Source organism: Polyodon spathula, chromosome 51, assembly GCF_017654505.1.
Source record: "Polyodon spathula isolate WHYD16114869_AA chromosome 51, ASM1765450v1, whole genome shotgun sequence".
In the NCBI taxonomy this organism is placed as follows: domain Eukaryota; kingdom Metazoa; phylum Chordata; class Actinopteri; order Acipenseriformes; family Polyodontidae; genus Polyodon; species Polyodon spathula.
The window spans coordinates 2,114,878-2,186,966 of NC_054584.1; the positions used below are offsets into that span (position 1 = coordinate 2,114,878).

The window sequence follows — 72,089 nt, forward strand, 5'->3', positions numbered from 1 at the left end:
GTTAGGCGTGTCAGTGCTCTGGCTGGGACACACAAACCTCTGCGTGATGACTATCACAGTATCATGCTGTTTAAGTGTGCGTGTGTTTGTTTTAAATAGTTTAGTTAGCTTGGAGCAGTGTGTTTAACATGCACTTCATTACTGCAATATGTGACTTTTTTTTTGTATTCTAGTTTACACTTCCTGCTCTACTTGGTTGTGCTTGTTTTTCTTTGCAAAGTATATTTATAATTGCTTCAAGTATGTTGATAAGCACAGTTTATGACTGCTTTTACTCCTACATGTTCCTGTGTGGTTAAAACAATGATCTAAATGTGGAGACAGTATCTAAAGTGTATTCTTGAATTCCCCTTACTGTGCAGCACAGTCTGTGCTCCTAAATTAAATAAAGATAAGGGGAAACGAACTTGAAAATGAGAAGGATCTCTCCTGCCATCCGGACCTGTGCTGGGCGAGTTGTAAATGGAAATGAGGCTGAGCAGTGTAATAATTATGCGATACAAAACCACGCTACCCTGACTAGTTTTAAACACCTTGCCCCCCCCCCCCCCCCCCCCCCTCCAGGATTAATTCTGTGCACGCCCATGCTTCTGTTGATTCTTAGATGTTGTATTATTTTTAAATAACTGACTGCTGTTGCAAGTTTTTAAATGTTGTGATTTATTTGAATTCGTTTTTTATATCAGCTGGCCAGTAGGGGGTGTCGAGTAAATTTGAGTCATTTCACATCTTTCAACCCCTGGACATGCAGATCCTTTTCACATTTCCATTTTATTTCATTTTTACAAACCATTTGATCTGATACGAAATTCCCCATTGATAGGTTCTCATGTACTGGATAAATACTGATTGTTTTCTATTGATTGTTTTTTTTCATATGGGTTATTACAAACAATAAAGCACGGTATTTCCCTGGATCTCTTTCAGGAAGTAGCTGGAATTCCCCTCACCTGTTGGGTTATAAAGGGGAACTCTACAGTATTCAGAGCGTTACAAACTCTACACTATTAATGTTTTGTTCATCATTCTTTAGTGTGTTCCTGTTAGGGGTGTGCAAGATAAAGTATATGAGTCTTCTCACATTGAAGGGATTTCAGCTGTCATGGAATTAGTTAAGATGAAATAACTGCTAACTGCAGTGTGACTTTTAAACATGAATTGGCATTGAATAAAACAAACCAAAAAATATATTATTTACACTAAAACATTTTTACCTTGATCTGGAATTTGTTTCAATGTTTACAATAGTTTTTCAATACAAATATGGCATTTTCCCTGGGTTACTTTTAAAACTGCATCTATGCAGTGGGACAAAGTTTGGATTTACATGCACTTGAAAATTGCCTTCATGGTCATGACTTTGTGACGTAGGATGCACATAACACATGCATTCCTCATGATACAGCAACAGCGTGTCCCTCAGACGGTACATATTTAAGGGCAGGGTCAATCGCTTTCTCACACTCAAAAAAGCTAAACAACGCCATGTCAGGTGAAGCCGGAATCATGCTTGGGTTTCAGCAGTCCCCTTTTACCCAGTGTAATCCCTCACAGAAATATACTGATGGTAACCATTGAGCCTTAAATGATAAGCAATGGTAAATAATGGTAGTCTTAATGGTAGAAAGATACACAACGGCACTTCAGTGGTACTTTTGTATTTACCATTTGTCTCAATAATCATCTAATGGTATAAACAGTAAATGTACACAATGAATGGTTAGTGGAATGGTGAAAAGTTGTGAATGATGTTAGAATAATAATTCCATTGGAATCACTATTAATTATTAGTTAATTACTATTAGTTATTTGTTGTATACAGTTATTTGAGTTGATATGTTAATTTATAGAGGTTTTGAGCAAATCTGAATTTTACGATGAAGCGGTCAACAGTATTAGTTTTATACTGTGTAACTGGCATTGCAATGTAACTGTTGTCTATGGATAGGTGGTGATAAGAAACAGCAGGAAGCAGTATTTTGAAAGATGAATTCTCCGGACTTTGTTATTTTTTTGAGATTTTTCAAGCCATCATTCATCTTCATCATCCTCATTCTGAGATTGAGCTGGAGCTCTGAAAATGTTTGGTTTCCTGTGAGTGTAACGCTCATTGTGGTCCCAACTGGCACAAGAAAGTACGGTTTCCTCTCTCTATACTGGTCGATGAGAGGAACACTATTTGTGGTCCCCGCTGGACAAAAAAAAGACCATCATTTCTGAGAATTAGCTATGCTGAAGGGTAGCCTATATATTTGGTAAAAGTAAAACATAAATAAATAAATAAATAAATAAATATAAATATTGATATAAATGAATACACAGACATTTATTTATTTATTTGTCACTGTCATATAAACACTGACATTTAATACTGTATGAAACGAAGATAAATATTCAGCAGTTCTTGTTCAGTTAATGTACACATTTTGACATGATTTGACCAAGATTCTTTTTTCCTTTTAAGAAAACATACTTACTGGTACATGTTAATAAAAAAAAAAAAACATTTTCAATAGTTTGTTACAAAATACTATACTAATACGAACTATATACAGCATTTCTATGTTGTTCGTATAATAACGTTTAAAATCTTTCGTTAAATCGACTCAAATTAAAACAAATTATATGACATTTTTGGTATAAGAGTATCATAACTTTGTACAGGGATAAAAAAAATAAAAATCTACGAAGCGTCAGTAACTAGAATCTGTATTTCCTGTAAAATCAGCTTCAGCGAGTGACGACTACATGGCTAAGCTAAGCCAAGGAGACTTCTGTTCAGTTTTCAAGTGGTCTAAAATTACAGGTAAATGAATGCTGTTTGGAATTATTGTACTTTTAAATATGTTATAAATGATGATATTTCTGTGATTCATATAGTTCAGTAAATAAAAAAAATGTACCATAATGCATTCTGTTAACAGGTTGGCTTGAACAAAGCAACAGTCAGCATAACGGTCCTGGGCTGATGTGGTGATGCTCTGCCTTCCAGGAAGTGGCCTGTCCCTCACAGAGCCGGTTTCCTGGTTTCTCTGGACTAGTCTGCTGATTATTGAAGCAGAACATCTCATTCTCCAGGCAACTTCTCTAACAGACAGACTTCCTTCAATCATGCTGATAGCAGCCAGGTGATCTTCATTACTCAAGCAAGGCATAGTCGTATCTTTCACTGGTCTTGCACTAATTAAAATCATGTCTTTTTGAATGGCTCTTTATACAGATTCTTAATCAACTCATTTTGGCAATGGTAACTCAACTCAAATATCATACACTGAGCACTTGGCATTTTTATGAAATCACATGACTTGAGCTCAGTAGTTTGTCAGCCCAAAGAACAATACTACTCAAACAATCAAAAAATCGAAAATACTCAGTATTTTTACATAAGAACATACAAGATTTTCTGAACGAAGAGGCCATTCTGGAAGCCCTCTGGTTCCTGGTAACTGATTGATCGAGCTGATTGATTGATCTAAAAACAAGTATGGTCTTAAAGGATCCAAGTAATTCTGAAACACATATTCCATTCCCTCATCACTCTGTGTGAAGTGTTTCATTCCATTCCCTCATCACTCTGTGTGAAGTGTTTCATTCCATTCCCTCATCACCCTGTGTGAAGTGTTTCATTCCATTCCCTCATCACTCTGTGTGAAGTGTTTCATTCCATTCCCTCATCACTCTGTGTGAAGTGTTTCATTCCATTCCCTCATCACTCTGTGTGAAGTGTTTCATTCCATTCCCTCATCACTCTGTGTGAAGTGTTTCATTCCATTCCCTCATCACTCTGTGTGAAGTGTTTCATTCCATCATCACTCTGTGTGAAGTGTTTCATTCCATTCCCTCATCACTCTGTGTGAAGTGTTTCATTCCATTCCCTCATCACTCTGTGTGAAGTGTTTCATTCCATTCCCTCATCACTCTGTGTGAAGTGTTTCATTCCATTCCCTCATCACTCTGTGTGAAGTGTTTCATTCCATTCCCTCATCACTCTGTGTGAAGTGTTTCATTCCATTCCCTCATCACTCTGTGTGAAGTGTTTCATTCCATTCCCTCATCACTCTGTGTGAAGTGTTTCATTCCATTCCCTCATCACTCTGTGTGAAGTGTTTCATTCCATTTCCTCATCTCTCTCTGTGAAGTGTTTCATTCCATTCCCTCATCACTCTGTGTGAAGTGTTTCATTCCATACCCACATCCCTATGTGTGAAGTGTTTCCTTCCCTCTGTCATAAGTCCATCTCTCCTAAATTTCCTGGTTTCTGCTCTGTGCTTAAAAAATTGGTTACTCCTTTAAGATTTTAAAGACTTCAATCATGCCCCCCCCCATTCTTCTTTGTTCTAGTCTAAATAGACTCAGTAGAGGAGAAACCTTTCATTGGGGTGCCACAAGGATTTGTGTTTGGACCCCTGTTGTTTCTAATGACTCAAATCGAATTGCTTACTGTCTGTGATTATTTACTGGAAAGTGTAGTAACCCCCCTTGGGAAATGTATAAGGGGTCTTGATTTTGACTTCTTATCCAATATGGCTGTCTTGGCATTTTTTTCATTTATAATATATTCTGCTCAGTTCCTGTATCCAATGTGGATTTTGGGATAATAGACACATTCTAGGTGCCAGCAGCACTACACTTCTTCACACAGAGAGAGTGGTGAGGGTATGGAATGGGCTACCTGGTCATGTTGTTGAGGCAGAATCACTTTAAGACCCAACTTGACAAAGTTCTGAGATCAGTCAGCTTCTGAGAACTGGATGAACATCAATGGGCAGAATGGCCTTTTATTTGTACATGTTATGTTCTTATATTTATTTAATTGAATTAGCAAGAGGAATGACAAGGATGAAAAACATGCTTCAGAAGAGCTGAGTGGATATTCCTAAAATCTTCATAGAAAATTTTAAGTTTGGGCTCCAGAACGGCTAACTGGGGACTTTTGTTCTTTTTCTTTTGTAGTTTCTCTTTGTTAGGCCAGAGTATGTGAACCTGGAAAACAGAAGTCAAAATTGGCAAGATATTTCCATTAATACAGAAATTACTATCACAATAAAATCAATCTGTTTTGGGAAGGACACACCTGTGATATTAAAACAGAACCTTACTGATTATTAAAAGCACTCCTTATGAAAGATTCTCACCTCCGACAGACTGAAGCCAGGACCGTAGACCTCTTTTTGTAACCCTAGTAAAAGCTGACAAACATCATGAAAACTTTCTTTGCAACCATCATCTTTGGCATTCTCCTTGGAATGGGTATGTTTTTCAGTTTAATATACATCCCTTATTGTAGTAAACTATATTCATGCAAAACAAACATACGCAGTACTGTACATGTGCACATGCATCTTTAATGATTACCTACATTAGATAGATAGATAGATAGATAGATATTGCAAAAAACTAAGTTAACATTAAGTTTGCAACACAAACCAAGAAACAAGGGAAGGAGGGGTTGACTTTTAACACCTCAGCAATATTAACATATTTTATTGACTTATTTGTACACTCCATAATAGTGCAGACAGACCAACAATTACACATGCGGGTAACTGGGAGACACTTTCCCTGTCTGTGCCTCAATACTGGGTAGCACATGTCTTAAGATTGCTGCAGTGTAAAACCTTAGCCCCACTTTACCTAGTTTTGTGGGTTTGTCACAAACTTAGCTTTATCTTAATGTAGTTTTCTTCAATAAATGGAGTTTTTGTAACAGTAATTGAGCCTGTGGTTTGAATCCTACTAAGGGAGCCTCAACCCCCCCATACAGACCCTGTTGTCCTTTCTCATTCTGGGACTGGCTTCTGTTTTTTAACTACAATGCCTTGCTTGAGTGCGCTGCATATCTGATTCTGCACTTTTCCCTCATCACTCTGTGTGAAGTGTTTCATTCCATTCCCTCATCACTCTGTGTGAAGTGTTTCATTCCATTCCCTCATCACTCTGTGTGAAGTGTTTCATTCCATTCCCTCATCACTCTGTGTGAAGTGTTTCATTCCATTCCCTCATCACTCTGTGTGAAGTGTTTCATTCCATTCCCTCATCACTCTGTGTGAAGTGTTTCATTCCATTCCCTCATCACTCTGTGTGAAGTGTTTCATTCCATTCCCTCATCACTCTGTGTGAAGTGTTTCATTCCATTCCCTCATCACTCTGTGTGAAGTGTTTCATTCCATTCCCTCATCACTCTGTGTGAAGTGTTTCATTCCATTCCCTCATCACTCTGTGTGAAGTGTTTCATTCCATTCCCTCATCACTCTGTGTGAAGTGTTTCATTCCATTCCCTCATCACTCTGTGTGAAGTGTTTCATTCCATTCCCTCATCACTCTGTGTGAAGTGTTTCATTCCATTCCCTCATCACTCTGTGTGAAGTGTTTCATTCCATTCCCTCATCACTCTGTGTGAAGTGTTTCATTCCATTCCCTCATCACTCTGTGTGAAGTGTTTCATTCCATTCCCTCATCACTCTGTGTGAAGTGTTTCATTCCATTCCCTCATCACTCTGTGTGAAGTGTTTCATTCCATTCCCTCATCACTCTGTGTGAAGTGTTTCATTCCATTCCCTCATCACTCTGTGTGAAGTGTTTCATTCCATTCCCTCATCACTCTGTGTGAAGTGTTTCATTCCATTCCCTCATCACTCTGTGTGAAGTGTTTCATTCCATTCCCTCATCACTCTGTGTGAAGTGTTTCATTCCATTCCCCCATCACTCTGTGTGAAGTGTTTCATTCCATTTCCTCATCACTCTCTGTGAAGTGTTTCAATCCATTCCCTCATCACTCTGTGTGAAGTGTTTCATTCCATACCCACATCCCTATGTGTGAAGTGTTTCCTTCCCTCTGTCTTAAGTCCATCTCTCCTAAATTTCCTGGTTTCTGCTCTGTGCTTAAAAAATTGGTTACTCCTTTAAGATTTTAAAGACTTCAATCATGCCCCCCCCCATTCTTCTTTGTTCTAGTCTAAATAGACTCAGTAGAGGAGAAACCTTTCATTGGGGTGCCACAAGGATTTGTGTTTGGACCCCTGTTGTTTCTAATGACTCAAATCGAATTGCTTACTGTCTGTGATTATTTACTGGAAAGTGTAGTAACCCCCCTTGGGAAATGTATAAGGGGTCTTGATTTTGACTTCTTATCCAATATGGCTGTCTTGGCATTTTTTTCATTTATAATATATTCTGCTCAGTTCCTGTATCCAATGTGGATTTTGGGATAATAGACACATTCTAGGTGCCAGCAGCACTACACTTCTTCACACAGAGAGAGTGGTGAGGGTATGGAATGGACTACCTAGTCATGTTGTTGAGGCAGAATCACATGGATCCTTTAAGACCCAATTTGACAAAGTTCTGAGATCAGTCAGCTTCTGAGAACTGGATGAACATCAATGGGCAGAATGGCCTTTTATTTGTACATGTTATGTTCTTATATTTATTTAATTGAATTAGCAAGAGGAATGACAAGGATGAAAAACATGCTTCAGAAGAGCTGAGTGGATATTCCTAAAATCTTCATAGAAAATTTTAAGTTTGGGCTCCAGAACGGCTAACTGGGGACTTTTGTTCTTTTTCTTTTGTAGTTTCTCTTTGTTAGGCCAGAGTATGTGAACCTGGAAAACAGAAGTCAAAATTGGCAAGATATTTCCATTAATACAGAAATTACTATCACAATAAAATCAATCTGTTTTGGGAAGGACACACCTGTGATATTAAAACAGAACCTTACTGATTATTAAAAGCACTCCTTAAGAAAGATTCTCACCTCCGACAGACTGAAGCCAGGACCGTAGACCTCTTTTTGTAACCCTAGTAAAAGCTGACAAACATCATGAAAACTTTCTTTGCAACCATCATCTTTGGCATTCTCCTTGGAATGGGTATGTTTTTCAGTTTAATATACATCCCTTATTGTAGTAAACTATATTCATGCAAAACAAACATACGCAGTACTGTACATGTGCACATGCATCTTTAATGATTACCTACATTAGATAGATAGATAGATAGATAGATAGATAGATAGATATTGCAAAAAACTAAGTTAACATTAAGTTTGCAACACAAACCAAGAAACAAGGGAAGGAGGGGTTGACTTTTAACACCTCAGCAATATTAACATATTTTATTGACTTATTTGTACACTCCATAATAGTGCAGACAGACCAACAATTACACATGCGGGTAACTGGGAGACACTTTCCCTGTCTGTGCCTCAATACTGGGTAGCACATGTCTTAAGATTGCTGCAGTGTAAAACCTTAGCCCCACTTTACCTAGTTTTGTGGGTTTGTCACAAACTTAGCTTTATCTTAATGTAGTTTTCTTCAATAAATGGAGTTTTTGTAACAGTAATTGAGCCTGTGGTTTGAATCCTACTAAGGGAGCCTCAACCCCCCCATACAGACCCTGTTGTCCTTTCTCATTCTGCTTTCTGTTTTAACTACAATGCCTTGCTTGAGTGCGCTGCATATCTGATTCTGCACTTCTACTGATACTGCCTGTTGAGATGCACGTTGTGCTTTGTAATTAAAACTACTGTTGTAGAAAACTGTAGCCCGGCACATTTACAAATGTAAGCAGTGCCCTGCAGAAGTGTTTATTTAATACTTGGTTAGGACATGCTTTACTGCAAATTATTGAAGACGATCAGAATCTGAGGATATAAAGAGCTGCATCTCCACCTGTCTTTACGTCCATATATATATATATATATATATATATATATATATATATATATATATATATATATATATACACACACACACACACACACACACCACACTTTTAGTTTTTACTTATATACAGGAATGAAATCAAGTCTGATTACTATAGAAAGCTCTAAAACGACTGGACCACGAAATTACAGCTGGGCTTGTATTTCTTATTATTCGAAGAGTACAGCTGGATTCAGCACTGAAAATGTGTTGTGTGGACTATGAACTAAACACAGACTCCCCTTATTGGACATGCAACATTTGCAACATTTGTTATGACAAGATGTTAGTGCTGCTAATGTAATTGTGATTCATGCTCTTACTGTTGTACCCCTGAAAAGTCACATATTAAATCATTAACACAGCATACAGTCTTCCTGCTGCAGGTTATTATTTGACTAGTCTAGGTTTGCATACAAGCCTGGAAATAGATGATAAAAATACAATAACTTACACAGCATATACTTTCCAATTTCCAGTGTAAATGTACAGTAAAAACTACTATTGTTGCACAATTGTAAAACTCTATAACTGTTCTAATGCAGAAATCATATTTAATCACAGTTAAAATGAAAACCAGTCATATTGCAAATCTCATGATTAAAAAAAAATCTGTTAATCTCAGTATTAATTGCATATTTAATTAAGACAATTACTGCATCCATCAACAGTAATTTAACCCTCTAAGGACCAAGCGTTTTTCAATGGGATCAGGCTTTGTTTGACTGTATTTGACTCGCTTCCTATAAAATTCACTAAAAACTATACTTTATAGTAAGAACATAAGAACATAAGAAAGTTTACAAATGACAGGAGGCCATTCGGTCCATCTTGCTCGTTTGGTTGTTAGTAGCCTATTGATCCCAGAATCTCATCAAGCAGCTTCTTGAAGGATCCCAGGGTGTCAGCTTCAACAACATTACTGGGGAGTTGATTCCAGACCCTCACGATTCTCTGTGTAAAAAAGGGTCTCCTATTTTCTGTTCTGAATGCCCCTTTGTCTAATCTCCATTTGTGACCCCTGGTCCTTGTTTCTTTTTTCAGGCTGAAAAAGTCCCTTGGGTCGACACTGTCAATACCTTTTAGAATTTTGAATGCTTGAATTAGGTCGCCACGTAGTCTTCTTTGTTCAAGACTGAACAGATTCAATTCTTTTAGCCTGTCTGCATATGACATGCCTTTTAAACCCGGAATAATTCTGGTCGCAACTTCAGTAGCATTTTGGAATTATTTTTGTTCAGAACACTCTGGGGAATGCTATAAAGAAACCATAAAAACTCTCTCTCTCTCTCTCTCTCTCTCTCTGTATCAAATACTATATTTCGTTTTTTAGGTTTGTTAATTAAACGTTAAGTATTTTGTTTTATATTATGCATTCTGCTCAGTGTTTTCAAAGAGATAAATGTGTACAAAGATGTTATTCTATAACCTGAGGGACCTTACAATACTTCCTGAAAGTTTAGTTGAACAATATTGATTGTTTGGGAAAATTACAAGACATTGTTTCACCAGAGTGATTTTGTGATTTTCTTTTACTCATTTTTGGCTGATTAAAATTCAGTAGTAGAGACCTGGGCATTTTATTTTTTGGTTCAGGACACTAGAAAATGTTATAATTAACTTCAGGAACTATTTAAAATAAAAATACCTTTACTGATTTTCCACACCAATAAGTAAAACATTTATCAGATATTTTTCAAAATATATATATATATACATATATATATATATATAATGATTATTCAGTAGATTTAGGGTTTTCAAAGAGATAAAGGTACAAAAACAGGACCCTTCAACACTCCATGAAGGTTTTGTTAAAACATTTTGAAGTATGGGCAAAATACAAGTTTTACAATAATACAATAAAGTTTTTATTTTACATGAGTGATTTTATTAATATTAGTCTTTTGTTAAAAAAACAAACAAACAAACACATGGTTTAGAACTGAATATTAATTTTAAATTGAAAATAAATAATACTGAGAACACCTATACAATGTAAACTGAATCATTCACTGTCAGAAAATTCCAATTTACCAAAATCAGATGCCAGTATTTCTGCAAACAATTGTTCATTTAGATTAATTCTTGTCTTGCCATCTTGAAATTAAATTCTGTAGCGTGGAAATGTTTCTATTATTGTGTGCAGATCCATTTCTGTAGATAAACTGTAAACATATACAGAATATTCTAATATCAAAGCAATGTTTTACAAACAGCAAGAACAGCAGAATAAATAGTGCAGAATAAACTATGAAACCCTACCTATTACAACAAACACAGCGCAATTGCAATGCCATTATAAACGTGTATTCACTGGCTCTTATGAGCAATAATGGACACTACAATCGATTTATTTTCTCAAAATAAAGATATATAAATAAAATAATAGTTATTCATTCCATTATTATAAGTGATAATGAGAAAACACGTAAATAATAATTGTTCATGAAGCATTCTGTTTATATCCGCTCGTTTCTTGAGATTTACTAACGTTGTAAAAGCATGTACAATAAAACACGAGTCAGGATAAATGTGCTAATATGGTTATACATCAAATGCATCCGATTTACAGCATGTTTCCGTGTCTTTCTTAACTGTCTCCTGTCTGCGCGCTGCTAACAACTTTCTCCACCCTTTAAAAATGAAATGCCCCTCTCTGTGATTAAAAAAACATTAAAAAAAAAAAATAATAATAATCACGAAGTGAAATTCAATCCCTCCCCTCTCCAAGGACTTGCTTTACCGCAGTGCCTACAAAGGTACCACGAAATGTTCCTGTCAGGACACTGACGAAGTCAGCACCTCTGCTCACTTTTTTTTTTAAAGTAACAAAAACGCTTATTCACTGCTAAACATGAACTACTTTCGATCCCAGCCTGAACTGCAAGTATGGTGGCCCTGTGGGTCATGAAAATGAAGTGCGTTCTTTATCGTGTTTACCCGACCTTGGTCCCAGCAGACCCCTTCAGAATACATAAGAACATAAGAAAGTTTACAAACGAGAGGAGGCCATTCGGCCCATCTTGCTCGTTTGGTTGTTAGTAGCTTATTGATCCCAAAATCTCATCAAGCAGCTTCTTGAATGACCGTGTTTACATCATCCCGGTCCTTAAATGTTTAAGTTTGTTTTTATTACAGAAGCTACTATTATTATTGTTGTTGTTGTTAATAATAATAATAAATAAATAAATAATTAAATTGTATTTATTTATTAATTTAACTAGGAAATATACCCAGTGATATCAAAGCCTCATTACTCATTACTTGGACATCAGTAACAGACAAGTTATGTATACAAGCAACACAATAGAACATGTGCGTTTCAGACTTGATCAGCAGCATACAGAGATCAGAAAACACAAGAAATAGGATATATGGATTCATTAATGTGAATTGAAATAAATGTGCTTCTTGAAATAAGATTAAAAGTAGGTAGCTAAGCACTTCTGCAGGGAATAAACTGTTCATTCTGCCGAGCACATCAAAAATCTTGCAGTCATCATATCCAAAACTGCAAATGAAGGAAAAGCGATATACTGCACACAAAACAAGCAGCCTGCTACCACTGTGAAAAGAACTTGAGTCTTATTCTTGGCTGTTATTGTACCAAGCTTGATTCATGGGTTTGCAGCGGTCCTGCATTTCTAATGAGTGCTCTGACAGAACCGATGGGGCTCATCTGCTGTTGTCTGTAGCAGAAGAGCTGCTGGAAAGTATATTTGAGAAGTGAAGGCATGTTCAGCATGCAGGGGGTGCAGCAGACTAGATGCAGGATACTTATTTGATACTGGAACTCACTTTGACTGTAGATACAAGCAAGCGTCTTTCTATCCAATGAGCCGTCACAAAGGTTTACTTTTTAAATAAACTTCTCATTCACTTTTAGAGCTTTGCTCCATAATGCAGTTTTGTGACTAACTTTCTATTCAAACTATAACTCATTCAGCTGTTGCTGCACTCGAGTTAAACTGTGCTGTGCCTATGGGGAAGCAAGTACAGTATGCTAAAAGGTAAAAAACAGAGGATTGCGATTTACATGTGTTAAAAAAAATAACGTGTTCTTCAGAGTTAACTGTGATTAATTGACACAATAATATACCTTGAGTTGGTTTTGAGCCATAGCCACAATTCTATATGTACAGTAAATATGGACTGGAGAGGAGGCTCACAGTGGAAAATGATTGCCCCAAGGGAAGACTATTGTTACCGACAGGGGGCTTAATTGCACCCTGGAGGTAACAATAGTATTCCTGAGGGGTATTTAATTTTCCACTATGAGCTGAGTCTGCAGTACATAATTATATATGAATCAGTCAAGAAATAATGTTTTGAAGTCTTTTTGGCTTATAGCGCTCCATCTGCTTAGATGTCCATCTGTTGTTTACATCGTTGAGTTGAATTTCAGAAAGTCAGAAAACAGTGACAGTGATGTTTTAATCGCTATTCTACTGTTTGGAGCATCTTTCTTCTGTAACATGTTTTTTCATTCACTTTCTGTTAAGTTACAGAATCTCTTTTCATCAGGTCTTTGACTGGACGGTGCGTTCCCTTGAAAAGGGGTGGGACTGAGTGATGTGAACCAATCGCATGTCAGAATTTTAACATTGCCCGATGGTGTAGTGCAATAGTACAATCTATATGCCCTCCTTTGAACCAATCACAAGCCAGAAGTTCCAAGCACTGATTCATATACAGATATATATAATTGTACAACTCAAGCAAACTCAAGCTGGCATAAAAGAGAAGCAAGGACTGCTTCGAGCGGACAAAGCATATTTAATACCCTGGCAAACCGGTACTGTCCAGGCCAGTATTTGTTTAACTAAGAGTTAGAGTTAAGGGGAAGTGAGCAAGCCCCATCACAGTATAACAAGTCTAATACAGTGCATAGAATCTCGGGACTTCCTAGGACAGCGGAGGGAACGAGAGGCTTGCTTTTATTGCACATTTTCTTTGTAGTTTTATTCTTACTGTGTTTATTTTCCTTTTTCTTTTTTCCTGCTTGTGGAAACAAGACTGTCTGAAAATGTACCATTGTTGGTAGGAACACGCAACCGCATGGAAGTGCAGCGCTACTTTAATAAATCCTGCTTGCTGTTGTTGGCGTGTCAGTGGCAGCACCTGTGCAGTGATGTGCGGTAGACGAAATGTCTGGGTAGGGATAACAGTCACGCCACATTATTGGAAACACATTCTATTATTTAAAATGCATAAAGTCAGAACACAGTCAGAACCACCCTTATCTACTGAATAAATGAAAGCCCTGTTTATTGATATATTACAACATCCTGAATGAAAACAATGCTGTCTGACTGCCAAACGATCAAAGGGGGGCATTTGCATCAGAAGGGAGGCCAGACAGACAGGCTCCCGGCTGACTGGAAGATGAGTTGAACCAGGTTGCAAAGGAGGGGTACATCTTGTGGTGAAGGGCAGGGTACAGTGGTACAGTACACATAATGAAGATTATAAAGAATTTATTTTTAATGTTCACCCTTTGCATCACCTCCGTTTAAAATCATTAGAAGCATAAATTGCCATGTTTGACCCGTCCAGTTTAATGTTTTTACTCGTTTTAGTGCAGGAGGAGGACACGCACCCACATAGCCACTCTTTTCTTACATACCAGTTAGTTTGAAATGACTCGAGATTTTCTGTCCCTTTCTCTGCTGCAATTCCTTAAGATCTGGTGCCGGCCTTCCTTTCTGAAACGTATGATTTTCTTCGTGAAATGACGTCTTTGAAAAGTCCTTGAAAGTCTCGATATTAGACAATATTGCAATGTTTAAAAATATAACGTCATTGCTTGTTGATTAATGATTAGTATCATGGACCATACAATGGGTGGACAACTATGATTGAGAGACTACAGATGAAAAGCAGTTCCATGCTGTGCTTATGTCCTATCTATTTGATCAATTGTCTGCGACTGCATGGATTTCTGCCAAAAATGACATCTTGCACAGAGAGAATGAACAGACCCAAAAGCAGCCAAGGCCTTGGACTTTATTGTCCCTTAGGGTGCAAAGAAAAGTAAACATGCATACGTTAACATAATCTATTAGAATACATGACGGAGAGAAGCAGCTTTTGTGGCTATCGTGATCCTCCGACACAGAGATTGAGTGTATAAATGGGAAAGCATTATGGATCACAAACAATTACACAAAAAGCAAAACTAAAGTAATAAACAAATATAAAAAAAAATATAAATATATATATATATATATATATATATAATATATATATATATATATATATATATATATATATATATATATTTATTATATATATATTTGACTGCATGTTCCTGACTGTACGCCCCTGACTGCATGTCCCTGACTGCTGTTCCTGACCGTATATTCCGGACTGTACTGACTGTGCCCCTGACTGCATGTTCCTGACTGACTGCACGTCCCTGACTGCCCCTGACTGCACGTCCCTGACTGCATGTCCCTGACTCCTGACTGTCTGACTGTACGCCCCTGACTGTACGCCCCTGACTGCATGTCCCTGACTGCATGTTCCTGACTGTATGTTCCTGACTGTACGCCCCTGACTGTACGCCCCTGACTGCACGTCCCTGACTGCATGTCCCTGACTGCATGTTCCTGACTGTACGTTCCTGACTGTACGCCCCTGACTGCACGCCCCTGACTGCATGTCCCTGACTGCATGTCCCTGACTGTACGCCCCTGACTGTACGCCCCTGACTGCACGCCCTGACTGACTGTACGCCCCTGACTGTACGCCCCTGACTGCATGTCCCTGACTGTATGCCCCTGACTGTACGCCCCTGACTGTACGCCCCTGACTGCACGTCCCTGACTGCATGTTCCTGACTGACTGTACGCCCCTGACTGCACGCCCCTGACTGCATGTTCCTGACTGTACGCCCCTGACTGCACGTCCCTGACTGACTACGCCCCTGACTGCACGCCCCTGACTGTACGCCCCTGACTGCACGCCCCTGACTGCACGCCCCTGCTGCATGTCCCTGACTGCATGTTCCTGTGTACGCCCCTGACTGTACTTCCCTGACTGCATGTCCCTGACTGACGTCCCTGACTGCATGCCCCTGACTGCACGCCCCTGACTGCACGCCCCTGACTGCACGTCCCTGACTGCACGCCCCTGACTGCACGCCCCTGACTGCATGCCCCTGACTGCATGCCCCTGACTGCACGCCCCTGACTGCATGTCCCTGACTGTACGCCCCTGACTGCACGCCCCTGACTGCATGTTCCTGACTGCACGCCCCTGACTGCACGCCCCTGACTGTACGCCCCTGACTGCACGCCCCTGACTGCATGTCCCTGACTGCATGCCCCTGACTGCACGCCCCTGACTGCACGCCCCTGACTGCACGCCCCTGACTGCACTGCATGTTCCTGACTGCATGTTCCTGACTGTACGCCCCTGACTGCATGCCCCTGACTGCATGCCCCTGACTGCACGTACCTGACTGCACATGTTCCTGACTGCCCCTGACTGCACGTCCCTGACTGCATGTTCCCTGACTGACATGCCCCTGACTGCATGCCCCTGACTGCACATCCCTGACTGCATGCCCCTGACTCCTGACTGCATGTTCCTGACACGCCCCTGACTGCCCCTGACTGCTGCCCCTGACTGCATGTCCCTGACTGCATGTTCCTGACTGCATGTTCCTGACTGTACGCCCCTGACTGCACGTCCCTGACTGCATGTTCCTGACTGTATGCCCCTGACTGCACGCCCCTGTCCCTGACTGCACGCCCCTGACTGCACGCCCCTGACTGCATGCCCCTGACTGCACGCCCCTGACTGCATGTTCCTGACTGTACGCCCCTGACTGCACGCCCCTGACTGCATGTTCCTGACTGCATGTTCCTGACTGTACGCCCCTGACTGCACGCCCCTGACTGCATGTTCCTGACTGCATGTTCCTGACTGACTGCATGCCCCTGACTGCACGCCCCTGACTGCACGCCCCTGACTGCACGTCCCTGACTGCATGTCCCTGACTGCACGCCCCTGACTGCACGCCCCTGACTGCACGCCCCTGACTGCACGCCCCTGACTGCACGTCCCTGACTGCATGCCCCTGACTGCACGCCCCTGACTGCACGCCCCTGACTGCACGCCCCTGACTGCATGCCCCTGACTGCATGCCCCTGACTGCATGCCCCTGACTGTACGCCCCTGACTGTACGCCCCTGACTGCACGTCCCCTGACTGCACGCCCCTGACTGCACGCCCCTGACTGCATGCCCCTGACTGTACGCCCCTGACTGCACGTCCCTGACTGCATGTTCCTGACTGCATGCCCCTGACTGTACGCCCCTGACCCTGACTGCATGTTCCTGACTGTATGCCCCTGACTGTACGCCCCTGACTGCACGCCCCTGACTGCATGTTCCTGACTGCATGCCCCTGACTGCACGCCCCTGACTGCACGCCCCTGACTGCACGCCCCTGACTGCACGCCCCTGACTGCATGTTCCTGACTGTACGCCCCTGACTGCACGCCCCTGACTGCATGTTCCTGACTGTACGCCCCTGACTGCACGCCCCTGACTGCATGTTCCTGACTGTACGCCCCTGACTGCACGTCCCTGACTGCATGTTCCTGACTGTACGCCCCTGACTGTACCCCTGACTGCACGCCCCTGACTGCATGTTCCTGACTGTACGCCCCTGACTGCACGCCCCTGACTGCACGCCCCTGACTGCACTGCCCCTGACTGCATGCCCCTGACTGCACGCCCCTGACTGCACGCCCCTGACTGCATGTTCCTGACTGTACGCCCCTGACTGCACGCCCCTGACTGCATGTTCCTGTTCCTGACTGTACGCCCCTGACTGCACGTCCCTGACTGCACGTTGACTGCATGTTCCTGACTGACTGTACGCCCCTGACTGCACATCCCTGACGCCCCTGACTGCACGCCCCTGACTGCACGCCCCTGACTGCATGTCCCTGACTGCATGTTCCTGACTGTATGCCCCTGACTGTACGCCCCTGACTGTACGTCCCTGACTGCACGTCCCTGACTGTACGCCCCTGACTGCCCCTACTGCACGCCCCTGACTGCCCCTGACTGTACGCCCCTGACTGCATGTCCCTGACTGCATGTTCCCTGACTGTACGCCCCTGACTGCATGTCCCTGACTGCATGCCCCTGACTGCCCCTGACTGTACGCCCCTGACTGCACGCCCCTGACTGCACGCCCCTGACTGCACGCCCCTGACTGCATGCCCCTGACTGCATGCCCCTGACTGCACGCCCCTGACTGCACGCCCCTGACTGCACGTTCCTGACTGCACGCCCCTGACTGTACGCCCCTGACTGCACGTCCCTGACTGCATGTCCCTCCCTGACTGCACGCCCCTGACTGCATGTTCCACGCCCCTGACTGTTCCTGACTGTACGCCCCTGACTGCACGCCCCTGACTGCACGCCCCTGACTGCATGCCCCTGACTGCATGCCCCTGACTGCACGCCCCTGACTGTACGCCCCTGACTGCACGTCCCTGACTGCATGTTCCTGACTGTTCCTGACTGTACGCCCCTGACTGCACGTCCCTGACTGCATGTCCCTGACTGCACGCCCCTGACTGCACGCCCCTGACTGCACGTCCCTGACTGCATGTTCCTGACTACGCCCCTGACTGTACGCCCCTGACACGTCCCTGACTGCACGTCCCTGACTGTACGCCCCTGACTGCATGTCCCTGACTGTACGCCCCTGACTGCACGTCCCTGACTGCATGTTCCCTGACTGTACTGACTGCCCTGACTGTCCCTGACTGCATGTTCCCCTGACTGCACGCCCCTGACTGCACGCCCCTGACTGCATGTCCCTGACTGCATGCCCCTGACTGCACGCCCCTGACTGACGCCCCTGTACGCCCCTGACTGCATGTTCCTGACACGCCCCTGACACATCCCTGACTGCCCCTGGTTCCTTCCTGATGCCCCTGACCTGACTGTACGCCCCTGACTGTACGCCCCTGACTGCACGCCCCTGACTGCACGCCCCTGACTGCATGTTCCTGACTGTACGCCCCTGACTGCACGTCCCTGACTGCACGCCCCTGACTGCACGCCCCTGACTGCACGTCCCTGACTGCACGCCCCTGACTGCACGCCCCTGACTGCACGTCCCTGACTGCACGTTCCTGACTGTACGCCCCTGACTGCACGCCCCTGACTGCATGCCCCTGACTGCACGCCCCTGACTGCACGCCCCTGACTGCACGCCCCTGACTGCCCCCTGACTGCACGCCCCTGACTGCATACGCCCCCCTGACTGCATGTTCCTGACTGCACGCCCCTGACTGCATGTTCCTGACTGCACACCCCTGACTGCATGCCCCTGACTGCATGCATGTTCCTGACTGCACACCCCTGACTACACGTCCTTGACCCTGACTGCACGCCCCTGACTGCATGCCCCTGACTGCATGTTCCTGACTGTACGCCCCTGACTGCATGTTCCTGACTGCACGCCCCTGACTGCATGTTCCTGACTGTACGCCCCTGACTGCACGCCCCTGACTGCACGCCCCTGACTGCACGTCACTGACTGTATGCCCCTGACTGCATGTCCCTGACTGCACATCCCTGACTGTACGTCCCTGTATCTGTGTCTGTAACATCATTTCAGTCAACCACCCACACCTCCTTTCACAGCATCTCAATTTTTTTTTTAATCCCCAATTATTTTACCCTCGATTTGGAATGCCCAATTATTATTATTATCTCCTTCTCACCACGGTGATTTCCCACATAGCTCAGGGGATTCGAGGCTCAGTGGCCATCCTCCGGTCCCATCAACCAGTCAGGGTCTTTTTACACCCAGGAACTCGAGAGCGGATGTCAGCAGGCTACCGGCTTCTGGAGGACAAAGATCAGCCCAGCAAACCTCCGCCCTCAAGCTCACTGTGCTTCTGGCCTGTAGGGTTCGCTGCAGAGTGGTGAGAATAAGTAGTCTCTGCTAGTTCCCACATCCCTCACCCCGAGAGCGTCAGGGCCAATGTGGCGCTCCCTTGGAATTCCCAGCAAAGACCATCTGCCTCGCACAGCCAGGATTCGAACTTGCGATCTTTGATCTTTCACAGCATCTCTAAGGAAACTTTTTTTGTGAATATATTAGGCCCAATTGTGTAACAAAAACATCAGCGCACTCTGTGGGTGTAAATGGGTGCAATCAGACCTTGCACTGTGAATGGTTTTGGAACCATGCTTTGCGCTGAGCTTTTCTGCCTGCACTGCTGCTAGATGTTGGCCTCATTAACATTCTGAAAATGCTGCACAGGTTCGTCTTTGTGTTTCAAACTATCAACAGGCAATCCAAACATAGTATTTATATAGCAAATATATTTCAAAGACCACTGTATATTCCCAGATTCTTCTATTTTCAATAAGTTGGTAAAGACTGACAAAGTTTAATCACAATTAAACTGACCTTTGATATACTTTATATCACATCTTTTGAAAACTGATCCTTCTATTTTGTTTATGTACATTTCAAATATTTTGATCCTTTGAAATATTAAATGCATATTATGTTGTGTGTTTCAGCATATGCTCTGACCTGCAACAAATGCTCTGGACAAACTAGTTGCAATCCGGTCCCAGCCACATGCAATAATTCCCAAGTGTGTTTAACTGTATCTGGTATATTTCAGAGTGCAGGTAAGTTTGTATTCAATTAACAAACAGTGGTACAAAACTAGAACAAGCCCACTAGAGAAAGACCTTGCAGTGTAATACTCATTATCCATCCACTATGAGATAGACCTTGCAGTGTAATCCTCATTATCCATCCACTATGAGAAAGACCTTCCAGTGTAATACTCATTATCCATCCACTATGAGAAAGACCTTGCAGTGTAATACTCATTATCCATCCACTATGAGATAGACCTTGCAGTGTAATCCTCATTATCCATCCACTATGAGAAAGACCTTGCAGTGTAATCCTCATTATCCATCCACTATGAGAAAGACCTTCCAGTGTAATACTCATTATCCATCCACTATGAGAAAGACCTTGCAGTGTAATACTCATTATCCATCCACTATGAGAAAGACCTTGCAGTTGCAATACTCATTATCCATAATTATTAAACACTCAATAGTGTTTAATAATTATTATAAATATTATAATGGAGAACATTCATTTTAGAGGGCTTATGTGGAAGTATACATTAAAAACTAAATAAATTCAGTTAAAATAAATAGAAATGATAATTAATTGTCCTGAAACATTGAAGTAACAATGAAGACTTCATCTCGGGCCCATTACCCAAACGGTCCACAATACCTGGCAATGGCCGAAGTGGAGGGTCTTATTGCTTACTTAGACTGCAGATGATGACGGGACTGCCACAGACCTTAAGAAATGAAGCTCTTCACAGAGCGTGTTGGTGCTGAGAGTCATTGTTTGTTTCTTTGTTGTGTAACAGGTATTCTGCAACACCTCTTTATTAAGAAATGTGGCCCCAAGCTACCATACTGCAATCAACTTGTAAGTGTGGATAGCGACTTCGTAGATCTGTCTGCTAATGTTAAATGCTGTGAGACAGATCTGTGCAACTCCCAGGGATATAATGGTAAATATACTTTTGACTGCTGGAGGGTGAATATACTGACAATTGCACGCTGATAAAGGGTGCACACACTACTAATAATCATTTTAAAAAGGCCAGTGTATCTGTATCGTCTATTAATGTGGCTTTTAAACGTCACTGTGTTTTAAAATGTAAAACATTTAAATGTAACATATCTTCTGCTCACTCATTGGAAAAAACAGAACATTATTACGAATTTAAGAATCAAAACGTGAAAATCTGTAAAGAAAGATATATGCTTTTTGCTGTTTGATTGGGCGAGTGTTTAAAAACATTCAAAAGATTCTTGGCTGGGCTCTGATTTGGGCGTCATTTGGGGCTGTGAAAATGTTAATGAACTCAAGATATTTCATTAAGTGGCAGCACTACAAAATTCATAAGGGAAGATGCAAGATCCAGAACAGCAGCAAGTAAGTATGTCTTGTTTGAACTATTTTCTGAATTATACTGCATCTCTGCGTGTGTCACTCTGTCCAGAGCTGAATCCAAGCTGAGATGCAGCACTCTGCTGCTTTGCAGTTTTCTGATTGAAATGTTTCTGCTGAAGCTGGCTGTTCAAGATGACATCTCTCTTACTATTTTCCCCCGGTGCATTCCTTGTACAAAATAAAGGAATTGATGGCTGCCAGGTCCAGTAGAGATAACAACAGGCTTGTATATAAAAATAAAATAGAATATTGCAGGTTATATTCAAAATAAAATCATGAATAGTAAAAGGCAGGCAAAGTGATGGATTTGGCGGTTCTAGGTAGAGGGGATTATTATACATTTTTATTTCTGGATCGATCCTGCCTTTCAAACGCCACCAGTAACGCGCAGAGTAATTTACATTTTAAAAGTGAAAACTGTCAAAATGATTGCTGTGGCAGGAACTTTGACTGCCCTTTACAATACGTGTTTTTATTTTGAATATAACCTGCAATTTTCTATTTTATTTTTATATACAAGCCTGTTGTTCTCTCTACTGGACCTGACAGCCACCAATTCCTTCGTTTTTTACAAGGAATGCACCGGTAGGAAAGATTTCATCTTGAAGCCACAGCACTCCGGCAAAAACATTGCCATCAGAAAACTTCAAAGCAGCAGGCTGCTGCAGCTCAGCACGGATTAAGTGCTACAGAGTGACACGCGGAGAGAAAACATATGTTACTTTCGTTTTAAATTACAAAATACATTCGCGTTTGCAATTTTGTATGTACATATACTTGTTTACACACTAGTTTCTTTTCAAATATTTATTTGATTATAGTTTTTCATTTTTTGAAGTCATGCTTTATAGTAGTAAGTTAGAAAATAAACCTTTTCTGTTTAATTGTTCATTTAAATATTCTGTTTCGGATGTGCAGATGTTTGATATGACGCGCTTGAGTGTTTGCCCATAGTTTGTCTTTCATTTTAATACTGATGTTGTTTAAAATGCCGCTGTCGTAATGCTGCTGGCGGCGGTGTTAGGTGTGATTAAAGGGGCATCTGATGCGGATGCACGCATATTCTTTCCAGTTGTTAAAAACTCAAGTCCTTTGTATTTCTTTTTCAATAAGTGTCCTAATTTGAATGCAAGTTGTGCCTTTTTGTTTAACTATTATGCACAAAAGTGTTTTTAGTTATTTTGAAAAATAAAACGTCATTTCATTGATGACGTTGATAAATGCCTATATGATAATCAAATCCGCTTGCACCACAGTGGAAACCATACTTTCTTTTATTTGGTCCTCCGCATGGCTCATTTAAATGTGCATGAGGAAAGAGGGCATTCCTGGAGAAATGAAAGAGCATTGAGTTATTGAGGAGAGAAGAGATGAAAGGAAGTAGAGAAGGGGTGTTAGATTGAAAGTAGTGAGTAGGGTGTGGGTCCAGAGCACAAGTGGTGGCTTTGGAGGAGAGGAGCAGGGAGAGAGTCAGAGTCAAAGAGTGGCGTGAAGGAAGAAAAAGACGGTTTAGAAGAAGGATGGGGAGGAGGGATTGAGCTGGGTTGGAGGGATGGAGGGTGGGGAAAGTAAATAAGAGGTAACAGATGTCAGAGACTTTAGAGAAGAAAGGCAAAGTCATCCGCTGAAAGAGAGGTGGATGGGGTGGAGGTCTGAAAGGGAAGAGGAGGTGGTTGGGGTTGTTAGTAGAGAAGAAGATGATGGTATGTTCGTTTTCTTTGTTCTGTTCTCTGACTAAATAAATACCACAGTATATTTGCTAATTTCTGTAATTCTTAGTAACATAGATGAAAAAACAGATTGCTGAGTAATTTAAGTGCTGTTTCAGTTGTATGTTGACGTTTTTACCCACAGAAACACTGTTTAGATCATTGTTACTGTTAAGGCTTTGTCATCTCAATAGATCAGGTAAGTAAGTTGGTCTATGATGTCATAGCCATGCGGTAAGACAGTTATTACTGCACGGTCATGTGATCTTGTTCAAAAAATCACAGCATATCTATCTATATATATATATATATATATATATATATATATATATATATATATATATATATATATATATATACAGTGCCGTGAAAAAGTATTTGCCCCCTGTCTGATTTTCTGCATTTTTACACAATTTTTACATTGAATTTGGTCAGATCTTTTTGTGGCTTGTAGTAGTATACAGAGGGAGTCTGAGAGAAAAAATGACACCAAAGTTTGGTGCTTCTTTCATTTGTTTGGTGTGCAAGATAATCAAACATGCAATCTTCAGGCATGAAAAAGTTATTGCCCCCCCCCCCCCCCCTAGTTAACTCAATCCAATTAAAGGAATAATTAGGGTCAGCTGTTTAAATACTTTGGTTAACAATCAGGCCTGATTTGGGCCAGCCCTGCCCAATATAAATCTGACTAAGTTTGGCCCTTGTCAGCACACAAATTCTAGAGGCACATCATGCCATGATCAAAAGAAATTCCTGAAGACCTCGGGACAAAAGTTGTTCATGCCTATCAGTCTGGAAGGGGTTACAAAGCTATTTCTAAGGCTCTGGGGCTCCACCAAACCACAGTCAGAGCCTGTCACAAAGACAACTGTAGTGAGTGACGTCAGACCAGAAACAGGAGCCAGGAAATAAACAACAGAGAGGTGGAGTTGGGTGGAGCTAGAGATTGGTGTCGCTCAGCATTTAAAGATGAACAGACAGAAAATGAAAGGTTGTAAAGACAAACAAAACACGGGACACTGCACTTTCGCCAAAATAAATAGACAAACAAAACGGAATACACAGAGAAACACAGTGAGCTGATATTTTAACTATTACTTTAATTATTACCTCTGTCTCCAATCCCGTTCTCCACTCACCGAACACACAACCCCGAGTGAGTGAAAAAATGCTGCTTCTATGAAGCTGTACCGAGACTCTATTGCTAATCAATCATTCAATTGGAGTCTTGGTACAACTGCATGTGAATTAATAAAGTCCAATTCCCTGTGCTCACATATTACTACTTTTTAATTGCACGTGAAGTGCTGTGCAATCCTCATGCCTAAATACAAATATACATTTTAAACACTCGTGTTACACAGACCCGTTTATATCCTATGTACCAATGACTATACACCAACATTAACTCACAACATACAACACAAAATACACACAGGGGAGGGGAACTTTGTCACATATACCCCCCTTATGCAAAGCACACGTGGCCTCAATGGCTACCTTCCCCCTTAAAATCCCAAAAGTCTCGCTCAAAGTCATGGGCCAAGAACAGGGACTTTAAGGGGTTGATGGGAGGCAATTTTGCCAGTAGCCAGGCTGCTCCTGGCCATACTGTCAGCAGAGGTGCTGACAGTGGGACGAATCTCTCCTCCCGCTGTACCACTGGCAGCGGAGACGTGCTGACAGCTCCCAGACTGACTCCTTCAGCCGGGGAAAGTCCAGCAGCAGAAAAGCTGCTGGGGTTGGTGGTCTCCAGACCTCCCCCAAGATCTCCGGAAGAGAAACTGCTGCGGGGGAAGGTGGTCTCCTGACCTCTCCCCCTTTTTCATAGCCGGCAGCTCCTTTTGGGGGGACTCCAGCCCCCAGAACTCCTGCAGTGAAATAGCTGTGGGCAAAGGTTGTCTCCTGACCTCTCCCTCCTTTTTCATAGCTGGCAGCTACCTCTGGTGGGGCTCCGGCTACACTGACACCTGCGGCCAAGCAAGCTGACGGCGACCCGTGGCGAAGCAGAACCGGCAGCCCCAGGCGATACGGAGCGGCAGGCAACCCCAGGCGATGACAGGCAGGCATCCTTGGGCGAAGCGAGGCAGGTATCCTTGGGCGAAGCGAGGCAGGTATCCTTGGGCGAAGCGAGGCAGGCATCCTTGGATGAAGCGAGGCAAGCATCCTTGGGCGAAGCAAGGCAGGGAGTCAGGACAAGCTGGTGTGCGGGTGTTGGCCCTCTTCTTGGCCACTGCGGTTGGGCGGTTCTTCCCTATGCTTCCCTCAGCAGCCTATGCAAGGGCTGCTGAGGACTGCCAGCATCTAATCCTGGTCCTTCTGGTGAAGGGAGAGGCAGCTCCTGCTCTTCTCCCCCTGATGGTGATGGAGGCAGAAGCAGCTCCAGCTCCTCTCCTCGTGATGGTGTAGGAAGTGATACCATCAGGCATTCATCCTCTGCTGGTGGGGGAAGTGATACCAGCAGGTATTCATCCTATGCTGGTGGACGGGGACCCAGCAGGCATTCACCCTCTGCTGGTTTTCAGGGACCCAGCAAGCATTCACTCTCTGCTGGTGGAGGTGGCAGAGGCAGAGGCAGCTCCTGCTGCTCCCCTCCTAGCGGTGGAGGTGGCAGAGGCAGCGTGTAGCTTCCTGGCGATGGAGGTGGGGCGGCATGTAGTCTCCTGGCAACGGCGGTGGGAGCGGCATGTAGTCATTGGACTGGTGCAGCTCTCCCTCTCGCTCTCGGGGTGAAATCAGCAGGCATTTTTCCTCTGCTGGTGGAGGTGGAAGCAGCTGTCCCTTCAGCTTTGGATTCCCGCTGTCCCCCCGTCTGGGCTCTGGACGCTCACGGTCCCCCCATCTGGGCGCTGGATGCTCACGGTCCCCCCATCTGGGCGCTGGATGCATGGGCTCCTCCCACTTGGGCATTAGTTCCCCCTCTGCATATTGCATGGGGCATAGGGCCAAAGTGTACCCATATACCCCACAGCCGGGGCATAACTCCGCCGCGAGGTACTGGAAAAAGGCCTTCAAGCCGTCGTCCCTGACCTCATCTTGCTGTTACAGCTTTCCTCTCCCCCTTCTCCTTCTCCCCACCTTCCTCTCTTGGGCCGGTTCCTCCTCCTCCTCCTCCTCATAGTGGCGGAAGGGACAGTTTGCGAACAGATGGTCCTGGTCGCAGAGGAGGCACCCCGGCGATGGCTTATTATATCACCATGGATGTCTGGCCATTTGGCGACACTCCTCCTCCCTGTCCTTCACCTCTTTATCCTCCTTCCATCCCATTTTATTTATTTTTTTTTTTTTTTTGTAATCCAAATTTTTTTTTTCCAAAAAACTGAGGTTCCTGCTCTGGTCTGCGTCTAGGAGGCACTAGTTATCCCACGATGACACCACGTGTCACAAAGACGACTGTAGTGGGTGACGTCAGACCAGAAACGAACCAGGAAATAAACAACAGAGAGGTGGAGTTGGGTGGAGCTGAGCGATTGGTTTCGCTCAGCATTTAATAATGAACAAACAAAACAGGACACGGCACTTTCGCCAAAATAAAAGATAAACAAAACGGACTACACAGACAAACATGGTGAGCTGATATTTTAATTATTACTTTGATTATTACCTCCGACTCCAATCCCGTTCTCCACTCACCGAACACACAACCCTGAGTGAGTGAAAACATGCTGCTTTTATGCAGCTGTACAAAGACTTGATTTCCAATCAATCATTCAATTGGAGTCGCGGTACAACTACACGTGAATTAATAAAGTGCAATTCCCCATGCTCACATATTATTACTTTGCACGTGAAGTGCTGTGCAATCCTTGTGCCTAAATACAAATATACATTTTAAACACTAGTGTTACACAGACCCGTTTATATCCTGTGTACCAATGACTATACACCAACATTAACACACAACATACAGCACAAAATACACACAGGGGCGGGGCACTTTGCCCCAGAGCCATATAGTCCAAATGGAGAAAGTTTGGGACAGTAGTGAATCTTCCCAGGAGTGGCCGTCCTGCCAAAATCTCTCCAAGAGTAAGGCATAAAATCATCCAGGAAGTCACAAAGAACCCTAGAACAACATCCAGGGATCTGCAGGCCTCTCTCGTCTCGGCTAAGGTCAGTGTTCATGACTCCACCATCAGAAAGACACTGGGCAAAAATGGGATTCATGGCAGAGTAGCAAGATGGAAACCACTGCTCACTAAGAAGAACATGAATGCTCGTCTCAAGTTTGCCAAAAAGCACCTGGATGATCCTCAAGAGTTCTGGAACAGTGTTCTATGGACAGATGAGTCAAAAGTGGAACTTTTTGGCTAACATGTGCCCTGCTATGTCTGGCCAAAACCAAACACTGCATTCCACAGTAAGAATCTCATACCAACGGTCAAGCATGGTGGTGGTAGTGTCATGATTTGGGGATGCTTTGCTGCATCATGACCTGGACGACTTGCCATCATTGACGGAACCATGGATTCTGCTCTGTATCAGAGAATTCTACAGGAGAATGCCAGGCCATCCATTCGTGAGCTGAAGCTGAAGCGCAGCTGGGTCATGCAGCAAGACAATGATCCCAAAGAAACAAGCAAGTCTACAACAGAATGGTTGAAGAACAAGAAATTTAAAGTGGTGGAATGACCTTGTCAAACTCCAAACCTAAACCCCATTGAGATGTTGTGGCAGGATCTGAAACGAGCAGTTTATGCTCCAAAACCTACAAATGTTACTGAGTTGAAAGAGTTCTGCATGAAGAAGTTGGCCAAAACACCTCCACGGCGCTGTGAGAGACTGATCATTAACTACAGGAAGCGTTTGGTTGCAGTTATTGCTGCTAAAAGTGGGGTGACCAGTTACTGAGTCTAAGGGGCCAATTACTTTTTCACACAGGGGCATTGGGTGTTGCATAACTTTCTTTAATAAATAAATGAAATAAGTATCAAAACTTTGTGTTATTTCTTCACTCAGGGTCCTTATCTAATTAGATTTTGTTTGAAGATCTGATAAATCAGACAGAGGGTATATACTTTTTCACAATAATGTGTGTGTGTGTGTGTATATATATATATATATATATATATATATATATATATATATATATATATATATATTTCTCTGAGAAATGTACCAGCTTTACTTTTTTTTTTAAAACAAATTCACATTTTGTTGATCATTAACATTTCTGTACTTTGGGTGTTGTTGAGTGATTGAAAAAGAGACTTTTTGTGTTTGAATTAAAAGTGATGGTCTCAAGGAGTCGAATGGGTCAAAGTTCAGATATATTTTCCCCTTAAGGAATTATCACTTTTTGACAGCACTACTGTGGTATTATTCCTTTTTTTAAGAATGACTCAGGATGCAAATATAGCCTTCATCCATGTACTATATATATATATATATATATATATATATATATATATATATATATATATATATATATATATATATATATATATATATATATATATATACACAGCTCTGGAAAAAATTAAGAGACCACTGCAAAATTATTAGTTTCTCTGGTTTTACTATTTATAGGTATGTGTTTGGGTAAAATGAACATTTTTGTACTACTGACAACATTTCTGCCAAATTCCAAATAAAAATATTGTCATTTAGAGCATTTATTTGCAGAAAATGACAACTGGTCAAAATAACAAAAAAGATGCAGTGTTGTCAGACCTTGAATAATGCAAAGATAAGTTCAAATAAGTTCAGATTCATTTTTAAACAACACAATACTAATGTTTTAACATAGGAAGAGTTCAGAAATCAATATTTGGTGGAATAACCTTGATTTTCAAGCACAGCTTTCATGCGTCTTGGCATGCTCTCCACCAGTCTTTCACATTGATGTTGGGTGACTTTATTCCACGCCTGGCGCAAAAATTCAAGCAGCTCAGCTTTGTTTGATGGCATGTGACCATCCATCTTCCTCTTGATCACATTCCAGAAGTTTTCAATGGAGTTCAGGTCTGGAGATTGGGCTGGCCATGACAGGGTCTTGATCTGGTGGTCCTCCATTCACACCTTGATTGACCTGGCTGTGTGGCATGGAGCATTGTCCTGCTGGAAAAACCAATCCTCAGAGTTGGGGAACATTGTCAGAGCAGAAGGAAGCAAGTTTTCTTCCAGGACAACCTTGTACTTGGCTTGATTCATGCACCCTTCACAAAGACAAATCTGTCCGATTCCAGCCTTGCTGAAGCACCCCCCAGATGAGTCCAATTTTCAGCTTTGCCCAACACCTTCTCATCTAATGGTTAGATGGAGACCTGGAGAGGCCTACAAGCCACAGTGTCTCACACCCACTGTGAAATGTGGTGGAGGATCAGTGATGATCTGGGGGTGCTTCAGCAAGGCTGGAATCGGGCAGCTTTGGCATGAATGGGTGCATTGGGTGCATTGTTAGAACTGAATGGAGCTTGTATTCAGGGTGTTGTTTTTCATGTAAATACAGTATTTTACATATTAACGTTACAGAACTCTCTGCAGTATTTACAAGAAACACATTACCTTTTTTGACATGAACTAGTGATTTACTTTTTTAAACTTTTACTTGGGAACGTTCACCAGGAGAAACTTTTTTGTAGGCATTGCAGTGTATCCAGGTCATGCAACAATGCTGGTCAACTGAGTGGCGTGCAGAATATCCAGATCATGCTCCCTTCTGCAAAAATACTGGTAAAATTAGTAGTGTGTGGTATATCCTGATCACGCTCCCTCCTGCCACAGCACTGGTGAAATGAGTAGTGTGTGGTATATCCTGATCACACTCCCTCCTGCCACAGCGCTGGTGAAATGAGTAGTGTGTGGTATATCCTGATCACGCTCCCTCCTGCCACAGAGCTGGTGAAATGAGTAGTGTGTGGTGTATCCTGATCACGCTCCCTCCTGCCACAGCGCTGGTGAAATGAGTAGTGTGTGGTATATCCTGATCACGCTCCCTCCTGCCACAGCGCTGGTGAAATGAGTAGTGTGTGGTATATCCTGATCACGCTCCCTCCTGCCACAGCGCTGGTGAAATGAGTAGTGTGTGGTGTATCCTGATCACGCTCCCTCCTGCCACAGCGCTGGTGAAATGAGTAGTGTGTGGTATATCCTGATCACGCTCCCTCCTGCCACAGCACTGGTGAAAAGACTGGTGTATTGTGTGAACAGAAAAACAGCATTGTTGCACAAGGGAGTCTAATCAGATACATTACAATCCTGACGAACGCGGTTCAGTAAGTGTTGAGAAATGTATTGCCCAGTTGATTTATGATCCATGATGAGTGATTAAAAAAAAATTCAAGAATCAAACCACAGAACACAACAGAGTCTCTACAACTTTAATAAAAAAGGTAGCATTTCAGTGGGAGTAGATTTCTTTTCATATTACTGTGTGTGTTATACATACCTATTTTTTCTTCTTTTGTTTTCAGTTGAGGTGGAAGAGAAGGAAAATGGGGTTCAGTGCCCAGCCTGCCTTGGTCCCTCTGGGGACTGCAGTGACACGTTGACGACCATGTGTAGTGGGAGCCGAAACCAGTGCATCAGTGTCTCCATGTCATATTATGGTAGCTTTCTTTTTCATTTCTTAAAGGTGTCAAGTTTTTAAACCAACTTTATTACCTCTCCTACAAGTCTCTTGTTATCTTGCTATAGGTAGATAACTGTTATTCAGATCCAGTGTAACATTTACATTTGTTTCCTTGAGCTACCAAGAACAATTATACAGTCTAAACAATTCTAGAAGGCACATTTTTACACAGAGAATTGTGAGGGTGTGGAATCAACTCCCCAGTAATGTTGTTGAAACTGACACCCTGGGATCCTTCAAGAAGCTGCTTGATAAGATTCTGGGATTAATAAGCTACTAACAACCAAACGAGCAAGATGGGCCGAATGGCCTCCTCTCATTTGTAAACTTATGTTCTTATAGGTATTTGCAAAGTTCTGTTCTGTACAGCAAAACTTGCTTTAAGGACATCTCAGAATTAAGACCAATTTTCTATGGATCCCGTTGTCACAGGAAATAAGTTAGCCGTGAAATAAGTTAGTGTTTGCCTTTTTAACCCTTTCTATGCATGTGCGAATTTTAGAACTTAAAGGCAAAGTTCTCTGGAGATTCATCGAAAATTACAGGACATCATTGGTATTTATTTGAGAAACGAAAACAAGTTTTGTATTGCAGACAGCAGTTTTTGTTTAAATATGTTGTCATCTTATTTATCAAAGTGTATTGCGGTGTGTATTTTTTATTTTTTAAAAGGTGACATTTATCGTAATGTATATTTACATTTAATTTTTATTATAAATACATTAAACATCTTCAGGAAATTGCTTGCTGTATTTTATTTTTAACATGAATATTTTAAAAACATTTAATAAGTGTTTATGTAAGCTCACTTTAACAGTTATATTATTTTCATGGTAAATTGCTCGGTGACTTTGAACCTTTTCAATAAATTGAGTGGAAAGTGGGTACAAACACTTTTCTTCATTTAAAGCATGTTTCTGATGATGTAATCGAGTCTACAGGATATCTACAAAATCTGTTAATATAGAAAACTTATACGTTTTTAGTGGAAGATGGTGTTTTAACGTGTATCTATAATTTGAGAAATGCACAAAACAATTGGCTTCCAATACATACTGTCCAAAAGTGCAGTTATATTATTAAATGAACATCTGTAATCTGAGTTGACATGGTGGATATACTTGACAGCACCAAATACTGTACTAATAATTCAGGTAGCTCTCCAATTTAATTCAGTACCCTGTGCACATCTCTGATCCTCACTTCTACAGTAAAAGTCCCCACTCACCAATCGTTATATTTCAGGAAAGACAAAACGTCATATCACAGGTTATACTTTTTACTTGTAGATTATCATGTGAAACTCCCTGTCAGAACTTGCTCTTAATGTTATTTTCTAATTATTATGTTTTATACCAGATCTCATTTATCAAATGTAAAGATATCATGAATAATGTAGATATCATATAGCATTCATTGCATACCATACAGTAACACTTATGTCTATAAACATTTCTCAATAACAAAAGATACCGGTATTTAAAAAATGCACTTTTATTAAAACAAACCAATACACACAATACACGTACACAATTCAAAATATACAAAACAATATATACAATAAAAACAAAGGTGTAAGGGTGGGTATAGGAAGGAAGGATTACATAAAGTGTGATTTAATTCCATGCTGGAGGTTGAATATATCATTAACCAAATACTAAAGCATCTGATTGATTGAGAGATAAGTGTCTGACACTTGACCGACATTTCAGAACTGTCCGGTAGCTTTCAATAACGTCTTATGACCGCAGTATATAGGCTAATTGCACATGAAAATAAATCGCAAGACAAATGCATAATGGTTTCTAATACAGTATGTCAACACATACAATTTATACATGTATTTATTTCTCTTTCGCTGTATTATTTGTACGAAGAAAAACTATAAATATCCGCGGCGATTACAAATAAAAAATAACAACTCTGGTGAGAGTTTTGCCATGTCTTTGTAAACTGGGAATTAAACAACACCTATTGTTAAATAACACTATGTAACACAATTCTGTTCCTGGGTAGTAAGTGTTGTTTCCTAATCGCTTATGCCTCAAAAGTATAGAAAATGGCTATTATTCCCCACAAACTTTGCTTTTGTGACCAGGACAGTGATATTTCAAAATATCACTATTTCCAATGGGAAAACGGGCAAATGTGTGTCTTTTCGTTCACATAAAGTGAGTAGTTTTTCGAGATTTACAATTATACTGTAAATACAGTATAATCGTAAATCTTGAAAAACTACTCACTTCTAAATCTTTTGTAGTCATCTTTGTATTACTTTAGTATAAATACATGTTAATTTGGATTCATATGTTGTTTTTTTCGTTCACTTTGTGTGAACGAAAAGACATACATTTGCCCATTTTCCCATTGGAAATAGTGATATTTTGAAATATCACTGTCCTGGTCACAAAAGCAAAGTTTGTGGGGAATAATAGCCATTTACTTTTGAGGCATAAGCAATTAGGAAATAACACTTACTACCCAGGAACCAAAAAAAAAAAAAAAATGTTTTTTGTTACAGTGTAATAGAAAACAGGTCATATCAGATCAGTTTGTCATAACCCATATACACATAGCACAAAGTGAACATATTCAAAAATAATATGAAAAACATGTTATTAATATTGCAGCGACATGTTTTAGATTTTTACCACATATAATGTAGCTTTTAATAAAGACCGTGACAACATCAACAGTAAAACAATTTACTGACACATTGGAAACATCGCAGTAACAGTCTGCTCTGAATAAAAGTACAGACAGAAAGTCGGCGGTTTAACCTTGCCTTTAAGCTCTAAGATTCGCGCATGCGTAGAAAGGCTCAAAAAGGCAAACGCTGACTTATTTCACGGCTAACCGATTTCCTGTGACTCCGCCACTGCCCTTTATCGTTATTTAGGTTTTCACTGTATTTTTCTTTGTCTTACTTTCAAATGGTCACTTATGTCTCATTTAAGTTAAGGAAAATACAGCTGGAATATTTACTAAATAAATCATATTTATGAAACTCATGATTGATTCTGACTAATGTTCTGCTTTTACAGCGTTTCCTGATTTTTGCCGCAAAATTCCCAGGATTCATTTTAAAGGGGCTCCATTTTAACGGATTACACCTGTTTTTCAGTCTCCTCGTTTGTATTATTCTGATGCAAACCCTTTGGTTAACGAGTTACACCTGTTTTTCCGTCTCCCTATTTCTTGAAACACTGTTATCTGATGTAAAACCTTTGTTTTTGTCCTCCAGCGCTAAAACAGCTTTGTCATGTAAGTGCAGCATACAAACATAGGTCAGGCAAGGTTCAAATAGTGTCCTATCATAGGCACCCAAACCTCCTAAATCTTACTGGTGCTGTAGCTAGCAATGGTCATGTGACCCACATCACCTCCCTCCCCAAAAATACAAAAATAAACCTTGCTCATACCATAATATCCTAATGTATTACAAGAACATAAGAAAGTTTACAAATGAGAGGATCCCAAGGTGTCAGCTTCAACATCATTACTGGGGAGTTGGTTCCAGACCCTCACAATTCTGTGTAAAGAAGTGCCTCCTATTTTTTGTTCTGAATGCCCCTTTGTCTATTCTCCATTTGTGACCCCTGGTCCTTGTTTCTTTTTTTAGGTAGAAAAAGTCCCCTGCGTGGACACTGTCAATACCTTTTAGAATTCTGAATGCTTGAATCAGGTCGCCACGCAGTCTTCTTTGTTCAAGACTGAATAGATTCAATTCTTTTAGCCTGTCTGCATATGACATGCCTTTTAAACCCGGAATAATTCTGGTCGCTCTTCTTTGCACTCTTTCTAGAGCAGCAATATCCTTTTTGTAGCGAGGTGAAGTTTGTTTACTGTACCAGAATCTAAGTCATTAATGTAGATTAGGAATAGCAGAGGACCTAATACTGATCCCTGTGGTACTCCACTGGTTACCACACTCCATTCTGAGGTTTCTCCTCTAATCAGTACTTTCTGTTTTCTACATGTTAACCACTCCCTAATCCATGTACATGCATTTTCTTGAATCCCTACTGCGTTCAGTTTGAGAATTAATCTTTCATGCGGGACTTTGTCGAAAGCTTTCTGGAAACTTAAATAAACCATGTCATATGCGTTGCAATTATCCATTGTCGATGTTGCATCCTGAAAAAAATCAAGCAGGTTAGTTAGACATGATTTCCCTTTCCTAAAACCATGTTGACTGTCTCCCAGGACCCTGTTACCATATAGGTAATTTTCCATTTTGGATCTTATTATAGTTTCTATAAGTTTCCATATAATAGAAGTCAGGCTACCTGGTTCAGTTTTGTTTCCCTTTTTGTGGCTCGGTATTACGTTTGCAACTCTCCAGTCTGTCAGTACAACCCCTGTGCCAAGACTGTTGCCTGATCTTGGTTAGTGGTTTGTAAATAACTTCTTTCATTTCTTTGAGTACTATTGGGAGGATCTCATAGAGGAAGACTTCTGCACAGCAACTTGGTCAATGAGAGCCTTGGCCAAGGGCAAGGGCGCCACACTTGGAGAGCGCTTTTTAGCTTCATGGCTCCGACTCTCTGGAACTCTGTCCCAGCTTTGGTGTGTGATGCTCCCACAATCGCTCGCTTCAAATCAGCTCTCAAGACCCAGTTTTCCTCTCTTGATTTTAATGCTCTCTAAGCCTGGTATCTGTCATTAGCTGTGGTCTAAATTGCTATTTCAGGTTTTTTATCTTATCTGTATGATTCTGCTTGACACACACATCCAGAATGTTTAGAATTCACATCCTGGTCTTTTACTTAATGTATTATGCCTATATTGAATGTGGTTGCATTGTTTTTTACACCCCCCCCCCCAAAAAAAAAAAACCTGTAATATATAAAGTAAACTATCAAACAGCCAGAGATTACATAGTTGGAATAGAATCCCCCTTCAGTCAATATTAGTTCTTAAAGTGAACACACTGAATGTACCTGTTTAAGAGGTTGTGCAGAATCCCTTACACATACACTTACCAGTCTGTGCAATAGAAAGATACAACAGTCATACATCATAAACTGGAGCAAAAATGATGTCTGACACTCAATATTGTAATAATATTTTATTGTGTGTGTAAAACGTATTTGTAAAGCACGTCTTTTCTTTCAGATCCCACAGGGAAATATATGAATTTGCTGATGAATGGCTGTGCGAGTCAATCTGCCTGCGATGAAGAATCTTTTATACAGTTTGCTAGGTTTTACTCACTCAACTATAATATAACAGCATCTTGTACCAGTGGATTCTGTCCCCATGGAAACATGTCCATTCTTGTTGCATCTGTTATTCTGGCTTTCAAAGTCGTGTTTATTTAAGGGAGGGGATAGTACTGTTGCAGCCTGTGGAATGTGTGCTGCTTCATGTCATTCTCTAAACATCACGTGGGTTATGATTGTTAATAAAACTTAGTATAGTGCATCAGTGCCTGTCCCACAAAAATACATATACTCTGCTATTCCTGCTGTGTTAATACTAATAAAATTGATAAAAGCCTCTGACTTTCATTCATGCTAAATTATAAAAAAACCCACAGACCTACTCTGCCCATGCTGGCATTGTTGGTGTTAACCCTGGAAACAGGTTTTCACTTTACCATCAACTTGTAATACATTACAGTTCTTATTCTGCACGTTCCTTTCATATTTGCCAATGCTATACATTTGGAAAGTCATATGCTAGTGCAACGGCAAAAAATTAAATGCTAAAATGTAAATAAAAACAAACATTTGAACATAAATATTTCTCTTTGCAATTGCAACAACACAACATGTTATCAAAGAAGCCAAAGTGTTTGCACAATCCACACAGATGCGGCTTCTCCACATACAGTTTGCAGAGCACTTTCCAAACACTGCTTTTACGCTTTGGGTGTCTTACCTGGCATTGCCGGCGCTTGCGGCTGCACCGGGGTCGTCTTCTGTTCAAAATGCTTCTGGCGAAGATCAGCTAGCTGCATTATATCATTTCTTACCTGCGCATTCATTGTAAAGAATAAGAGTTTGGCTGCTAGATCCAATGCATATATGGTTCTGTGTCCAGATGGTAATTCACTAGCACTGTCCTCACTGTCACTGCCGCTGGACGTTTCTCCTACGCAAACCTACCCTTCATTCACTTCAACAACTTGTTTGTCTCCAGAGACACTTTTAGATCAATTCTGTAGTAATTCTGAGAATTTATCAGCAGTCATGTCTTTGGCGACTCATTTTCACTTTTTTACAGTGCAATTGTGGAAGAGTGGGTAAGTTCTGACATATTTAGTAACCTAAGTAAATCTCAAACTAGATCACAGGAGATACCGTACCTCCTCACATGACAGACAGCTGATTTACAAAAGGCTGATTGAAGTACAATAGGCAGCTTAGATTACAAAACGCCATGCAAGGGCTGCAGACTGGCAGCGATCTTTTGAAGTGCTATTAGATCAGAAACGTGGCTGAGGAACACTAATAACAAAACAGCATATGGTACTGTGGAAACAAAATGCAATGGTTTTCATGTAGTGTCAATTTGACCAGTCTGGTAGCTCTAGGTATGAAGGTACGATCTCTCCCTTATTTTTGCAACCCTGCGTCTCAAACTTTGTCAGGATAATTAAGACTATGAGATAATTAAGAATATGTCCATACCATACAAAAATGTCATTTCAAGACCTCACCTCTACCTGGTCTTGTGGGTAACAGAGGTAGACCCCTCCTCAGTTCTGTCTCCAGACTCCTCAGGACCTCACCTCTACCTGGTCTTGTGGGTAACAGAGGCAGACCCCTCCTCAGTTCTGTCTCCAGACTCCTCAGTTCCACTGCTAGTTATTTAGACTATACAGTACTTGGGGTTGGTTGGTCACATACCTGCCCAGGAATCTGAACTCAGAAACTCTTGTAACACTTCATCATCGCTGCGGACAGCATGCCGGTTACTATATTACAGCTCTAAAAAGAACAAACAGATAATTAATTAAATAACTAAATATTGCATATAAAATGAGCTTATATATATCAAAATAGTGTCACACCCTAATTCCTAATCATTTAGCAAATGCTTACATGGTTATTCTAACAGACCTGGATGTTCAAAAGAATAAAATTAAAATATGTGTGGCACAGTGTGTACTAAAAATAACACCCTGTTCACACTTCCGGTTTAGGCCGGCCCAGGGCCACCTTATCTCAAGTGTGAACGCTCAAAAAATGAAAAGGCGGCCCTGGGCCGGGTGAAATTTAGACCAGCTTTAGGATGTGGCCTGAAGTACCAATGCTGCCTCAGGGCCGGCCTGTCTGCCTGTGTGAGCCCAACGCAGGCCCTGGGCCGGCCTTAACGCATCAGTGCGGTGAGGTCGCTCAAACCACTCCCCTACTAGGCTGAGCACAGTAGATCAAAACAATGTCCATTTTAAGGGGTAGCAGCTGGGACGATGCAGAAATTAACAATTAGTGGTCCATTTATTCAGCTCTTGTCAGGCATGTCAGGTCCAATTTATTTTCACACGCGCCATTTTAAATCCCACCCCCCCCCAGAGTAAAGCAGGTTTAAAATGTATTGAATCACAAAAGGACAGTCCTCATTCGCTGTATTTTTCACATACCTCTTTATAGATGTAGATACTCTCCTGATCACTCGTTTTATCACCAAACTCCTCAATAATGCGATCCGAGTCATTATTTTATTACTATAATATCTCATAAAGCTCTGCAAATGTCCGTTATGAGCACTGGATGCAGAAGCAGCTCTCTCCTTTATGTTCGTGTTATCTCTGGTGAAAACCTGCAAGTTTGTCTGAGAACTCTCTGAGAGACTGAGCAGCAGGCCAGAGATAAACCCACCACGGATCTTGGATTTTATGGAACCTACGGCGATCTCCAGCCCGGAAATAGCAATGGGGAATGCACTGAATACACCAGCACTTTTGACAATGATGATGCTGGCCAGTCATGAATGGTAAGTATTTCTTCATCGTACAGCTTTCATTAAAACGATAAAACTTGCGCTCTTTTGCTCTCTCTCACTATATAGATGTGTCTGTATGTATATAATATATATATATATATACACACACACACACACACACACACACTTCAGATTGTAACTAAGATTGTAAATCTCAATACTGTTAAATAATGTATACAATGTTGCATATTCAGTCACCATTAATATAATAACTCTATGTAATACAATTTTTGTTCCTGGGTAGTAAGTGTTATTTCCTAATTGCTTATGCCTGTTATACTGTAAATACAGTATAATCATAAATCTCGAAAACTACTCACTTCTAAATCTTTTGTAGTCATTTTTGTATTACTTTAGTATAAATACATGTTAATTTGGATTCATATGTTGTTTTTTTCTGACTTTATGTGAACGAAAAGACACCCATTTGCCCGTTTTCCCATTGGAAATAGTAATATTTTGAAATTTCACTGTCTTGGTCACAAAACAAAGTTTGTGGGGAATAATAGCCATTTTCTATACTTTTGAGGCATAAGCAATTAGGAAATAACACTTACTACCCAGGAACAAAAAAAAATATATATATATATATATTTGTTACACGGTGTAATCTGTATGGTGACTAATCTAATGTACACGTCCTTGTTTGCTACATTTACACATGATACAACACGATCGGTTCATTCCACAGTAACCAAATTCACTGTCAACACACGCCTTTATCATGTCTTATACAATAAGTACAGTACCAACAGTGTTGCAAAAAGTAAGACTGTCATATTTCCCAGCTCAATCTCTTATGTTGACTTCCAGGAATGTGGTGTTTACGTTACTGTTTACATTCCTGACAAGCAGACAAGCTGGACAGCTATGATGTTGTCGCCACAGCCCTAGACCGCCTCTTTGGGAGAGTAGAGCCTGTCGTCGGCCTGCGTCAACGGCTGGCCACACGGATCAGAGGCACCGGAGAGAAGCTGTGGCCCACGCCAATCCATGCTAGGCCGGGGGACCTCAGCCCTCTCCCAGGCCCCACCACACCAGCAAATACTGACTCCATCGCCTACCCCCGCACCCAGGGGCAATGTAGTCTTCCGACGAGCCCAGTGCCGGAGAGGATTCCAGCAGCCTTCCATGCCAGTCCAGAGGACATCAGCCCTCCCCTGGACCTCCAGCTACTTGGACGGGGACCCTCCTCTTCCAAGCCCCCATCATGGAGGATCCCACTGTTGCCACGGTGACCGCAGTCAGGCACCAGAATTGTGAGGGGCTTTGCCCGGAGCAACAGCCCCAGCTGTGGTAGCTGTTACTGACCTACCGCCATAGCTTCACTACCAACCCTGAAGACGTCAGCCAGACGCATAAGGTCCAGATGGGGGAGGCCCGGCCATCAAGCTGCGGCCCCGCCACCAACCACTGGCCCACAAGGAGGCTACAGAGGAGGCACTCAAGGAGATGTGGGAGGCTGTAATCACCGAGCCCTCAGACAACCCCTGGACGTCCCCAGTGGTCACGGTTCCAAAGAAAGATGGCAAGTGGCGCTTCTGTGTCGACTACAGGTGCCTGAATGATGTCATGGAGAAAGACTCCTACCCCCTGCCCCACTTCGATGAGTCCCTTGACCTAAAGGGTGGCTAATGGCAGGTGGCCCAAGACTGCCTTCTCCACTGACCGAGGGCTCTGGCAGTTCACCGTGATGCCGTTTGGACTTTGCAATGCTCCCACAATCTTCGAGTGGCTCATGGAAAAAGTGCTGGTCAGCATGCCCCCTACAGAGTGCCTGCGGTACCTGGACGACCTGCTGTTCCATGGGAGGATCTTCCAGGCGGCCCTGGCCTCTCTGTGAGAAGTGCTCCGAGAGTCACGGAGGCAGGACTGAAGTATGTCAGCCTGATTTTTACACCCTGAAAAGTGCCAGTTCTTGCGCAAGGAGGTTACCTTCATGGACCATAGAGTTGGAAAAGATAGCATCAGTACGGAGCCCTGCAAGGTCGCAGCAATCAGAACTGGCTCTCCCCCATCAACGCTTGCCAGCTGAGGCTTCCTTTGACTCGTGTCCTGCTGTAGGGGTTTGTGCAGGGCTTTGCCACCATCTACAGGCATTGAACTATTTCATCCAGCATCAGGCAGGGGAGAAGCACGCTAATGCAGATGCCCTGTCCCACTGACCCTGTGCTCAGGAGGGCTGCGCACATTGCGACCAGAAGGAACAGAAGATGGCCAAGCTGTCCTCAGGAAATGCAGAACAGTGCTGTGTACTGGTGCCAGTGGAGAGGACAGAATGGAGGAGGCACCAGAAGGCTGACCCAGACCTCTGTCCTTTGCTGCAGTGGCTGGAGGACCAGTGGAGACCACCCTGGTAGGAAGTAGCAAGACAATCTACTGCCACATGGCTATGGTCGCAGTGGACAGGGCTGGGTTGGAAGGATGGCATCCTCCAACAGCAGTGGAAGGAGCCAGTAGCAGGGGATGCGAGATGGCAGGTGTTCCAGCAGTACCAGGTCGGCGGTCCCATGGAGAGGGTCGCGCTCAGAGAAGGGGAACCGGTTTGTTCGTTGGCCCTCGACTACTTCACCAAGTGGCTGGAAGTGTATGCACTGCCAGACCAGGAGGCAGAGACGGTCACAGTGATGGATTGGTTGAGCGTTTCAACCGCACGCTAGCCGTGTAGGTGGCTGTGACCACTGCCAGCCACCAAAAAGCCTCTTGTGTTGATAGTCTGCAGTTCAGCTGTGCAGGACTCCACTGCCTGCACTCCAGCTCTGCTCATGCTGGGTCATGAGCTCTGAACGCCAGCAGAGATGATCTTCGTCCGCCCCTCAGGAACCCATTTCCTCACCTTCTACCCCTGTTCCTGACAGCCCCTTGCCTGGGAGATCCACACCCTTTGGACCCTGTCATTCCAACCACTGTGGCTGACCAGGGACCGACACATGCGAGGAGACCACGGCCGCATGACATTGTCAGCTTCTGGGCCATTTTCAAGACTTTGCCCTTCCCTCGGGGATGAGGGTCTAAGGGGGTGGGGGGGGGCTAACTACCTTGACAATTGCATTGTTGCAGGACTTGTTGTCTGTCCCGCTTGTCTTGTCTGTCTTTTATGTATACTGCATGTGTACTACTGTGCATCAAATTGTCTTGTAAGGCCATTTACGGCGTCACTACGGTCGTTGCCTCCAGTAGCCGCGGAAAAGGAAGGCTGCAGACCATGGGTTGATTGGTTGAGCCGGACAGCGGCAGGAAATGAGGAGATGATATATAGGGGGCCCCATGCATGAGAGACTTGGTGGGGGGGGGGGGGGGGGGGGGGGGGATACACAGAGAGTGTGGCAGAGTGAGTGACAACGAGAAGCAACTTGAGCGAAAGCGAGAAAGATAACAGAAGGGTTTGCTGTTTTAGTGCCGTGAATTTCGGCCCCTGACAGGAATGCTCTGTTTATTAACAATAAACTTTCAAGATTGATAATTCCACACTGTCTCCCTGAGTCCTGCTTCATAAACCTGACAAAAATGCTACACTATACAGTGCCATGAAAAAGTATTTGCCCCGGTCTGATTTTCTGCATTTTTGCACATTTTTCACATTGAATTTGGTCAGATCTTTTTGTGGGTTGTAATAGTATAGAGGAGTCTGAGAGAAAAAATGCCACCCAAGATTGGTGCTTCTTTCATTTGTTTGGTGTGCAAGGTAATCAAACATGCAATCTTCAGGTGTGAAAAAGTTATTGCCCCCCCCTAGTTAACTCAACCCAATTACAGGGATAATTAGGGTCAGCTGTTTGAATACTTTAGTTAACAATCAGGCCTGATTTGGGCCAGCCCTGCCCAATATAAATCTGACTAAGTTTGGCTCTTACCATCAGAGTGAAGTTGTCAGCACACAGGTTCTAGAGGCACATGACACCACGATCAAAAGAAATTCCTGAAGACCTCTGGAAAAAAAGTTGCTGATGCCTATCCGTCTGGAAGCATTACAGAGCCATTTCTAAAGCTTTGGGCTCCACCAAAACCAGTCAGAGCCATATTGTCCAAATGGAGAAAGTTTGGGACAGTAGTGAATCTTCCCAGGAGTGGCCGTCCTGCCAAAATCTCTCCAAGAGCAAGGTGTAAAATCGTCCAGGAAGTCACAAAGAACCTAGAACAACATCCAGGGATCTGCAGGCCTCTCTCACCTTGGCTAAGGTCAGTGTTCATGACTCCACCATCAGAAAGACTCTGGGCAAAAATGGGATTCATGGCAGAGTAGCAAGGTGGAAACCATTGCTCACTAAGAAGAACATGAATGCTCGTCTCAAGTTTGCCAAAAAGCACCTGGATGATCCTCAAGAGTTCTGGAACAATGTTCTATGGACAGATGAGTCAAAAGTGGAACTTTTTGGCTAACATGTGCCCTGCTATGTCTGGCCAAAACCAAACACTGCATTCTACAGTGCCTCATACCAGGGTCAAGCATAGTGGTGGTAGTGTCATGATTTGGGAATGCTTTGCTTTATCAGGACCTGGATGACTTGCCATCATTGAAGGAACCATGAATTCTGCTCTGTGTCAGAGAATTCTACAGGAGAATGTCAGGCCATCCGTCCGTGAGCTGAAGCCGAAGCGCAGCTGGGTCATGCAGCAAGACAATGATCCGAAACACACAAGCAAGTCTACATCAGAATGGTTGAAGAACAAGTTTTGGAATGGCCTAGTCAAAGTCCAGACCTAAACACCATTGAGATGTTGTGGCAGGACTTGAAACGAGCAGTTTATGCTCAAAAACCCACAAATGTCACTGAGTTGAAGCAGTTCTGCATGAAGGAGTGGGCCAAAATTCCTCCACGGCGCTGTGAGAGACTGATCAATAACTACAGGAAGCGTTTGGTTGCAGTTATTGCTGCTAAAGGTGGTGTAACCAGTTACTGAGGGGGCATTGGGTGTTGCATAACTTTAATAAATAAATGAAATAAGTGTCAAAATGTTGTGTTATTTGTTCACTCAGGGTCCCTTTCATCTAATATTGGATTTTGGTTGAAGATCCGATAACATTGGTGTCAAAAATATGCAAAAATGCAGAAAATCAGACGGGGGCAAATACTTTTTCTTGGCACTAATTATATATTAGTAAAAGATCCTGCAACTCACACTCGTTCGTTGCCACTTTAAAACAGGACCCAGGATGCGGAAATTGAATTTTATAGCCCTTGCGCACACTTTTAATAAACACAAGCAAATAAACAAACAAAACAGAAACAAAACCTAACTCCGTCTTGGAGCGCTTACTATACACTAACAGGTCCCTGACTAACACGCAGGACGGCTAAGCCGTTTACCTGTCACAAAACACAACAACCACACAGGTTTCATACAGCACTTTGCATTGACTGCTCGGAAGCAGAGCAAACCTTCTGCTTCCTTCTACTCAGCAGCCTCGATTATACTGGTTGCTGACTATTTACACCCTGCACCTGGTCCTAATTTGTAATGATCCCCAGGTGCGGGTGATAATTAAACCATAAAATAAATTAAACAACTAAACATAAATGCATTCGCACATGTTTTTGAGCATGGAAACTTAACCCCTTCCCTGCCGTATTACACATCTTCCCCTTGTCTTTTCAAGACACTGGCCATTTAACGGCCACCTCCCTCCACCCTTAAAAGACCACCCACCCACAAGCCCACAAATGTTAATTTTCGCCCTCTTCCACAGGCGGGCTTGAGGGTGGGCTGGTTCCTCCGGCGCTTCCCGAGAGGGACCGCGAACCGGCGACACGGGACCCCACCGGGATGACTGGGGCGACTGCAGCGACGACCGGGGCAGAGGCGGCTGCAGCAGCGGGCAGAGGTCTGCCACTGGAGACAGGCGCAGAGAACTCCAATCACCCAGGGGGAGCGAAGCAGTGTCCAGGGGGAGCACAAGCGACGTCTGGGAGCAGCTCAGCGACGTCTTGGTGCTTGGGGAGAGCAGAGTTGGGGACCAGTGGAGGAACTGTGGCTGGTGATGCAGCCGCCTCTGCCCCAGTCGTCCCAGTGGGGTCCCGTGTTGCCGGTTCGCAGTCCCTCCTGGGAAGCGCCGGAGGGACCAGCCCACCCTCAAGCCCGCCCGTGGAAGAGGGCAAAAATTGGCATTTGTGGACAAAACAAAACTAAAAAAAGTGCTTACTATCTATTAAAAGATTTACAGATAAATTACAAAAAAAGCAGGTAAATTACACTGAGAAAAATAATAATAACCAGGTAAGATATATTTTAGTTTTAACAGAAATCAAACAGATATTGAGAGGTAATATTTTTCATTTAAAAAAACAAACAAACAACTGCATCACACTCAACTACCGTTCTCTCTCTTCTTGTCCTGCCCCATAGCAACCAATACACACTCCTGATTCGCTGGTACAGTACTCCCCGATTCCCACCTAATAGGCTCTCGTTAGCGGTCAGTAAATGTACTGTATATAAGCCCCAAAACACACAGGAGTATAGTGCTGCAGATCGGAGCCTCCCACAGCGTAGCTTCTAAAATGCCTTAAATCATGTAATAAAATATTGCAGTGTTTGTAAAGCATAGTGTTATTAATAAAGGTAGCGAATACTGCAGTATCTGCATAGAACTGAACAGAGTTACTGTATTGGTAAATCTCTTCAATAACTCTGGTACATTTATCCCTGATGTCACCGATTCCACAGGACGTTTGTAAACCAAACATTCAGAGAGAACTGGATCAGAACTGCTTGTAATGTAATGGGTTTGAGGCAGCTCTACAGGTGATTTTAGAAGCTTAAACAAATGAAGACAAGCACAGATATGACTAAAGCTGTGTGCTGGGCAACTGTGCTGTTTAGAACATACATTAACAACACTGTGTAACTCACTGTCAGAAGGCATTCATGTAAAGCAAAATTTTCACATTTTAAAATGTATTCTGCTGCCTGTTGACATAACTTAGCTGTTGCTTCAGAATCCTCTTTTTCTGGAATCATTGCAAGCAAGTGCAGATGCTTACACTGTTTGCCAAGGGCTGCTACAGGACAATTACAAATGCGTTCATGAAGACACACAGTATATTTCACATCAGAGGAAGATTGGCTGGAATTTCAGACAACAACCCCAGAAACCCAGGTCATCTTTTCCTGCCAGTTATTAGCTAGCATTTATTTTGCTTTCAAAATGATTTCCTGTTTTTCATTTTTTTGCTGCCTTTCATTGTGTACTCTACCCGATTGCTGGAGCCAATCTAGATATCCAAAGTAACCCGACATGCCGTCACAAAGCAAAAGCTCATCGAGTTGTCTGTTGCAAATTCCATGCAGAAACTGATAGTTCTGAAGAATCTGAAAAAAAATGGAAACATTTCTAATGAAGTGTACAATATACTGGGGAAATTCCCTTCTGTTTCAGTCATCACATTCTGCTGAATTCTCACTCACCGGTTTGTACACCTCTGTGGCCTCAGCAGAGCCCCAAGAACCATTCCTAATCACCCAGTACATCCGGTACAGCAGTGTGCAACCATTAAGCTGTCCCCCTGCAGCACTCTGCCCTTAGTGCTTAGGAATGATTCTCAGAGCTATGGAGGCCAGAGCTGCAATAAATTGCTGAGCTCCAAGAAGTAAGGGATGCACCGAATCCAAGTTTTTGGGATTCGGCCGAATACTGAATCCATCTCAAAAGAATATAGAAACGAATACCAAATCTACAAAAACTGTCAGGAAAAACTGAAGGAAACTGTTGAATGAAAAACAGACTGGCAGCTTGTGACAGAAATACAATGAATCTTGGATGTAAATCTCCCTCCCAACCTGTGAGGGCTCAAAGCAGCGAAAGTAGAGTCCTTTGGATAGGCTGGCCCGACAGTTCGTTTCCAGGGTCGAGAAGTCAGTCAGTCTGGAAGGCGGCGAGACTCTGTTGCAAGAACGTATTGACCTGGAAGAGAAACAACATAGCAGCTGCAGATTGTAGAGACAGCTGCACTCATTTACCAAGGGGTCATGCGTGACGGCACAAAAGGGGCCGGAGAATCGCAATCTACTTCTTTGCTTGGGTTGCACTTGAACTTGAAGGACTGAGAACGGCAGTAACCACTGTTAACAGAGAAATTCAAGAGTGTTTTGTTTGTGCTTGTTGGTAATTGTCTTTGTTTGTGAATCACCAGATGGCTAACACGTTTCCGGAGCTGTCGCCTTGGGCCAACACAAAGCTGGAACAGCACTTTACTGCAGTCACTAATAAACTGTGATCACCCACTACGAGCACTGCTGCATGCATTCGGACTGGTGGCTGTGACCAGTATAATTGTGGGGTGGATAGCATGCATTTATTATTTGGGCTGCAATCCCTTGTTATACCCTCCCTGCATTACACATTGGTGGTTACCAGACCGGGAGCAGAAATAAAAGACCCCCTTTTCCAAACGGATTACAGTCTCCTGTCTGCGTTTGTCCTTGCACTGCATCACCTCTGCACCTGCTCACAATCAGCAGCCACTTTGCCACACAGCTACTAACAAGGGACACGCACAATCTATAGTTTTGAGCCTTTTAGTTAATAGCATTTTTATTACCGAATGGAAGCAAGATTTCAGTTTGAAACGTACACAATTTACCGCTAGCCCCCTCCCCCCACATTAGAAAAGTCAAAATACAGAACCGTTTACTTTACCTTTACAAGAAAGGAGAGCTGCATCTTTGCCGTAACCCTCTATTTTCTTTAATGACGTTTCAACCTGTGTCACCTGATCTGAGAGTAGGGTTACCAAGGAAAGTCACTTCTTAAACTGCAATGTATTCAGTAAAGTGAGTGTGAATTGTCACTAAATTAATTGAATTGTTTTACTTAGTTGTTACCAAAAGCACTGGGGGGATGTAGTAAAATGGATGTGCGTCTGGATGGATATAGGATTTGGCTGAACCCTGCTCAAAAGGTATGTGTTCGGCCGAATCCGAAACTGAATCCTGGATTCGGAGAATCCCTACCAAGAGAAATGTGATGAATGAAACAACGAAACGATAAAACATGATTCTAAACAGGGAGAATATTTTAGATAAAAATGCCAAATATTTCATAACCTGGGGGTTATTTCTGATTCTGCACTTTCCTTTGACCCACATATAAAATACATTACTAGAGTGTCCTTTTATGAAATGTTTTTAAGAAACATTGCAAAAGTTAGATCATTCTTGTCCTTGGATGATGCAAAGAAATTAGTACATGCTTTTATTTTTTCTAGGTTAGATGTAACACTTTATTCTCTGGACTTACAAGTCATGTTATATCACACCTACAGCTAGTCCAAAATGCTGCTGCTAGAATGCTAACTAGAACAAAAAAAGGGCTCACATTACACCTGTGTTGGCATCATTGCATTGGCTTCCTGTGCATTACAGAATTAATTTTAAAATTTTATTACTAGTTTTCAAAGCACTGAATGGACTATCTCCACAATATCTAAATGATATGCTAATTCCTTATCAGCCTGAACGCACTTTGAGATCTGCAAATGCTGGCCTTTTATGTATTCCGAGGGTGAATGGTAAAAGGATGGGAGAGGCTGCTTTCTGTTTTAATGCCCCCACACTCTGGAACTCCTTACCCCCTTTTATCAGAGATTCACCTTCAGTTGCAATCTTCAAATCTCGATTAAAAACATACCTTTTTAATATAGCTTTTCCATAGCATTTTTATGTTTTATTGTTACATCTGTTTTGATGACTGTGCTCTTTTCTTACTGTTCATTATTGTATTTTTTCTGTATGTAAAGCGGTTTGAATTTTATTGTACATGAATTGCGCTATATAAATAAAGGTTTATTATTATTATTATTATTATTATTATTATTATTATTATTATTATTATTATTATTATTATTTTCCTATATCCTTCCAAGTTAAATACTGTAAATAAAATTCAGAAAACTAAAATTCTGTCCTTGTCAGTAATCCTCACCTTTCTGAAATATTAAGAACATAAGAACATAAGAAAGTTTACAAACGAGAGGAGGCCATTCGGCCCATCTTGCTCGTTTGGTTGTTAGTAGCTTATTGATCCCAAAATCTCATCAAGCAGCTTCTTGAAGGATCCCAGGGTGTCAGCTTCAACAACATTACTGGGGAGTTGATTCCAGACCCTCACAATTCTCTGTGTAAAAAAGTGCCTCCTATTTTCTGTTCTGAATGCCCCTTTTTCTAAACTCCATTTGTGACCCCTGGTCCTTGTTTCTTTTTTCAGGCTGAAAAAGTCCCTTGGGTCGACACTGTCAATACCTTTTAGAATTTTGAATGCTTGAATTAGGTCGCCACGTAATCTTCTTTGTTCAAGACTGAACAGATTCAATTCTTTTAGCCTGTCTGCATATGACATGCCTTTTAAGCCCGGAATAATTCTGGTCGCTCTTCTTTGCACTCTTTCTAGAGCAGCAATATCTTTTTTATAGCGAGGTGACCAGAACTGAACACAATATTCAAGATGAGGCTTACTAGTGCATGATTTATATTTAACAGTTTGTTTGCAATTATTTTTAAACAACAAAAGTCACATGGCACTATCTATATGCGGTCATGCTGTCACATTGTACAGTTTTAACATTACTTCCCTTGATTTAAATTCAACACTTTTCACAATGTATCCGAGCATCTTGTTAGCCTTTTTTATAGCTTCCCCACATTGCCTAGATGAAGACATTTCTGAGTCAACAAAAACTCCTAGGTCTTTTTCATAGATTCCTTCTCCAATTTCAATATCTCCCATATGATATTTATAATGTACATTTTTATTTCCTGCGTGCAGTACCTTACACTTTTCTCTATTAAATGTCATTTGCCATGTGTCTGCCCAGTTCTGAATCTTGTCTAGATCATTTTGAATGACCTTTGCTGCTGCAACAGTGTTTGCCACTCCTCCTACTTTTGTGTCGTCTGCAAATTTAACAAGTTTGCTTACTATACCAGAATCTAAATCATTAATGTAGATTAGGAATAGCAGAGGACCTAATACTGATCCCTGTGGTACACCGCTGGTTACCACACTCCATTCTGAGGTTTTTCCTCTAATCAGTACTTTCTGTTTTCTACATGTTAACCACTCCCTAATCCATGTACATGTGTTTCCTTGAATCCCAACTGCGTTCAGTTTGAGAATTAATCTTTTGTGCGGGACTTTGTCAAAAGCTTTCTGGAAATCTAAATAAACCATGTCATATGCTTTGCAATTATCCATTATCGATGTTGCATCCTCAAAAAAATCAAGCAAGTTAGTTAGACACGATCTCCCTTTCCTAAAACCATGTTGACTGTCTCCCAGTACCCTGTTACCATATAGGTAATTTTCCATTTTGGCTCTTATTATAGTTTCCATAAGTTTGCATATAATAGAAGTCAGGCTTACTGGTCTGTAGTTACCTGGTTCAGTTTTGTTTCCCTTTTTGTGGATCGGTATTACGTTTGCAATTTTCCAGTCTGTCGGTACCACCCCTGTGTCAAGAGACTGCTGCATGATCTTGGTTAGCGGTTTGTAAATTACTTCTTTCATTTCTTTGAGTACTACTGGGAGGATCTCATCCGGCCCAGGGGATTTGTTTATTTTAAGAGCTCCTAGTCCCTTTAACACTTCTGCCTCAGTTATGCTAAAGTTATTTAAAACTGGATAGGAACTGGATGACATGTGGGGCATGTTGTCAGTATCTTCCTTTGTAAAAACTTGTGAAAAGTAATCATTTAACATATTTGCTATTTTTTTTTCTTCCTCTACGATTTTGCCATTTGTATCTCTTAAACATTTAATCTCCTCTTTGAATGTTCTCTTGCTGTTGTAATATTGGAAAAACATTTTGGAATTGGTTTTAGCTCCCTTAGCAATGTTCATTTCTATTTCTCTCTTGGCCTTTCTAACTTCCTTTTTGACTTGCATTTGCAGTTCTGTGTACTCTTTCTGTGTACTTTCTTTTTGGTCCTTTTTTAATGCTCTGTAAAGTGCCTTTTTTCACTGAATATTTTTTTTAATTGATCTATTAAACCATTTTGGCAATTTAGTTTTACATTTAGATTTGTATACTTTAGGGATATAATTGTTTTGCGCCTCTAGTACTACGTTTTTGAAGAACAACCATCCTTCTTCTGTGGGTGTTTTCTCTATTTTACTATTTTGTTGGTATATTGTTGGTTCCCGACTCTTCATGGTAGAACCTTCTTCCACAGTTTGCCCACAGCTTTCTGTTGCAAACAGTTCTGTTCTAGCTAACAGAACACTGCATCTGGAAACCATTTAGACTGCAGTAATCTCCATTCCTTTGCAAAATCTTCTTACTGAAAAACAGAAATATAACATTCAGCCCAATTAAACAATCAAGACATCTATTTTATATAATACATTTAAACCATTTATAAAAGAGCCAGAAATCTGTAAAATGTAGATAATGCTGTCATCTAGATTTTTAGACTGTGTTGATTATTCTTGTCTTGAAAGATACGGAAAGCAGTGTGTCCTCAAATTAGAACTTTCGAAGGATAAAGGTTAATTCATCCGAGTAGAAGGCACAAGCAGAACTAGCTAACACTAATCTGTTTGTGGGATAATAATATTTTAATATAGCATAATCCACATACTGTAGGCACATGATTTATATTTAACAGTTTGTTTGCATTTATTTTTAAACAACAAAAGTCACGTAATGAATGGCACTATCTATATGCGGTCATGCTGTCACACTTAGAGCAAGGCAGGACTTCACTGTCATGATGTTTCCCTGCCGTTGAGCAGCATTTCAGGGACTACTCAGGGCAGACTGCAGCTTCTTCAGCCATCTCTAATAGCCTTCATACAAATCCAATAGATTAGCCAAGCAAAAAAACACATTCTTATAATTGTACTTTGAACAAACATGCAGCAATGCTGTATTTGTTTTAACAGCAGTCTCATGTTCATCTTGTATCCCGTAATATATTCAGTGCTGAAATGACACTATTCAAATTGTTCTTACAATCCTGCTCACTGCAGAGGTAGCTCAAAGAAGAATGTCACATTTATCCAGATAGACCAACATGGTCTAGGATATACTGGTTTAGTTGAAGAGCCACAGAAAATATCTTCACTGCTCTATCCATCCATTTCCTAGTCTAATCAACATGCAAGACATTGCAATGTTATTGTAACATACAGTATTAACACTCCTGTTTGTACTACAGGCTTTCAGTCATGCATTTAAACTCATCATGTCTTATGGCCATGAAACACCCAGCTATCAGGCAAGTATTTCTTTTTTGAAAACTGTTGAAGCAACTAACTATTGGTAAGATATAAGCACTTTAGTTACTAAAATGATTATCAGGAAACGAACACAGGATTACCCACTACCTAACACTGCACTATGTCACACTCACTGATATTGAAGCCAGCATTGAATTACAATAGAAAGTGGGTATCAATTCGATAACAGAGAAGAATGAGTCAGTCTAAGACTGTAATGAGTGGATTGTGCTTGGTTACATGTATTTTTCATTAAAAAGGACAAACAATCTTGGTGAGACATTCATAAAACTCTTGCAAAATGCATCACAGGTTTACCAATTCCATCTTTTTTTTTTTTTGTGTATCCCACAAGCTCCTTCGATGTTCTGAATGGAAACATCAGGTTAGGGTTAACTGCTAAATACCTGGGGGGAAAAGTTGGATTGCTTCTTTTTACAGCTTCCATAATTTGTGGTAGAGTTTGTTGCTTTTCACAGCTGGTCACAAAAATTCTACTGGGTCACCGTGTCCGTGGTCATTCCTGTTAAGCAGCGCATGGAGCAAGCAGCGTGTACAGAGCACACCCATCCTGATAAGCAGTGTGTACAGAGCACACCCATCCTGATAAGCAGCGTGTACAGAGCACACCCATCCTGATAAGCAGCGTGTACAGAGCACACCCATCCTGATAAGCTTTTCACGTGTACAGAGCACACCCATCCTGATAAGCAGCGTGTACAGAGCACACCCATCCTGATAAGCAGCGTGTACAGAGCACACCCATCCTGATAAGCAGCGTGTACAGAGCACACCCATCCTGATAAGCAGCGTGTACAGAGCACACCCATCCTGATAAGCAGCGTGTACAGAGCACACCCATCCTGATAAGCAGCGTGTACAGAGCACACCCATCCTGATAAGCAGCGTGTACAGAGCACACCCATCCTGATAAGCAGTGTGTACAGAGCACACCCATCCTGATAAGCAGTGTGTACAGAGCACACCCATCCTGATAAGCAGCGTGTACAGAGCACACCCATCCTGATAAGCAGCGTGTACAGAGCACACCCATCCTGATAAGCAGCGTGTACAGAGCACACCCATCCTGATAAGCAGTGTGTACAGAGCACACCCATCCTGATAAGCAGTACAGTGTACAGAGCACACCCATCCTGATAAGCAGTGTGTACAGAGCACACCCATCCTGATAAGCAACGTGTACAGAGCACACCCATCCTGATAAGCAGCGTGTACAGAGCACACCCATCCTGATAAGCAGTGTGTACAGAGCACACCCACGTGTACAGAGCACACCCATCCTGATAAGCAGTGTGTACAGAGCACACCCATCCTGATAAGCAGCGTGTACAGAGCACACCCATCCTGATAAGCAGCGTGTACAGAGCACACCCATCCTGATAAGCAGCGTGTACAGAGCACACCCATCCTGATAAGCAGCGTGTACAGAGCACACCCATCCTGATAAGCAGCGTGTACAGAGCACACCCATCCTGATAAGCAGCGTGTACAGAGCACACCCATCCTGATAAGCAGCGTGTACAGAGCACACCCATCCTGATAAGCAGCGTGTACAGAGCACACCCATCCTGATAAGCAGCGTGTACAGAGCACACCCATCCTGATAAGCAGCGTGTACAGAGCACACCCATCCTGATAAGCAGCGTGTACAGAGCACACCCATCCTGATAAGCAGCGTGTACAGAGCACACCCATCCTGATAAGCAGCGTGTACAGAGCACACCCATCCTGATAAGCAGCGTGTACAGAGCACACCCATCCTGATAAGCAGTGTGTACAGAGCACACCCATCCTGATAAGCAGTGTGTACAGAGCACACCCATCCTGATAAGCAGCGTGTACAGAGCACACCCATCCTGATAAGCAGCGTGTACAGAGCACACCCATCCTGATAAGCAGCGTGTACAGAGCACACCCATCCTGATAAGCAGCGTGTACAGAGCACACCCATCCTGATAAGCAGTGTGTACAGAGCACACCCATCCTGATAAGCAGTGTGTACAGAGCACACCCATCCTGATAAGCAGCGTGTACAGAGCACACCCATCCTGATAAGCAGCGTGTACAGAGCACACCCATCCTGATAAGCAGCGTGTACAGAGCACACCCATCCTGATAAGCAGCGTGTACAGAGCACACCCATCCTGATAAGCAGTGTGTACAGCACACACCCATCCTGATAAGCAGTGTGTACAGAGCACACCCATCCTGATAAGCAGTGTGTACAGAGCACACCCATCCTGATAAGCAGTGTGTACAGCACATATCTATCTTGAGAAGCAGTGTGTACAGCGCATATCCATATGCAGACACATCTGAATATGTTGCATCCAAAAACCCTGCTTCTTTACCATATTCTTCTAAGTGACATTTCTGCCAAGCAGACTGCAGCACAAAATCCGGGGGTCTCCATTGGCACAAGATAAAGGCTGGTAAAAGATTCTATCCTCCTTTAGTAGTCAGAATAAGTTTATTCACACTAGCTGCATCATTGTGGTCAAAGCTGTGAGCATTTTTCCAGTGTTGTCTAAGAAAAGCAATGGCATTAGGTGTTATTTTCTATCAGCAACACCACAAGGCCCTTGCACCTGTGCCCATTCTACAGCTTTCAAGATCACTTCAGTTGTTGTCATATTTAAAGGCAGCAAGACATTAACGAGGCCTTCCAACATTGGATCAATGGGACTGATCCTCTTCCTCTGCTTTCTTTAGATCAAGACCATTATGAGATAACTGTTGATGAACAATTAGAGCTGTGTTACAGGCCTCTTTCAACACTTGAAATGCAATGTAGGAACTACGGCCATCAGCTCTCGTTACTGTCGGGTTTCCAGAAGAGGTGCCACACGGTCTTCGTTGGCTGTCACATCTATAAGAAGTGATATCGCGTCTTCTAATCAACGGAGCGAATTTTCCTTTGCTTTCTTTATCCAATTCACTGAGTGCTTCTTCAATTAAATCTGGAACCTCATCCAATGATCTGACAATCTTTACCTTCTTTTTCACACCTCAGATGCTTCTCTAATGTCTCATCCATGTTTTGCACCTGGGAGACAAAAAGGGGTATATTAATAAAATCTAAACAGCAGCCAAGGAAAATACTGTTGCTGTTAAAATAATACAGATATGGCCCTTTGTGCATTAAGCTTATGAACAAAAGGGAAGACTTTCTAATATTTTTAAAGGACAATCTCTCAACTTTGTTACTTGAATGTAAAACATTTAAAAATATATTTCTTTATTTAAACCAAAGGTGGCTAATATTAAATTCCTACAATGAAGGAACTGTGTAATTTAGACCCACTGTCTACTCTCGTGATAGTTGTTTGTGTATATGCTTGTTAAATGCATTGTATTTTGAAACATTTCTTATGAAAATGCACGTTAATTGCATATAGTACATTACATACAAATGTAATGCAAACGGGCTGTGCAGTTAACAGCAATCTCTTGTATTTTTTTTTTAAACAGCATTAAACAACGTCATATAAAATACGTTTATAAACTGGCCAAAATAACAACTGATCATTTGTATATGTTTAAAAGAGCGAGAACTAAACACGCCATAATCGACTGATCGGTCTGAAAACAGTATCTCAGCATTTGCATACCAGTACAGTATTTCTGAGTAAAAAAATAATCATATAACCCCCCCCCCCCCCCCCCCCCCCCCCCCCACCCCCTCCCCCCCCCCCCCCCCCCCCCCCCCCCCCCTCTCCCCCTCTCCCCTCTCCCGGACACAGGCTTTCAGGCTGACCAATGCGGTCGCTGTTCTCCACAGACGGTTTCCTGTTGTCCTGTCAGGGAAAAATCGTGCTTTCTGTGCTTTCAGTGTATCTGTCGGTCATCGGAACCGGGTTTCCATTGCCTGAGCTACGTGGAGGATAAGAGAAGAGAAGACAGGAGGGATATAAGATAGGGGGAGGAAGAGAGCGGTGAGTTAATGAATTGAATGCACTGCACCCTCTGGAAACCCCGTGTGTGGTACCGGGGTGTGTGTGATGAGTTTATAGAGGACGGCGAGGCTGATGCAAGACTCGAGCAGGCACAGGCACGTTCATTATCATTAAACCTGCTCGCAGACTGGGGCTGCCACCTCTTCCACAGCCTAGCTCTCTCAAAACCGCAGTATACTGTATTACAGTTCAACACGGTGCCACCAGATCTCAAGCAATAATCATGCAGTATACACGCTAGTGTGCGCTTGATATTTCTAGCAATCGAACATGCATGTCAGAAAAAACAGTAGCTATTTCATGATAGGGTAGAGGCTAATTTTACCCGAGACAAGCGGCTGCGGTGATGAGTAAGCTGTAGTGAAACCATGCAATATCTGAAGCGACGATCCTATACGTGTTGTTTTATTTTGTTTTGGTTTTTTTTTGTATGAAAAGCCCGTTTGTGCCGATAGGCATTGAGTCATACCAAATCTCGCCACCCCCAACCATAAAAAATATTAATACAAGTTATTAATAGACGTTAAAAACCACAGCATTGTTGATAGACAACAGTAGGCAAAATGTACTCAAATTTGGGTCGGGTTTTGGCTACCGCTGAATATGCAATGTTTATACATACACGCACGATTATATGGGGTTTAATTACCTTCAGTATCGTAAGTGACCCATATGTTACTGTAAAGGTTATGTATTTAATCAGCGCAGATCAGTACATTTCAAATAAAACACTGTGAATCCTTTAAGCAACTAATGTACCGTATAACGGGATATTTTGGCTGGTATTAAATTTGCAGATTTGCTACCTTGGTAGACAGTTTTTGAATTGGCATTTATCACTTCACACATTCGCAAAGAGAAATGCCAGTTTTGTATTCTACTTTTAATTTAAAAAGCGTTCATATACATGTTTGCTAAAATAGCATCTAATTTACAGTAGCTAGTTACAATGTCACTACAGCAACTTGGAGAACAACAAAGGCCTTCTAAAAGTGAGTTGCAATCTGTATTGTTGTTACTTGGCCCTTCAATTTTAAGGTATCAGTAATTGGAAAGGATTACTAACTGCAGTACACTTTAAGGGCATTTGGTAACTCAGTTTTAAAAGCTATGGTTCATTAACAGAACACAGTTGAATGATCACAGCATCATGTAGCAATTGTAGGACAGTATTGCACATGTGAAAACTTTAACAAGAAAGCCGAAACTAAAACGCTTTAACTAGCAAGCATTGGCAAAATCAGTTTTTTTTTATACGTTGCAGAACTAATTTATTTAACATAGTGTTTAGGGACGTTGCGATACCTTCACGGCGGATAGCAGTGTCGACAATAACAATGCATAGCAAATCTGCACCATTGTTACAGAATTTCTAACAAGTCTGGCATAAACAATGCTGGCTGCTACTTAATTAACCCCTTGTAAAAAAAAAAAAAAAAAAATAATAAAAAATAATAATAATAAATAATAATAATAATAATAATCAGGGCTCTACGTTTAGATGTTTAACTACTGGCCCCTCGGGCCACTGAGCTGGTGTTTTTACTGGCCCGGATGCAATTTTATCTGGCCCGATATATGTATATATTTTTTCATGATGGTTTTTATTTTCAGTGTGTTTCTGTGTATGGTAACCAAAAAGAGCCCACGTCTCCAAAAAAAGTGACAAAACACAGCCTTTCAATAAATGAACTGGACTGCAGTTCAGTGTAAAACATCTACTGTCGGCTTTCTGTGAATGGATGTAGTTAAGGCAACCTTTGCACTGCCCATTAAAAGCACAACCAGGGATCCTTGTTTTGAATTATTTACAGGTTATTGAATAAACAAAGTAACTTGACTTGGATTCATCTGATGACAGTACTTGATGGCTAGTTGTGATTAGTAATGTTAAACTATTGTAATGTTGGAATGTATTTTCTATTGTTTTGGTCAGGTTACAATATTTGCACTAATATATATATATATATATATATATATATATATATATATATATATATATATATATATATATATATATATATATATATTATTTGTTAGAATTAAACAGATGTAGAATATTTAGGTTGCTATATGATAGGTGTTATTTTACTACAGCAAAAATGATTTGGTGGTTTGTAGCTACAGTTCCTTTAATTGGAAGAGATACACGACTTTGCTGCTCATTGAGTTCTGTATTTTAATTCAGTAAACAAAAGGAAAAACTTGTGCCTAAGGAAGAGGGGTTTTGAATGAAGAAATCTCGTCTTGGACATTATTTGAACACTTTGTGAACCCGGTCACTGTTATGCTGTCTACTTGTGGACACACATTTGCCTTTTACTCTTGGTAGCGTTCAGGTAATCGAATGCATAAAAATGTTGCACCCTGTGTATTAAAATAGGAAACTTCGAAATTCCCATCCCTAATCCTAATAATAAACGCTATTAAAACAATACTCATAATACAAAATAATAACAATCCTATTTAGAGCGTTGTCGCTTGTAGCCTTCCCCAGTCAGCGCCAGTCTTGTTGAGATATACCAACGAGTCCAAAGATTGTGAATGGCATTTTTGACCTGAACACATCGGATCCCAAATCAAAACATTAGACAGTTTGATCGCGTATTTGGGTGCCGACAGGGACATCTTCCTGTGAGACTGGATATGATGTGAAAGGAATGTTGAATTCACAACAAATAAAGCTGCTGTTTGATCTGCAAGTCTGGGAAACTGACGCCAAACAAGGCAAAACGTTACCTTTTTTCTCTCAGTCATAATGAAGCCTCCACTCTAAATGTTCGTCTTCTACTTTCTTTATGATTTATTGATTTCAGCGCTTTCCTTTTGGCTTATTGATTGCTTAGTTGTAGAAAACCTGATTTGTAAAATATTTGCTGAGGAGTCCCAGCACAGCACTTCGGTACGCAGTCTCAGAGTCTGACTGTACAACAACAAATATGATGCGCGGCGGGAAATTTTGGATTAGTTCGTAGTTATGTTTTTAAAAAAATGGTTCGTAAATTTTGAGCTTTTTGGCACACTGGCCCGTTTTTCTGGATTCATGAAATGAAGCCATGTGCACTATATATACTATACTAGTTAAATGTTACCAGCCCAGTCGGGCCTGTGGTGCTTCATAACTACTGGCCAAACTGCGCTCTCTACCGGCACCGGGCTGCCGGGTCATGGTTAATGTCGAAGACTGAAATGTAGTCTTCGACATTAAAAATATTAAGCCTAACAAAACAACAGTAAGTATTTTATAAGTAAGTCGTAGGGACTTACTTATAAAATACTTATTGTTGTTATTCATAATTTTGTTAGGCTTAATATTTGTTTTTAATACTATTATATTGTTACTAAAACAGTAAAAATAATAGGCCTGTTTTAGCGATGGTTAACGGGTGTGCTGTAATGTTTTGTGGTAATTCCACTTTCGGTGGACACATTGCACTTATTTCCAAATAATCCTGCTAAAAGGCAACTTTGAGTCAAGTGTGTCCAAATTAAAGACAGCTTTTCACAAGACGTCCAATGATTTGTGGCAACCGTTTCACGTCAAACAGATTTATTAATGAAAATAGTAACATGAAGGTGTGTTTTTTGTTTGTCGGCGTCAATTAAATTACTCTCAGAATACATTTCAGTCTCCGCTTCGACCTCGCCCCAGATAGGTGCACGGGAATACGTTGCATGGAAAAAACGAACCGGCTCGTCAGCCCACTTCAAGTTCAAGATTTCTGATGCAGTTGCAGATATTGGCAGCGTGCTGTTGTAGATTTTAAATGCGTTTGAATTAAACAAAGCAAGGTTCATAAACGCAGTGCTTACTGGCTGTTTGTTTAGAATAGCCAAATCAGTATTCAAACCGAGGTGCTTAACGGCTGTTGGCAATAGCAAGAATGAGTGCAAAGTACCGTGACAGAGATGTTATGAAAGCAGAACCAGGGAGGCAGGGACTTTTAGAGCTAAGAAAGAAGCCATCAGTTGCAGGTTATTGTACATTTACCGTTTTGTATCTTCTTTTATTTTTTTTTTAAAGCTGTGTGTGTAGATGGCTTATAGTAAACCACATAGCAACACTGTGTATTGTAGCCTAATTAATCTCGTTTATGTTTGCTTACTTTCCCATGTTTAAAGCAGTTTGAGTGTTTTTGTTCACTGACCTATTTATGCATGTGTAAATGTCATTTTCTATAGATGTTCACATATCTGACTTTTTAACTTAACTGCCTATGCCCCAGTCCACAGGGGGTTGGATATGCATCGTTGTACTGTACTTCAAATTAGAGCTGCCCTTGTATTAAAGACAGCCTTGTATTGAGGCCACAGTCAAAGATCAGCTTTATAATAGAGGCCGCTCTCAAATAAACGCCGCTATCAGTAAAGAAACATTGAGATGTTTTTTTTTACCCCTTCTCAAAAAAAGACACAGTAAATAAACACTTGCAGTATAGCATAACATTACAAACAGAAACGAAACAAACTGAATAAACTTAAATACGGGAAAATTATTTAAATATAATTCAATTCATGGAAGTAAAACACACCGTAATACTGCTACCCAGCTATTTCAGTGAAATGTTTCCGTTTTTTTTCCTTTTCTGAAAAACGGGTAATTTTTTCAGAAAATACATAAATAAGTAAAGATTTCCATTACATGAGAGTAGATGTTAAAACTTCATTATGATTTGAACTCGGCTCTCGCCAAGATAAGCACCAACTAAGACGTAGCTTTACAGTAAACTAATGTGATCCGTTTGCATTTCTTTCCATCTGTTGATGTAGATATGCTGGCTCCAGGGATCAGCTCATTTTGCCTCCCCAGTGCATCTGCACACACAACGGCTATGATGCTGACTCCGGGGATCAACCCAGTGCGGTCTCCCCAGCGCATCAGCCTGACAACCGTCTGGTTTGAGCTAAGTAGGGTACATCTCTGGGGTCTTCAAGTGGGCACCTTCTGTCCTCGGTGTTTCGTCGACTAGCCCACAGCACCTCAAGAGGGCTCAGCAGTGATTCTGGCGTCCCAGCACCACCCCCCTCCGCCCCCTACTCAGCAGCCCAGCTTATTTACCCGTACATAAGCATTGCTTTCTTTCTATTTTGCTTGAGATCCCCATCCAGAAATTTAAATAAGTTAAATATTGCAAACTGGAACTAAAAAAACACAAAACAAACACGGACCTGTCGTCTTTAAGTGACCGATACTGGTATGTGTCCTCATCGATTCAAACACAACTTCATCTGTATCGCCCTCCTCCTGCTCCTCATCTTCCTCCTCCTTCTTCATGTCTATAGCCACCAGGTGTGCTGGTATTGGGAAGGATGAGCTTCCGTGCAGCTTCTGCTACTCCTCCACTCTTTGTACAGTGTATTAGATCGGGGTCAGCAGTCGTTATTCAAGTTTCAAATGATTTCACAATGATGTCGCTGCACACCTGAAGCTGTGTAGGATCTGAGGGATTTCCAAGTGCTGTTAAATCGTGAGCACGCTCAGGTAGTTGCAGCCACTCGTAGAATTCACGATACTTTGATTTTAATGGAGCATTCCAAGAAACATCAGCCGGCTGGACCAAGTTTGTAGTGCTGCCAGGACCGCAAGCCGTTTGTGTTTTTGCCTCCTGGAGAGTTGCACCTTCCTCATAATGACCTTAATATGCATCCCATACAAGAAGTCGTGTTCAAAAGCTAAACCTTCCCCAAACCGGTCAAAGCCACGGTTTAGTTGTGTCAGGAGTCATAAACCGGTCAAAGCCACGGTTTAGTTGTGTCAGGAGTCATAAACCTGTCAAAGTGATGACTTCGTTGTCAGGAATCATCCATCCGTTCGGAGAAAATTCAGTTGTCACTCTCCGAGCATCCCTCCACTGTGCTGGCCTGTGTTTCCTTTTAAAAACAACAAACGGTGGAAGCTTGCGGCCATCAGCCATTGTAGCCAAGCAAACTGTCACCCTGCTTTTCTTGTGACCTGCTGTTACAATGGGTACTTGCTTAACCCCACGAAACTCAACTGTAAACTAGGGATGGGACGGTATAAAATGTGCACGGTATGATCAAAATACAGCGGTAACCTTAATATCACGGTATACATCATGCAAGATATCAAATAAAGGCTCAAAAGAAGAAAGACTAATGCAAATAACATAAATTACCACCATGAACAAAAATAAACCCAACAAAACACACTTCCATGAATGATTTAAACATTTTGTATTTTGTATTTTACTATGCCAAATAGCTCGGTACGTTTCTTTTTTATAAAGACAATAATAATAAAAAAAAAACCCTAAAGTTGTACACTCTCAATGTTACACAACAGTATTAAGATCTATTATTTGCTCAAAATGAAGTGGCGCTGTAGTTTGTTAAAACATTTTAACGTATAAAATTAAATGAATAAATACTTTGTTTAGCTGATGGCAAATAGAATTGGGAAATGATCGGTCTTTTGCTTAAAACACAAACCGTGTACCTGTGCAGGTTATTATTTAAGAGCAGAGGTGAGTCGTTTTATTTTTTCAACCGGATAAATAAAATATGTATGGCAAAAAAAAAAGTATTTTAATATTAAAACGTATTATTGGATTTACATTCATGACTTTGCACAAGTAACTTCCAATGATTATTACACATGTGGAGTTTGGGGGGAAAAAAAAAGATTTCTTCTCTTACCTAAGAAAATTGGAATACTGTTACAACTAGTATAAACAAAACTACGTTGATAATAAGTAAGCTCTCCTGCTGCAGTCGTGGGTCTGTGCTAATTTTATTTGAGAGATTGGTCGTGTTCTTATAGCGCAGATTTCCTCAGTTCTGCACAGCGCTGCTCAGAATCGCGGAGATGCGCCGTACACTTCACTCAACACCCACAGAAACATGTGCAGATTCAGCATAGCCCAGCGCAGCTTTGAAATGTTACTGCGGGAGGCTGGCTGCGGCTGTGAACCAAAGGGACGAGGCAAAGATCACGAGTCACCTGCTAATCGTAATGCAAATAACCACTAAAACTACTGCTGCCACCTTATTAGTGGAGGCGAACGACACTTTATCATTATACAGTGAAGCCGTGAACAGCCTTGTCCATGCTATATTAAATAAATAAATTGATTATTAAAAAAAACAATGTACTAAATCTGTGATAAGTGATGTATAATTTTACAATAAAGTTAATGTTAATCTATTATATTAAACTGACTGTTGATAATCCAGACAAATGTGATTATAGGATGTTGAAATGTATGCTGTGCTGCAAGGTTTGGAGAAGGCATTTCTCAAAGCTGCGTGTGACGTCAGCCAAGAGCAGCCGGAGCAGCAAGCTCTGGGTAACACAACGCAACAACTGAAACGTGTATTCTGTGTCGTTTCCAGTTTCCAGTTGTGGTTTTAGCACGAATCGTCAACTGTTTTCAATCCATCCACGGCTTGCCTTGAAGCTGGGTGTTGTACACAATAATTTCAAAGCAATTTCTTTTCATGTTACTCTTAACTGTCTCTGTCTCTGTTGCAATATCCAGTTGATAAGCTCCTCTCAATATCGGGATGAGCAGGGCGACACCCCCCACCATACAGCCTATTTTTTTTTTTTTTTGCTTTCTGTGAAGTTGTGTTTTCTTCTTGAAGCTGAGTCCGTTGTTTCCTCCATTCCTTAATGCGGCACTCATCAACTCCAAGTTCTCCTCCAGCGGGTCTGTTCCCCTTCTGATCTGCCAGCTCAACAGCTTTCAACTTAAAAGCTAAACTGTATGATTTTTTTTGCCACCATAATCAAGCTTTGTGCGCAATTCTGACAGAAGGTTGTCAGATCTTTTCAGGTGTTTGTTGCCAGAGTAAGTTTTATCAAAAACAGTCAAGTAGCTTTTTTAATTTTACCTCTTTTATTTAATTTTACACATGGTAATATTACCATAAACGACAAAAAAAAAGTCAGGATTACAGTATACTAAGCACAGGTGCAATTGAATGTCACATGACGTCGTTCACTGACATTGTCAAATCGCAGCAAGTACTATAGGGGAGGGGAACTGCTTTGTAATACAGAGACCCAGTGCTTTCCAGCCCAGAAGTCGTCAGTCGGCTTCCTCTGGACCCTGGCAACAAACTCAGAGGGCAGGCTCAGGACAGTGAGTCAATCCCAGAGCATTGATGCCACCAGCTGGTTTTTGACGAGACCTGCCCCTGAAGGAAAGGAAGTACTTGATACTGTCCACGCTCCACTGGAACTGCTTGAGCATGACAAGAAGGGAGTCCACCTGCCAAGGACTTACTAAAAGTCTGGAGCGTTTGTTCCAGTTGATCCTGGCAGAGAAGGCAGCAGAGTAAATGCTCTGGCAGCTACACATCCCCTCCAGATCAACCAGATCCGAGGCCACTAGGAGCACTTCGGCGGCGTATGCCAAGAGGACTACCCTCATGTCCGACGCGCCGAGCACCATCCCTGTGAGCCTCGTACGAAGGAGGCAGAGTAAGGGCTCGATTCACAGCGCATACAGTTGACCGGACAGAGGGCATCCTTGACGTACTCCTTTCCTGAGAAGTGCAGTCAGGGACAAATTTCAAAAGGCACTCGGCACAGGCATACAGGGTTCTAAAGAGATACTCATGATCCACCCAGTCGAACGCCTTCTCCCGATTCAGAGACAGGAAGGCGACCAACCAACCAGTCGATATGTTGTCACATATCGTCCGGTTTGGAACCGTGTAGGACTGGTCGGGGTGGATCACGTCTGCCAGCACGGACTTGAGCCTCAAGGAGACAGCCTTGGCCACGATTTTGTAGTCTGTGCACAGCAGTGAGACCGAGCTCTGGTTTTTAAGACGGTGCAGATCCCCTTTTTGGGCAGCAGGGTAATTACTACCCACCTCATCAAAAAGGCATCTCTCTGGCCTCCTAGGCTTCTGCCAGGACCTGAGCAAACGGCCCCAGCAAGTCTCTGACCATATTGTAGAACTCCACGGTCAGCCCGTTGATGCCCAGCAACTTGTTGTAAGAGCATCAGAGAGCTAGGCCAAGGTCATTTGGCCCTCAAACTCATCCCTTACATCCTCACCGACCATGGGAAGCCCATCCCACAGAACCTTGCACATGTCAGAGTGAACTGGATCCAGAGAGAAGAGAGCAGAGTAGAAAGCTCTGTCTCTCGTTCACGCTCTCCAGATCCGTCGGAAGGGAGCCATTCTCTGCTAAAAGACAGGAGATGTTCTTTCGGTCTCCCTTCTTTTTCTCCAATGCGTAGAAGTGTGTGCCATGGCCCATCTCCAGAAGGAACTGGACCTGCAAGCGCACAAATGCCTCCTGGGGTCGTTGGAGCTGCAGGTCCCACAAGGTGCTCTTCTTCTCCTCATATGCGCTCTGCTCGAGTTGGTTCCGATGAGCCAGGTTGCTCTCCAGATCGAGTAGCTCTCTTTTCAGCCGCTTGATCCATGAGTCCCTCTGCCTGCTCGCGCACCTCATGTAATCCTGACAGAAGATTTTGATCTGTGCTTTCCCCACGTCCCACCTCTGTCTCCACATGGGGAAGCGAGATCGCCGGCCACGCCAGGCTGTCCAGAAGTCCTGGAAAGACCGCTCAAAGTGCTTATCCTCTAACAAGGCGTTGTTAAAGTGCCAGTAGGCAGAGACGTGCCCAGCTGACACCGGGGCCACCATCACGGCCACCAGGTTCTGGTCCATGAATGGCGCCGGCTTACTGTCAGAAGAGCGAATGCAATGAGCATGTTTCCGCAATACTGTAGAACCTGTCGATCAGGGACTGAGATAACCGCCCCGCCCTCACCCTGGTGAAGGTGAAGGCTGAAGTATCCAGATGTTGCCCAGAGAGAGCTGAGAGGTCAGCTTCCTCAGAGATGCTGACTAGAGGAGGTTGGGTTCTTGCCCCATCCTGTCAGCGGTCTCGATGGTGCAGTTGAAACTCCCCCCCCCCCCTCCCCTTCCCAAGGTTCATGCACTCATTGGTGCTCATGTAGGCTGACACCCGGCGATAACTGGACTCTCTCTGGACCTGTCAACAGGTGAACGATGGTGTCCCCGTCCCGGAATTGGCCACTTCCAGTCGAAATGACTGGGAGAAGAGCATCATCACCCTACAAGATGTGTCGTTGAGGTGGCTGAAAGGCGCTCCCCCCCTACTCCAGTAGCTAGTTTGGCTTCGGCCCCGGAGTGGTTTGCGTTTCTTGCAGGAAGCACACAGAGTAACCCCCCTTTTTCAGGTAGGAGATTACCTGGGCCCTGCAGAAACTGTCTGATGTGAAATGTCATCTTCTGTCAGGATTAGTTGGCGACACTCATAGGTGACCCTGAGATCTCCCAAAGCTCACCAACTGTTTGTGATACTTTTGGGCCCAAATGTGCACGGCTGAGCCCGAAGTTTTCTTGGCATGGCTGACCCTGAGAGAGAACCTCACAGATTGCATGATCGTGGAGAGGTCCCTCCATTTATCTGGGGCAAGCTCTACCTTCTTCCTGCTGTGGACCACGGCCTCCAAGAAGTCCAGGAGCTCCAAAGCAGGAATTGCTGAGGGAGAGGAAGACAACCTCAGAGTCCACGCTACACACAGACTCTGCGTTGTCTTCCTTCTCCCCAAGTCTCCTTTACCCCCCCCCCCGACAAAGGTGAAGCACGACACACTGGCGTTGTTGGCAGAGTGAGTTGCGCTTGATTTTTAATTTCATGACCCCCTCCCCCGTCTCACCCTTGGGGGACACGGCAGGAGAAGCCGGTGGAAGGACCTTCTTGGGGACCATCGCTGCTGAACCAGATGGTTCTGGCCCCTCTTTGACCTCTTTGGGGATGGGGTGGATAGATGCTTTTATTTCAGTAACACCTGTTTCTTTAAATGTCCGTTATGCACATTGTCAATGCTCCTCTCCATTTCTGTTTTGAGAGGGGAAATGTCTTCAAGCAAGGGGTCGTCAGGCACTCACTAACAGTTCAGGGGCTATGCATGCACATACGGGGCCAAAGCCAGTCTAGTTCTGTGCTCAAGTGTAAACTGAAGGGCTCAAATGATAAGAATCTTTGAATCTGATTGAACCTAAGCCAGTTCAGGTCCGAGTTGTAAGTGTAAACACACCAATAGAGAACAGATTGTAATACTTGATTTTATTTTCTGTTTTCAGGACTGTCTTATCCTGGTGAAAGCCAAGGAACAAAGATGGAGTCTGTGTACATTAAACAGGAGGAGGTTCTGGAATTGGTGCCTATCTGCTTTAAACAGGAGATAACTGAACTGGAGCCTGTCCACATTAAAGCAGAAGAGACTGAACTGGAGCCTGTCCACATTAAAGAAGAGATTGAACTGGAGCCTGTCCACATTAAAGAAGAGACTGAACTGGAGCCTGTCCACATTAAAGAGGAAGAGACTGAACTGGAGCCTGTCCACATTAAAGAAGAGACTGAACTGGAGCCTGTCCACATTAAAGAAGAGACTGAACTGGAGCCTGTCCACATTAAAGAGGAAGAGACTGAACTGGAGCCTGTCCACATTAAAGAGGAAGAGACTGAACTGGAGCCTGTCCACATTAAAGAAGAGACTGAACTGGAGCCTGTCCACATTAAAGAAGAGACTGAACTGGAGTCTGTCCACATTAAAGAAGAGACTGAACTGGAGCCTGTCCACATTCAAGAGGAGTCTATTGACTTGTTGTTTAAGGATTCAGAAAACATATTCCAGGCAAAGATCGCACATCAATGTACTGAATGTGGGAAGGGCTTCAGTCAGTTAGGAAACCTAAAAACTCACCAGCGAATTCACACTGGAGAGAAACCGTATCACTGTACTGAATGTGGGGGGCGCTTCAGTCAGTTAGGACACCTAAAAACACACCAGCGAATTCACACTGGAGAGAAGCCGTATCGCTGTACAGAATGTGGGGAGAGCTTCACTGTGTCAGGACATCTCAGTAGACACCAGCGAATTCACACTGGAGAGAAGCCGTATCACTGTTCTGAATGTGGGGAGAGCTTCAGCGAGTCAGGAAACCTAAAAACACACCAGAGAGTTCACACTGGAGAGAAGCCATATCACTGTACTGAATGTGGGGAGAGTTTCAGTCAGTTAAGACACCTAAAAAAACACCAGCGAATTCACACTGGAGAGAAGCCATATCACTGTTCTGAATGTGCAGAGAGCTTCGGTCAGTTAAGACACCTAAAAAAACACCAGCGAATTCACACTGGAGAGAAGCCATATCACTGTGCTGAATGTGGAGAGAACTTCAGTGAGTCAGGAAACCTTAAAAAACACCAGAGAATTCACACTGGAGAGAAGCCGTATCGCTGTACTAAATGTGGAAAGAGCTTCTGTGAGTCAGGAAACCTAAAATCACACCAGAGAATTCACACTGGAGAGAAGCCTTATCACTGTGCAGAATGTGGAGCGTGCTTCAGAGTATCAGGAAACCTCAATAGACACAAACGAATTCACACTGGAGAGAAGCCTTATCACTGTACCGAATGTGGGGAAAGCTTCAGAGCATCAGGACACCTAAAAAGACACCAGCGAATTCACACTAGAGCCAGCGTCCCTCCATCCCAGTTCCTCGCCTCTCCACCCTGCTTGTTTCAGTGTGTGGAGAACTCTGATTTCTTGTCTCTCTCGCACCCTGCAGTAAATGAAGGGGTCCCCAGGAGTGAGTGTCAGCCTGAATCCAGAGACACTAAGGGGTGTGTGTCAAACTGAAGAAGACAGACCTATTCTTTCACAATGAACTGGAGAGCCCTGGGAAAGAGAGACGTCTGCGAGTCAGTTAATCTACGCGTCAAAGAACCATTCCCGGCTCGGACACAAGCCTCTGTTTCCAGTCGTAACCACAGCATAACGAGACTGTGTCTGCCTTCGAGCCAAAGCATTCAAGGAAAGAAGAAAACACACAGGACATGTGTGAAACCCCTACTTGTGTTTTGAAGATAAAGGAGCCCGGAGGACTTGCTCGGCAGACTTTTGGGGTCTTCTTCAAGGAACCAATGAGTATAATTCCCTTACCTTTCCCTTGTGGAACTAGAATAATTAATGGTAATTACAACACATAGAAATTGATAAAATAGTTACCTTACATTGTGCTTTTAGTGCGTGTATGAAAAACCTCTGAGTTTGAACATTGTTAAAAAGTAACTAAGCTGCTTAACTCACATTGTCATATGAAGTGCTATTTGAAAGTATACTTGTGCAATTGTTAGTAAACAATTGTAGTCCAGCTTTAGCTGTGATATGTTAGAAGAATTGTAATTGAACAAGTTTTGTTTTGCATTTTAAAATAAATGTTTGTGTTTAACTAGAGTTATTTAGCCTGTGAGCGCTAGACGCAGGGCCACTGAATGACGTCATCACCTGCTAGCAGAGCCACGCAGCCTGTACTGATATTGAGACAGAGGAGTGACTGTACTGTGTTAGAATGAAATGCTGAACCTATACTGGATGTTAGGAAAGCAATAGGATTCCACTTGTGCTGTAGTTTTAAATGCAGTATTGAGAAACAATATATATAGAAGCATATACATTCAATGAATACATGTTCACTGGTGCTGCATTGAATGTATGTGAACTGTTACCTCATGATGCTTTTCTAGGTTTTTCCTTTCTCTGCCATTACTATTATTATCTAATAAACTGCTATGATATTTTTAATCTGCCTTGTGGTGGTTGAGGGTGTTTTGTGTGTTCATGGTAATTCCTCGATCTTATATACATCATTAAATAAAATTATGATGACATCTTAATGTAAATTAATATTCAGATTATTTGACAGATAACTAATAGATTGTCTGTTTAGTCGATGATCTAATATGGTAATGGTCATATAGTATGCATTCAAGTTGACTAACGCACATTAATTTGAACTATTGCAATTTTTTAATAATTTTTTTTATGTAGCAGTTTTTCCTTAATAGCACTGATATACCAAGATTCACGGCAATCGGCCAAAGGCGTCCTGAAGAGTTGTCATTTAATCACACAAAATCCAATGTGGCTACCACATCATGTAACCTATCGATTTTTCCTTAAATAGAATCAATCATGGACACAAGAGGACATGTAGAAAAAGTTTCAGTTTCAAAAGTTTTCCATTCATGAGAAGAGTTTTGAAAATCTTCCAAAATTCAAGCGCAATTCAATATGGCAGCCAAACCATGTGACCCAATAGCACCATTTTCACTCAGATACAAGTCTGCATAGGTCTTTACCAATAACTGAAGTTTTGTAAAATTCTGAGCAACTGTTTTGATGCCTTGTCGGCCATCTTGGATTGCTGAAAACAGACCAAATTAATAACTTTTGATGCTCTTATGAAAACATAGAATCCAAAACGCCGGCTACTTGTGACGTGTGGTCACCCCCAAAAAGTGATATGTGTAATTACATACCGTCATCAAAATACAGTACATGTGAAGCTTGAGGGCAATAGCTGAAATGTTTCTCATAGTTTTAGTGGCTTCAAAACTAGACACTTGATTTTGGTCCATTTTGATGTCGAAGAAGAAAAGAAAATAACTAGAATTTGCAAGCAACTTGATGGCTTCCAAGACATTCTTTTTCCTGTCTGTGTTCCACAGTAACCATGACTACGTGCAGTCTCTAAGCAGTTACAAGCCACTTTTGCATTTGACCTTAAGGAGAGGGCAAAAACATTTTTTTGATAGAGCATATATGAGTTCCTATATGTGTTTGTGGAAGGGTGGTGGGTAATTCACTGACACAGGAGACAGACAGGTGAATTTGGCAACACCGCACAGGTGCCCAGTTTTATTTCAGGGTGCTAATTTTCTTTTTATCCCGCAGATGGCGCTGTGGGTCCGTGGTCTGATTTACCAACGACGGTAAACAGAACCATGGGCATACCAAGCGATGGTACACAATACCGGCGCCCTTGCAGGGGCTTCGAAACAATAATTCAAAACAGAAGGCACAAAGAAACAGGGAAAATAAAACAGTAACAAAACTACAAAGAAAAGGGGTGCTGAACTTTGCAGCGATATCCTGGTCGCCGCTACCCATGCGACCCGGATCACCGTCCTACACTGCCGGCTAACTAGCCTGCTCCGTTACAATACTCCGGGGTCTGCCCAAGGGTTCCCCGCTCTCACTGTCTCGCTCTGACACACTCAGTTTCGGTTTCTCCCGACTGGTTCTCGGTCCTCGACCAGCGCTTCCGCACTCTCAGCGCGTTTAAAGGGCAGACCTGAGGAAAGAGCAGAGCATTTTTTTATAGGGCTAGCAATCTCCCAAGACTCGCCTCTCAGCCATTCAGAGAGGGGGCAAGTCCACACACCCACTTTCCCACCTCCCCGTGTCACTGCCATGACTCACAGGCGGTTGTTGGACGACTGCCGCCCTCTTCCTACAGTACTGTGAACACGCCAGCAGAGTCAACACAGATCTCCCCCTGCTACAGTGTTACATAATAACCACCTACCTACCCTTTCTAAGGAGTTATGTGCTATTTTTTCATATATGCGTTCATATATGTGTTTTATAGTAACCATTACCCTATTTACACTGTAAGGAGGCTGTGTGGTCCAGTGGTTAAAGAAAATGGATTATGATTATGAGGTTCAAATCCCATCTCAACCACTGACTCACTGCGTGACCCTGAGTAAGTCATTAAACTTCCTTCTGCTCCATATTTCAGGCGAGACATTGTAAGTGACTCTGCAACTGATGCATAGTTCACACAACCTAGTCTCTTGTAAAATGCTTTGTGATGGTGGTCCACTATGAAAGGTGCTATATGTGAAATATAAAAATTTTATCACACACGTTTTCTGAACATTTTGATTTAGTTTATTAGATGCTTTTAAGTCACTTTAAATGAAATCCTCTCCTCAGCCTCCATAGATGTAAAAGAGAAAGCCAAGCATGTACAGCATAAAACCCAGAACTCCGTCAGGATGAGATGTTGTCTTGTGATCGAGGGGTGAT

General features: G+C 42.3%; 1 protein-coding gene across 1 annotated transcript; it reads left to right on the forward strand.

The window, feature by feature from the left end:
- The first annotated feature begins 7,751 nt into the window (after nucleotides 1–7,751).
- On the forward strand, nucleotides 7,752–36,547 carry LOC121306888 (phospholipase A2 inhibitor and Ly6/PLAUR domain-containing protein-like). The gene is made up of 5 exons (XM_041238873.1): nucleotides 7,752–7,871; nucleotides 20,282–20,395; nucleotides 21,169–21,315; nucleotides 30,886–31,020; nucleotides 36,162–36,547. The coding sequence occupies exons 1-5, from the start codon at nucleotides 7,823–7,825 to the stop codon at nucleotides 36,365–36,367; spliced, it is 651 nt and encodes a 216-aa protein (XP_041094807.1). The 5' UTR covers nucleotides 7,752–7,822; the 3' UTR covers nucleotides 36,368–36,547.
- The last annotated feature ends 35,542 nt before the right edge of the window (nucleotides 36,548–72,089 follow it).

Bases quoted from the DNA above. Each gene is read 5' to 3' on its own strand.
- LOC121306888 (XM_041238873.1), top strand. From the start codon at position 7,823: ATGAAAACTTTCTTTGCAACCATCATCTTTGGCATTCTCCTTGGAATG. The intron at 21,316-30,885 runs GTAAATATACTT...TTTTGTTTTCAG, and splicing joins CAACTCCCAGGGATATAATG to TTGAGGTGGAAGAGAAGGAA. The intron at 31,021-36,161 runs GTAGCTTTCTTT...CTTTTCTTTCAG, and splicing joins TGTCTCCATGTCATATTATG to ATCCCACAGGGAAATATATG.